The 72,089-nt window shown below is 39.0% G+C and overlaps 2 protein-coding genes and 2 long non-coding RNA genes across 5 annotated transcripts; 3 read left to right on the top strand and 1 right to left on the bottom strand.

The window, feature by feature from the left end:
* Window positions 1–15,515: 15,515 nt before the first annotated feature.
* Window positions 15,516–18,484, top strand: LOC133721313 (protein REVEILLE 1-like). Of its 2 annotated transcripts, XM_062147886.1 has the most exons (6): window positions 15,516–15,928; window positions 16,037–16,138; window positions 16,242–16,353; window positions 16,796–16,857; window positions 17,019–17,429; window positions 17,555–18,484. In XM_062147886.1, the coding sequence occupies exons 1-6, from the start codon at window positions 15,899–15,901 to the stop codon at window positions 18,281–18,283; spliced, it is 1,446 nt and encodes a 481-aa protein (XP_062003870.1). In that variant the 5' UTR covers window positions 15,516–15,898; the 3' UTR covers window positions 18,284–18,484. The 2 variants fall into 2 exon arrangements, with proteins under 2 accessions (XP_062003870.1, XP_062003871.1); XM_062147887.1 differs by lacking the exon at window positions 15,516–15,928 and having other exon boundaries at window positions 16,796–16,915.
* Window positions 18,485–24,537: 6,053 nt separating this feature from the next.
* Window positions 24,538–26,466, bottom strand: LOC133723626 (uncharacterized). Its single transcript, XR_009853153.1, has 3 exons — window positions 26,249–26,466; window positions 26,046–26,141; window positions 24,538–25,403 (listed from the first exon to the last, which is right to left on the bottom strand). It is a non-coding gene; the product is annotated as an uncharacterized LOC133723626 (long non-coding RNA).
* A 26,875-nt stretch (window positions 26,467–53,341) lies between these two features.
* On the top strand, window positions 53,342–58,574 carry LOC133722403 (expansin-A13). Its single transcript, XM_062149297.1, has 2 exons — window positions 53,342–53,919; window positions 58,024–58,574. The coding sequence occupies exons 1-2, from the start codon at window positions 53,417–53,419 to the stop codon at window positions 58,331–58,333; spliced, it is 813 nt and encodes a 270-aa protein (XP_062005281.1). The 5' UTR covers window positions 53,342–53,416; the 3' UTR covers window positions 58,334–58,574.
* Window positions 58,575–68,633: 10,059 nt separating this feature from the next.
* Window positions 68,634–71,798, top strand: LOC133722383 (uncharacterized). Its single transcript, XR_009852669.1, has 10 exons — window positions 68,634–68,963; window positions 69,043–69,195; window positions 69,310–69,532; window positions 69,863–69,982; window positions 70,082–70,148; window positions 70,406–70,545; window positions 70,744–70,848; window positions 71,121–71,309; window positions 71,392–71,455; window positions 71,563–71,798. It is a non-coding gene; the product is annotated as an uncharacterized LOC133722383 (long non-coding RNA).
* Window positions 71,799–72,089: the final 291 nt, after the last annotated feature.

Genomic DNA, 72,089 nt, shown 5'->3' with positions numbered 1-72,089 from the left:
CTATGTACCATTGTGGGTACTACCACTATCTTCTTGTTTGTCTAAATGGCAGGGGAAGGGTATGTAACGGCCTATTCTGGCTTTTGATGAATATATATTCGCCCTACTGGCTCGTTTATCAAAAAAAGAAAGATTGTTAGACCCAGATAACGATTCAGAAAGTGGACTTTTTAGAGAAAATATCAGAGTTTATGATTCAAAGTTTTCTTTTACATCAATGGGAGCTACAATTGATTGTAAAATAAATACTAGATCAAGTCCTTATATCTTTAAAATTAGTGGTCAAGTACATCATTTAATGGGTTCCATATTACCTTCTGATGGAGAATGTCCTAAATATGCTCAAATTATATGTATATGATACAAAAAAATGAGGTTTTTTTATCGTCTAAATGCAATTGATCTTGCTCATGTTAATGTAAATATCACGCCAGACATTGTTGAAGGACTTATTAAAATGTTTGATGAAATTAATGAATTGGTGAAAGATTTCCGAATGATGAGAGATAAATTTGAAAATCATTCTCTACCTTCATTAAATGTGAGTATACTAAATCAGCAACCTACTGATAGTAAGCAATATGAACAACCAATGGCCGAAGAAATCGGTGGTTTAATAGTTGGTGATATTGGAGAGCACAATTCAAATAAGGATATAATTATTGAGTCAAATAGTGGACATTTACAGCGTATTTCTAACATTCATCCAAAGTACATGGCATTACAATATCCAATACATTTTCCATATGGTGAAGATAGATATAAAATTGATTTATTAATGCAACGACTTGCAGAGAATAATACATAAACAAGACAAAAAATATCAATGCGTGCTTACATTGCATATCAAATTCAAGATAGAAGTAATGAAATAAATACTATATTAAAAGGCGGACGATTGTTTCAACAATTTTTAGTTGATGCTTATGCGACAGTTGAATTAAAGAAGATCGTTTAGATTGGATTAGAAAAAATCAAAAGAATTTTCGAATGAAGTTTTTAAATATATTTATACTGCAGCTGTAACTGGAATCAATAAAGGTCGTGATTTAGGACAAAAAATTATTTTACCAAGTTCTCATACAGCAAGTCCTAGAGATATGATTAATAATTATTAAGACGCTATGGTAATTTTCAGACAATATGGTAATCCAGATTTATTTATAACTTTTACGTGTAATATTAAATTGCCAGAAATTGAAAGGTATTTTAAAACGAAACCTACGTACAAAGCTGAAGATAGACCTGATATAATTTTGAGAATGTTTAACATAAAATTACAAGATATGATTAATTATATTAAATCTAGAGAACCTTTAGGAGAAATTGAAGCAAATGTTCATACAATAGAATTTGAACTGAGAGGACTTCCTGATGCTCATATGTTATTTTGGTTAAAAAAATTATAAATGTTATACAGCAACTAACATAGATTCTATTATTTCAGCGGAATTATCAGATAAAAATGTTAATCCAGAACTTTTTCAAATTGTTAATCAATTTATGATCCATGGTCCTTGCGGACAAACAAATTTGAAATCTCCATGCATGTGAGATGGAAAATGTTCAAAAAAAAATTTGAAACCATATAGTACGAATATTAAATTTGAAACAAATTTACCTCCTACAAGTGTCGTGATGATCATACAAAATTTGTATTAAAAAATAACATATATATTGGCAATAATTTTGTCGTGCCTTATAATTCAAATTTATTAGTATGATATAATGCTCATATTAATGTTAAATCATGTTCTCAATCAATGTTGATTAAATATTTATTTAAATATATTAATAAAGGTCCAGATCGAGCTCGAGTTCTGTTATATGAAAATCTAAATGATGAGATTGCGACTTACCTTAATTGTCAGTATTTAACTCCTCACGAATCTGTATGGAGATTATTTGAATATTCAATTCATTCCCGACATCCTGCTGTGCAACATCTGCATATTCATATGCCTTTAGAGCAAGATATTGTCTGTGGCAAAAGGCTACAGTCTGTTCATTCAAAATTTACAGAGAAAATTGCATAAGATAAACATATATAACTGCTTTTTAGCATGACCAAACGAAAAATTAATGTAATAGCAAAAGCCATACTTTGCTAGGCAACTTGAGTTCAGAACCAGTCCTTTGGTTATCAATGTCTTCATGCAGGACCAACCACTATACCATTCCTTGGCAGAATTGCCGAGAGTTGTAGGTTTTCCCTTCCCCTTATCCGGCCTAAGAACAAACACATTAGGTCTCAGAACACTGGCAGAACAAATTAACATAAGTAGTAAACTAGTAATGCAATGAACCAACATACATAATCGGCACACGAGAAAGTCCACTTGCTTCAACTCCATCAATAAGCTCTTGTTTACGCATAAATTCATCTCCATTTTTGGTTCCCTGATGAAAACCTAGTGTTAACACATAGTTCAAAAAAAAGTGACAAGAAATCCAATTACAATTTACAGTTAACCTGTAAAGCGTGATCAACAAAGCATATGCCACAGAATTCTTTTGTGGAACGTAGCGTTTGGTTGATTTGGTTCTCTTGGCGACAAAAAGAGAAAATCCATATATAGTGGATAGCAGCAACAAATATGAATCGAAGTCCTGGTGAATGAAATAATTAGCTGAACCAGTGTTACCTGATCTGCTCGAGGTACAAAACGCCAATGGATCCCTCATGGTTTTAAGGTTTATGGCTCCAGATTACAAAGTTTGAGAGAGGAACTTGGATCGGCTAATTCCGGGCAATCCTTAATTGGCTCCGACTGGATTATCTATTTCTTGACGTCTTAGTGGTCAATCGACTACTCCCTCTGAGAAAAAATGGAATCGATGGAGATTTGGGGAAGAAGCTAGGAAGAGAGATGGGCGGTTAAAGAACGAGGCGGGAAATTTAGAAGAAAAAACAAAATTACATTCTTTCTTTTGGTCTTTGAATTGTAAGACAAATTTTGAAAATGGTGCGGCTATTGCCACCCTACTATTTTCTTTGTTCACCCTACTTGCTCATTACACCATACATTTTAATTTCAATTATTAAATTTACTTATGTAACCCAAGAATATCTATATATGACATATTCAATTAAAAAGTTTTTTTTTAATAAAAATCTCGCATTTAATTTATACCATAAAAAAACTATAATATATTAAAGTTTCCTAACAAAATCATAATCTAATTTACTTCCATTTTTAAAATTTTTTCTTTCTGCTTCAATGTTCATCTATTTCAATCTATGTCAAAAGATTAGTAGTTAACAACTATGAGCAATGAAGAAGATATTGAGATTTTTCTTTCGTGTTTTAAATTTTTACTTTCGGTGTTCACAAAAGGTATTGCAAAGATTTTGATGTAGTTAACACTAATGATTTGTGAATTAAATAACGAATTCATGATGAAGAGGTAACAAAAAGACAAAAAATAGTAATAAATTCAAATTTGGGTGGAGAATATGAAGATTAATGTTATCCAATGAGAAATTAAGTAGTCTTTCTATTTAATTAGTTGGTTATTTATTTATTTTTCCTTATAAATTTGGATTTTAGAAAATTAATGTACTTAGTAGTCATTTTACACTTGGGTAATATAGTCTTTCAATAATTCAAATGTTTGTAGAGTGAACTAAGAAAATGGTAGGGTGGCAATAGACGCACCCTTTTGAAAAATGGGGGTGTTGGGGGGTTTGGATAATGGAATTTAACTAAAATGACAATTTTCTAATTTCTGAATGATAATTATCTCGTTTGGTATTGGAAACTTTTTGAAAAGGAAATGGGTGTCAAATCCATTTAAATGTAAAGATCGGTAACATTCTCAACCTCTACAAGTTTGTCTCTGTCAAGCAATCCTAAGTAGCAATACTGTAGCATCATCATAGAAATAAGTTTTAAGTAACAAGTGACCTGACAATACTAGAGCTGAAATCAACAACGTCAAGTACAAACCTAAATTATTCGTATCATGCCATAAAATTGACTGGGACCTAAAGAGCATAGCACACAATGAAGCACTAGATGCCAAACGTAAAACAGCCCAAAGCCCAAAAAAGGAGCCCAACTCTAAACAGTTCAACCAAATGGCACCCAAACAATAACCAATAGGCAATAGCTGAAACTTTTCTTAACAATCATCGGCATATTGCACCAGACATTCTCTCTATGGCCAAGCCCAGTCAGAATCTCTGATAAAAGAATCATCGAACCCAACTTCTCTTACACCAGATCCTTCAAACTTGTCTTCATCGACCATCGACCTTTGGTGATCGACAAAGTACTACCATTGACCACCATTGTTGCTACCACCACTATGCCTACATGATCACCATCACCACAAATCCTCATGCCCCTGAAAAAGAGAGAATCAACTCTGAAAAGGATATCTTCTTATGATAAGTCATCAGGAACCTAAACCTCATAATAGACTCGTTCCTGAAATCGCCAAGTGGCTCTGATCAACAAGACAAAAAGAGCTGATTGCCACAACCAGCAAGTTGAAAGGAGGGGAACCACGACCTCAGGGATGGTGACAAACAAGCATCAAAATAAAGAGTGGTCTTAATGCAAGCCAAGGATCTCGGCGAGCAGACTTAAAGCTAGGGTTTGCGCAAGCAGATGAGAGGGAGAAGAGCTCTCATATTTTAATTTGCTCTTGCATTCTTAATTTGGAAATTATAAAATGTCTCACTAGAAATCAAAAAATTAAAAAAAATTCATTACCCGAATTTCTCACTTCAATTTCCACTAAAGTTGGACCTGTCAAGGTGGGGGTTACCAGTGGAGGTCGAGTCGACGGTGCTATTGGTGCAGTAGATGGGGTCTCTATGGCTCAGACCTAGTGTTGGCGTGGCAAGTGAGATGTTCGTACCTAAGTGTGGCGGTGTACCTGAGGTTCACCATGGACACAAGCAGAGGATGGAGGCAGTGAGGAACGGTGTTGCAGATTTGGCGTCCCCTGTTAGTTACTAGACTCCAAGGCTTTGGGTGCCCTTAGCATTTAGGGTTCCCAAGGCTCGTAGGAGGCTCAAGAGTGTAGAGGAGTGTTGGGGTTTTTCATTGGCACATGTTGCAGCTAGGGTTTGGTTATTGGGCTTAGGCTATGGCAATTAAGTTTGGGCTTTGAGCTTAGCTTACGGATCCTTGTTGTTAAAGCCATTGATGGTTTACAAGAATTTCATTACTTTTGTAAGATTGAGAGCTTCGACCCTTCTAACAGGAAAGGGAAAGGTTTGAAAGGTGACAATGAGTCGAGTCAGAAGACTGCAAGTAGGAGCAAGGAGACCAACATGTTGCCGAGGTTGTTAGCTGCTAAAGATGGAGCTGATTTCCACCCTAAGGGGAAGGAGTTGCGCCTAATTTAATTTTAAGCTATTAGACATTTGGATGCAAGCCTTTTTTAAGTAAGAGTAACTTCTATATGCTTTTCTGAGATATTTCTAGTTGTTATCTGTACCACAATTGTGTGCTGACAGATTAGCCTAGATGAATGATTTTTCCCTAGGAAGAGAGGTTGTTCTTACTTGGTTAGGCTTGCTTCATACGAGCGTCTCATTGACTTTAATGAGTTTTAGTATTAGGTTAGATAGGTTTTCTGGTTTTTTATCGGATTTCTTATATAAGTTCATATTAGACTCTAGCTTGTTTTATGGTTTTGATTACTAATAATATCAATTCATATTAAAAAAAAAAAAAAGTGGGTGTCATTTTGAATTCCTTGCAATAAAAAAAATATCTAAAAAAATTAAAGGTATGACAACAACTATTAGTACCAAAAATTACAAATGATGTCCTGTCCTTTTTTGGTATGACAAGAGAATATTTAAGGGATTTACCAAAAATGTGGGACACCACCCCTAATCATACAATCTATTTTTGTTATTTATTTTATTCATTGAAAAAAGGACGAATTTTTTTTAATAATTTAAATCACTTCAAATTAGGGGAGGGTGTGTGTGTGTGTGTGTCTAGGGAGGATCAAGAGATGACGTCCTTAAACTCTTAAAGTGAGGATGTTTTTATTTTTATGATATATTTTAATAATCACAACTACTCATTCTTTAGTTACCTACGCACATATGAATCCTACAAAAAATTAGCCAAATCGGAAAACGTTTAACCATTTGATTAGCACAATGTTCGTTTTAATTTTATCTAATGTATTACATTTGTTTACACAATTTGAGTGACTAAATGATTATGGATTTGGTTGATTTTTTGTAGACATCATTCTTGCATAGGAATCTAAAAGATCAATGGTTGAGATCATTGATTTAGGTCACATATTTGTGTAAAATAACAAAAATTCTCAAATTTTTAAAGTAAAGAGATCCTCTCTAGAACGGATATATATATATATATATATATATATATATATATATATATATAACAAATCAAGTGATACTCAAGCAATTGACAAGTGCTACCCAACTAGTTCATTGAGTGGTACGTACTCAAAAGTAGCTATCTTCACTATTGTAAATTTGTAATTAATGCTAAGCATTTGTTATTATGACAACAAATGAGTAAGGGAACAATTATGCATCTCCACCTTTATTGTAATTAATATATAACTCTATTATTGCTAGCTAGAAGCCTAGAACGCACCTCTCACGCGCTTGGTTTTTTTTCACAGAGTTTTTGTCACGCCTTGATTTTCAAGCACAATTAAAAAACAAATAAAAAAAAACATAAATACTCCGGGCGTGATGGTTCAGACATCAATAAAATATACCTAGAAAATTTTTCTTTAAATAACAAGTAAACAAAGATGCCCTGAACCCACAATGTCAATACAAACTCATTGTTTTGAGTCATATATTACATTACAATAAGTTTACAAATTAAACTGAATCTACAATTCAATAAGTAAACAAACTCACCACACTCACTACACAACGGAAGACTAACAGGTTTCTAAACCTTAACTGCAACAGCAAGATACCTCTCAGCTCCCATCACGTTCACCCTAACTTGCAGGATAAACCCCTACACCATGGAATAGTGCACCAGGTTGAAACAACAAACCCGGTAAGCTTTTGCAAACTCGTATGAGTAAACTCAAAACAACAAAACAGAAACATATGCTTAAACCATCTCATCCAAACAAAATCGATATTCAAATATCACAACAAAAACATCAAGTTCATATCTTACAATATCATGCTCATATACATTAACTCAAAACTAAAACCCACATGCTCTGACTCTCAACTCATGCATCAAATTTCACAAATGTTCAACTAAACAATCAAACTTAAGTAACATTTTAAAACATTTAAAACCCCAATAATCCAACATCATCCTCCATTTATCTCAATCGAATAATTGTCACCTCAGTGACCTTTCAAAAACATTGAAATCTCAACAGCCACTTCTCGAAAAGATGTAAAACACTCATAATTTTAAATCAAGTAAAAAGTAATCCCTACATATGAATTAGTTCAGGAGATCGATCACATCAAAAGCACATCAAGCAAATCATGATCACATTAAAATCAATCAATTCAGAAAACAGTAATCCCTGCATATGAATTTGTTCAGGTGATTACATGAAGATCAAACAATACAAGGAAATATTAATCCCTGCAGATACCTAGTTCAGGAGATTACTAATAAAAGCAAGAAAATCAATACTAGAAATCAACACACGTTTTTTCTACTGATAACACCAAACACCACATCAACAAGCTCACACATCAATTACTCAACAATAATCAACATCATTTGCACAAAATCATCACACAGATCACCACACTGGTTGTCACATAATATTATTTCCTCATCTCCAACAGCCTCAAAACAATAATGAAATCATTTCCCAAATATTATTTTCCAAACTCAAAACCATCACCAAAATCATACCTACTTCTTTCAAAAATCAAAGCCGACAAAACCGTCTTTTCTTTCAAAATCATTTATTTTCCTCAACATCACATTGCACAACGATAGTAAACTACACACATAATTTCACCAAGATATATATTTCATGTAAATATATAAATATATATATATACACACACACAGACATACATACATACACGTAGTCATCCACTCAAGGATGCCACTAATACCAACTATAGTTTTACAAATTACCCTACTCAAAAATCATTTTATAATAAAACATTGTTTTAACTTACCCATGAACCGTTGACAATCAAGTTCATATATTTCAAAACAAATATTTATTTTGATAAATATGATTTCACATGCTAACAATTAAATCTACCAAATTAAAACATAACTAATTTAACAACCGAAACACTGTGAGATTTACACTCACCTCTATATCCTACTGCATCTTCACACACAAACCGAGACAAACACAAAATCACGACAATACTCCTAAATCAACATCGTCAAGCACCTAGCACATCAAGGTCACACTCAATACAACACAAAGCACACAATTGTTTTAAAGTTCGAAACACGAGAACTATAAACCGAAAGATACGTCAATTGAGATGAAACCTTATTGGAGAACACCAAAGGCCTCTGAAACACTTCTAGGATCAAACCACCCAAACAATAGAACGATCCAACAGTCGGATTCTCACGGATATAAAACCGAAAAAACCGAAACCGCAAATAATCCAACTCAACCAAAAGGTCGAGCAAATACAAAAGTAAACATACCCACATTTTTGTACCAATGAATGGAGGCTAACGAAGCAAAGAACTGTCCCTGGAATGGTCGGACGCTCCGCCACAGGCAGCTGCACGTGAAGCCCATGTGCCGCCGGGCCGACTTCAAAACCATGAAGTTCAACTCCACTTTAAGATCACAACACGAGGAACAACTTTCATAACTGGCACCAAAGCCTATTTAGCCTAGATCAAGCCCGAAAAATCTCCACCGTTGAACTTCAAACCGTGATTTCTCACTCCATACTTGTCACGCCAAGATTTTTAAACATTATTAAAAATTAATATAATTCTCATAATTATACAGACGTGATGGTCCAGCCATCAATATAAAATACATGGAACCTTTTTCCTTTTAAATCAAGTACATATTGATGCCCTAAACCACTATGTCAATACAGACTCGCTCCGCAGAGTCATTTATTACACAAGTTACGAATTAAATTGTCTCAAAAAAATAAAACGTAAATGCTCCTTACAGCCATCAATACTATGAAAACTCAAATCCAACAACCAAACAACTCACACAGATAATAAGGACAACAACTCACACTTTGGTTCCTGCCAAAAACGAATTAAAGGAAAGCAACTCACACTTTGATTCCTTTCAAACTGCAATAAAGGAAAGCAACTCACTCTTTGATTCCTTACAAAACATAATAAAGGAAAGCAACTCACTCTTTGATTTCTATCAACACGAAATAAAGAAAGCAACTCACACCTTGATTCCTTAAAACACATACTCATGAGTTAGAAATAACCTCGCTCCGTTACCCCATGAGATACACTGGCAGACAGACTAGAGCTCTAACTGAATCGTAACCATAACTTGGCCAAAGGCATGGTTACTCGATTTACTACCCAAAGTCATCCTGTGACCTTGAATCCTTGGGCCTCGATCTCTCTGTCCCTCGGAATAGAACATTTAAAGAAGTCGCACACGACTCGAAATGTTACACAACTCTCAATGTTTTTCAAACAATAGAAATCATCATTTCCATACCATCTTGTTTTTCTGAAAAAGCCACAACACAAAACAATAAATGAGCATAATCATGCATATTGTTTTCATCAACCAACAAAATCCACCAATACATATATATTTCGCGTAAATACACACACACACACACACACGTAGTCATTCACTCAGGAATGCCTACTAATACCAACTATAGTTTGCAGTTAAATAAATAACCCCCAAAACGATAAAGGTAACTCTGTTCATAAATGAATATTGTGAGATTACTCACCTCGATATTCTTTCTGCGTTTTCACACAACTAGATGCTTATAGAATCGCATTCTGTCAAGCACCTAAGGAGAATACAGTCTCAATTCAGTACACGAATCACAAAGCAAATCCCCCAATTAAACTAAAACCCGAAAGTAACGCCAATCGAGGCGAAATCTCATCCTAGACCACTCAAAGTCTCCGGAACACTCCTACGATCAATATGTCAAAACTACAAGTCGATCGAATGACCGGATCCTCACAGATCGGAAACCGAGACAATAGAAACCGTTAAAAACCCTAACTTGATCAAACGATCACCAAAAGTTACAAATCATATATCAAAATGCTCGTATCGATGAGTAGATGATAAATAAAGCAAGAAACTTCCCCAGACATGGCCGAACGCACGTGCACCGCATGAGCCGCCGGTCCAAACTCAAAACCACTTTAATCCAACCGTCCAAAATGGAGATAATACCAAGTGGAGCAAATTTAATACCTGGAGTTCAAGCCAACTCGACCTAGATCGCCGCTGATCACCTCGAGTTGCAACTCCACACCAAAAATTGATCGAAACTACCACCAAGGATCGACAGAGGAGGCTGCTGCGAGCTCAACAAGATTGGTTTGAAGCCCCGCCGTCACCGGAATCAAGAGAACCAGTCGGGTTCGACAGCTCTCGCCTCCACCGCCTTGTTGCGCCGCCATGGGTGAGATTCGCCTCTAGAGACCACCACAGGGAAGACCGGAAGGAAGAGAGGAAGCGATCTGGGTTGGTCTCACCGCTAAAGGTCGCCGAAAAAAGAAACGCCGTCCGGGTCTTCAATCCGGGTTTGGGTCGAATTTACTGGAAAGTGGAGAGAGAAGAGAGGTTTCTGGGTTTCCGGTTTTGGAAGGTTTCCAAAAATGAAAATAGTAAATTTCCCAAAACAGAAATTTCTATTTATAGTGGTTTCCAAAAATATCTGAAACTTTCAATAGCCATAACTATCTCATATGAACTCCGATTTACGTGTGCCATATGTCCACGAACTCGTATCGACGCGCTCTACGACTTTCGTAAAGGAAGTTTTCAGAGAAACTCAACATATAAAAAGTCAACCTTTGTAACCCCCCCCCCCTCCCCAAAAAAAAAGACGTTTTTTGAATAATTATTCGTCCGAAAATAATTCCATTCTACAAACATCATACTAATAAAACATAATACCCATAATTCGTACAACTGGTCCATTAATTATTGTAAGAATTAAATAATGAAAATCTAAGTCATCACAACACTTCGAATCGATTCAAGGCTTGCATGGATCGAACGAGGATGAAGAGAGCTTCAAGCCATGACTGGTTTCAACTACTGCTGTGGCCGGAGGAGGGAGATCTCTCTGGGTCCGTCGCCGCCTCCACTTTAGCCGTTCGATCTGCCGTCTCCGGTGTATCTGGGAGCAAGCCAGTGGCTAGGGGAAGGAGAGAATGAAAATCTATGTCAGTTGGTGCCAGTTTCATTGCCGGACGGTCGAGTTCACGTCGGGTCGGGTCGACGGTTTCTCTGCCGGGTCGAGGGTTTGACTGGGAGAGAGAGAAAGTTCCGAAATTTTCCAGAAACTTTCCAAAATTGGAAAGTGAATATATTTTCCCAAAAAATCCTATTTAGAGAGGAATTTCCCAAAATAGTAATAACTTCTGCATATCATAACTTCTTCGTACGATCTCCGATTTAAACGTGCCGCATGTCCATGAACTCGTATTCGATGTACTATACAACTTTTTTGAAGGAATTTTTTGAAGAAACTCAACGAATAAAAAGTCAACCTTTTGACCCCGTGAAAATAAAACGTTTCGAGTAATTATTTGTCCGAAACACTTTCACTTCACCCACGGAACAACTAATCGAACAACAACCCACATAATAAAATCCGAAAAACACTCAAAAATTAATAACTAATTTTCGGGGTATTACAATTTTCATGCCTTGTCTGAAGGCATGATCCCATAGCGTCGTCATCGGATGGGTCTTTCAAGGTATATGAGCCATTCATGGTGGTCCTCGATTGTGCCTGGTCTGAGCGGAGGATGGGTTGTTCTGGTTTCGGGTCTCATTTTGCTTGGATACAACGGGGAAGATGGGATACGTTGGTAGAGGCCAGTTGAATGGTGGTGGAGGCCGTGGTCGGATTCTGGAGCCAGCCTTCTCCGGGTGACATTAGTGGCGGCAGATCTAGATGGGTTTATGTGAATTATGGCGGCTGTTCTGATTCTATCGTGAATTATGGAAGGATTGGAGGTGGAGGTTCAATTCTAGCATGGATGTCGATCTCGGTTGGGTTGAACGGGTCATGAATTATGGCGGCGGTTCTGATTCTATCTCTCCGAAGTCGGAGGTTGGTTGGGCGGCACAGGTTGCAGATGGTAGTGGCCGGGGTGAGGATGGTGGAATGAGGGCGGTGGTTGTTCAAGCAAGTTCCCAATATAGTGGTCATCTCAACCCTCCACATGGGCCTAGGCGGAATGGTTCAAGGACTTGGGCTTGGGCTTTTGCTTTGGGCCAAGTCTCTTTTAGGTTTTACTTTTGTTGTCTTTTAATTTTAGTTAGACGTGGCTCAATGCCAGTAATAAGTCCCTATCGTTATGTGATAAGGCGACGTAGGCTCTGTCCCGGCTTGTGCACCTTGTGTGCCTTGTCTACCCTACTATGACACAAGTCTCTTTATAGAGATATGTGATTATTATTCTTCTCCAAACGACAACTTTTCTATAAGTACAGTGTTACATATAGCTATTATATTGACAAGAGGCTAATAGCAGGTTGTCATGGTTATCAACATATTGCTTAATCAAATCCCCAAATGTGTCATTATAAGCATATTGCTTAATCAAATCCTTGACGGATTTATGTTGCCAAAGGCAAGTCCATGAATGAATGAAAGAGCTTAAAGCTCACTCATAGAATCAAAAAGTCTAAAGTTCATATGTACTCATTCATTTACGGTCAAAGTGACTTATTGCCTCAATGAGTACTATGACAAGACTAAGAAATTGAATTCGAATCATGCTCACAATATTGCAACATATTCTAACTTCCACAAAATTATGAAGTTATCTATAGCTCATATTGAGCATATATGAAATTATCAATTACACAAATTGATATTTATGGCCAAGTATGCATACTTAAATTTCAATGCTTGGAATATTGTATAATGGTAAATGTATCAATTGTTGTTCCTTTCTATTTTTATTCTTTGCTAATAGCTTTATTTATAATTTGAGCATATGAAATTTGTTCTACTCTTATCATGTGAGGTAAGATTTATTATCATAGTTTTATTGGTAGTACTCTAACCTTTGCAGGAATTGAAATTCATAATTTATGCAAAGCACACATGGTCTCACGTATGTGATCGACACACCATATCCAATATACATGGTGCATGTATTTTGTTACATATATGATTGAAGCTTGCAACAATCTGGGGGAGATTCTCATCAGGGGGAGCATTCAAAATTATGCTATCTAGGACATATGAGCATTGTACTCTTTTTCTCCTTCGACCAGGGTTATTTTTGTCCCACTGGGTTTTTGTTACCTGACAAGGTTTTTGATGAGGCAACATTAAGCGCGTCCAACACCATATCACAAATTGGTGGACATCCAAACTAGAGTGTTGTAAATATTATAAATATGTGTTTATATATCCATGTAAATTCTCATCTTTTATGTCCTTATGATGTAAACTCAACTCCTATATAAAGGGGTCCATGAGAATGAATAATACACACTTCTACCTCCTCCATATTCTATTTCTCTCTTCTATCTCTCTATATTTTCTGATTCTAAGCAACGTTATTCTCTAATTTATAACAGGAAATGACTTTTATTTTTTTTTCTTTTAAAGAGATAAAAGAGCCCGGTACCATTTGGTCTAGTGACATAAGTCTCTTATTTATAAGTGAGAGGTCGTGAATTCGACTCACAGTAGATTAGTTGTTGTATATAAATTATTTATTTAATAAAAAAAAAATAGAAAGAGGTCGTGAATTCGACTCACAGTAAATTAGTTGTTGTATATAAATTATTTATTTAATAAAAAAATAAAAAATAAAAAAAAATAGAAAAGAAGGTCGCCGATTTGAGCCACAGAGCGAATATCTAGGCGAAAAGATCCTGAGCCTCTTGTTGAATTGTTGACCAGAGGCTTCCACGTAAAACGACGACACCTCGTGCTGTCTATGTTAGCTTATGAAATTTACCAAAACACCCTTTAGAGAACTTGTGGACAGCAATTTCCGACTCTATTTACAATCACGGGTCCAGCTCTTCACGAGGGGACTGGAAACATCCAGACATGTACACGTGGCGGCGCTGATAGGCTGTGGCGGTCAGTGGTAGTGACGTGGCGAAAAGCGTCGAGAAGGAAGAGGGAGAGAGAGAGAGAGTTTCACCTGGAACCTCATCCTCTTCGTTTTTAATGTGATCCACAACTCTTGGCCTACATTTTGTTTCTCTCTCCTCCCTATTTTATAGGGTGCTGGATATTTTTAACTTCTCTCTACGCCACACAAATATCCTTTTCCGACCTTTTTTTGATATTCTAACTTTTGTTGCGAACTTTTTATTTATTTAATTTTGGTGGGATCTCTTTTAAGATTTTATTTTCCATGTGGGATCTCTTTTAAGATTTTATTTTCCATCGGATGTGGTGAGCAACTGAGCACTCTACTCTCGCTACTTTTGTCTTGTGATGTGTGGTTCCTCTCATGATGAAATATTTAGCTTGCTTTTTTTCTTTGAGGAAAACTTTAATCATATTTTTGGTGAATCCCAAATTGGTGTACCAAATATAATAAAAAGCAATCATCGAAGTCTTCACGCATGAAATTGAATTACCTTAAAAAAAAAAACTGAATTTTTATTATTCACGTTCGTATTATTGTTTGTATTTATTTCTCAACGTCAAAATTAAAGTCATTATCATCGCAATAGCTATCATGAAAGATGAGCTGTGATATAATCACAGTTCGAGCATTTGGTAGGCTTATTTGAATATAAATTCTAAAAAAGGAATGTTTGACAGCTTAATTAGTATCTAGAATTGCATTTCAGGTAATGATGATATTAGAGATACAATCTTCAATCAATTTTGAATATCTCTTATGAATCAGTGTTGTTGTCAATAAATTAATGATCAAAATAATTGATTAATTAATGAGAAGTTCGATCATACGATTGTGGAAGACGGTGATAGGGTTTGTAAGGTGACTCAGGTTTTTTTTGAGGAGGTGACTCAGGTGGTGGGCGAGGTGGATTAGAGATTTGATCTTGATTCTATAATTACTTTTTCTTTGAAAAGCACATCAACACGAAAGTTATTGTTTATTTTCATAGATGATAAGACACGTGTCCACAGTAATGCGCGAGTAAGATTAGAGGAATGTTGTTGGTGCAAGTAGAGCTCATGCCCGGTGGTCTATTTTTATCCAGGAGACAAGACAAGTTGAGGTCTGGTGTCAATGTGTCGAAGGGACGTGAGCCACAAGATCCCATCCAAATTTTCCATTCGTAAAAGATATTAAATAAAAAATTCATTAAAACAAAAGGCTGCTGCTGACGTGGCAGCACCTACTTTCTTCCTAAATTTCCCTCACCAAACCAAACCAAGCACACGGCCCTTCTCGCTTTCACTTCTTCTTCTTCTTCTTCTTCTTCTGTGTTCGGTATTTTCAACTTGGCTGTTTCTCTCTTCTTCTTCTTGTTTCTCTGTCCCAAAGTGAGACCCAGTTCTTTGTTTGTTTTCTGGGTCATCAATTGGATTGTGATCCTGATCAAGTTCGTTCTAGCTGGAATTCAACAATGGACCCAAGGGGTTGTGTGAACAAGGGCAGAGTAAATTTATGAGTATTTTCTTGTTGTATGATTGTGGGGAAGACAGAGACAAAACTAGCTTGTTATGGTTTCTGCATGCTAAACGAGTCAGGAACAACGACAGAATCGAGGAGGAAGAGGTCAACTTTGCTTGGTGGGTGGATTAATGGCGTCTCCAGCTATGACACTAGTTCAAGTACGTATCTAGTATGCCTCTCTGTCTTTAATATTTGATGGATCACTGAAATTGGAAACTCTAGTTTAGAATCCCAAGAGACATTTATGAATTGATTGTGTTATGTAGGATGATGATGATGATCAATATGGTGAGATTTCCTTTAGTCCTGCTGCTGTTGGGGTCCAATTGAAGGATCACTTATCTTCTGGAAATGACTATGCTCCCAAGGTTTCTAATTTTCACTTTTTGTTAATATTACTACATCTAGTACAACCTAGCTTCATTCATTTACCATTTTCACATTATCTGATTAGTACTGTGGTATATATAGGTGAGGAAACCATACACGATCACGAAACAGAGAGAGAGATGGACAGAGGAAGAGCATAACAAATTCCTTGAAGCTCTAAAACTCCATGGTCGGGCATGGCGAAAGATACAAGGTATACATAAACGGGTTGAAAGGAACATGTTAGAAATTTAGTAGTAGCTAGTAGTAGTTGAACTAGTCCTGGATCAAGTGTCACTATTTGGACTGAATGTACTGATCACCTTAATTAGTGATGATTTCCATGTAGATACATGGAATGATTTCAAAATAAGGATTTGGGTTCGACTACAAGGAAAACTTTGTTATAAAAAGTATAGAAGATTGGATAGAATATAGATGGATTTGAGATGTATAGGTGCAAGGACATATGTCATTAACCATAGTTTGTTATAAATTCCTGGAATTTTTAATTAAACCATATTGTTCTTGGAGTACTGGTTAAAGAGGTGGTTAGTAGGGAATGGTCCCGTTAGTTTTCTTCATCATGTTCAAGCATTATATATTGTTATTAAATTATCTGTTCTATCTGCTGAAATATTCTGTTTGCATGACAGACCATGTTGGCAGCAAGACTGCGGTTCAGATTCGAAGTCATGCTCAGAAATTCTTTTCTAAGGTTTACTGCTCTTACTCCAGTATCCCATTTTCTGTATATCTATATCCCATGTATTGAAGTAAGTTAAATTTTCATGACTCTAGGCAATGAAACCATACTAAAAGGGTTCATTCATGCCTGCCAGATGTTGTTCTAACTCCTCAAGTTTGTGTTTCTTTTAGGTTGCTCGTGACCCAGATGGCATCAACACAAGCTCTGCAGATCCCATTGACATTCCTCCTCCTAGGCCAAAACGGAAACCAATGCGTCCTTACCCCCGAAAACGTGTTCACCCTCTTCATACAGAAACCTCTAATCTAGAGCAGCCAATAAGGTCTTCACCTAAAAAATTATCAGTTTCTGAGCTTGAAAACCAATCTCCAACATCAGTATTATCTCCAATGGGCTCAGATACAATCGGTTCCTCTGATTCAAGTACACCTAGTGGTAGTCTATCCCCTGTTTCATTGGTTGCTGGTGTCCAAAATGAGGCCATAAATCATTCTGAGCAACAGCCATCACCAGAGGAAAGTAGGACTTCATTATCAGCTGTAACAGAAGATGGCCCACTTCCTGACAAGAAATTTTCTGTGGTACATTCTTATCCTTTTCATATCTGTCCCATTTTTTGTTTGAAGAAAAGAAAAGGAAAAAATAAAAATAAAATCTTTTATGTGATATTCACTCTTGTAATGGTTGTGTTGCTGAATATGTTCAGAAGCTGGAGTTATTTCCCACAGACAATGTCTGTGATAGTGGCGGTTCAGCTGATGAGGCATCTGCCAGAAGCCTTAAGCTTTTCGGAAGGACTGTATTGGTCACAGACTCCCACCGACCTTTCTCTGGTGGAACGTGCAAATCAATCTCTTATGACACGCCAGAGGAGAAATGTGGGCAAACATCAATACCATGTAACTTTATGCCTATTCAATGTGCATTTGGGAATGTGGAACATGTTTGGAATAGACATCAACTCATCCATTTTCCTCAATGTCAGAATGAGAATTGGAATCGATCTGGTTCTTCTAATCTTATACCATGGTGTACCTTAGGTGCAGATTCATCAGTTCCATTTCTTCCATTCAGTAACCAGCAGACAATGAAATCATATTTTGATTGTAACCTTGAAGATCCCCACGGTAAAGATGTTCAGAAAGAAAGTTCTTGGAACGGTTCAGATGCTGGATCAGTAAGTGATGAGGAAAATGGAGGCAAATGTTTAGATGTAGAGATGCAGGGTGATCTGCAAATTTCTGAAGAAGAAAAAGTTGAAGAGCCGAATTCGGTTTTTCAATTTAAGGCGAGTAAAAACTCAGCCTTCTCTAAACTGAAGCCTGAAAAGTGTAAAAAAGGATTTGTACCATATAAAAGATGTATGGTGGATGCAGATGCTCAGTACTCAACTTCAGGTCAAGACAGGGATCAGAAGAGAGTCCACCTTTGTTAGTAGTGTGATACTGTTGAGGGTCCTTGAGGAGGGTCGTTTTTCAGTCTTTTTTCACAGCACATGTGACTTGTTCAGGTACTGGATCATCAGATTTGAAAAAAACCAATGATTTTTTCTAGGCTTGCATTGTACAAGTCTCATGGTTCTGCTTTTGACCTCGCAACTGTTTAAATATGTAATTTTGCTATTTGTTGTTTTCAAGGTCCAAAAATCGCTAGGCGGCAGTGGTCAGGGACTAGTTCCCAGGTGCCTAGGCAGTTTTATATTTTTTAATTTTTATTTTATTTTTATAGCTTTTGTTTATATAATTAAGAATATAAAGACTTAAAAGAGTAATAAAATTGTATCTAGTGTTATAAAGTAGAGAGAATATGGAGAGAGCATAGTAGGGAGGAAGTAGAAGTGTTTCATTCAGTCTCATTAGCCTCCTTTATATAGAGGTAGGGTTTACAACAAAGTACATAACTAATAAGTATTTACATGGACATCCACATAGATAATAATATTTACAACACTCCCCCTTGGATGTCCATCAATGAATGCTGTTATTGGACGCGCTTATTGTTGCCTCGTTAAAAACCTTGCCAGGTAACAAAAACCCAGTGGGACAAAAATAACCCTGGTCGAAGGACAAAAAGAGCACAACACGCATATGTCCTAGGTAGCATGCTTCTGGATGCTCCCCCTGATGAGAATCTCCCCCTGACTGTTGCAAGCCTCATTTATGTATGTGATAAGCTAGCTACATGTACCATATATAGTAGATTGATGTGGAAGTGAGACCATGTGTGCTTTGCATATAGGGGCTCATCACAAAATTTCATACCTGCAAAGGTTAAGCAATACCAACAAAACTAGATGATTTTCAATAAGCCTTACCTCATATGATAAGGTTAGAAACAATTTCATATGCTCAAATTCATACACAAAGTAAGAGCTGAACAATATAAAGAAATTGACACATTTAACTTTGTATAGTTTAAAACATTGAAAAATCATCATGGCATACCTAGCCATACTCATCAATATCTTTGCGTATTGATATGTCTCATAAGCTCTTCAAGAGCTCTAAATAATTCATAACTTTGCGAAAGTTAGAATATGTTGCAACATTATAATCATAATTCGAATTCGATAGTAGTCTCGTCATAGTACTCATTAAGGCAATTTAGATCTCGTTGACTAGAACGAAATGAGTACATATGAGCTAGCTTTAAACTCTTTGATTCTATGAGTGAGCTTCAGGCTCTTTCAACCTTTCATGAACTTGAATCATTGATGTATTTGAATCCCTTGAGGATTTGATAAGCAGTACGCTTATTATGACCCTTTGCTTTTGAGATTTTGCTTTAAGCAATGTGTCTTTAAGATCTTCATAATATACGATGACAACGTGCCATAAATCTCTCGTCAATATAACAGCTATATGTAACACTGTACTTATAGAAAATTGTCATTCGTATAAGGGAAGATATTCTTAATCTCATGTCTCGATAAATAGACATTATGTCATAGTGATTTATCTTCACTTTTGATAAATACCCTTTTGTAACTTGTAGGGTTAGAGGTCCAAGTATTTCATCACGTTTCAAATATTGAATTTCATTGGAATTGCCTCTTTCCAATTTGGCCAATAATATACTTTGTCGACATTCATGGTGAAACGTGGTATAGCGTCCATACAGCCCTTAAAGATTTTTGGTAGCTACCAAATGTAAGTTATCATCGATGATCAACAATCATAGATCCCACACATTCTTATATGCATGCATTAGCTATAATAATCTTATTGATATTGGGTACCCATGCCACTTCTGGGGCATACATTGTCGCTTCTAAGATAATCATCTCTCATAGATGAATTATGTAGCGAATGTGGATCTTTTTACTTATAATCTCATATAGATCATTATAGGGCTTGTATAATCTTCCCTGTTTTAGGAGTTTAAAACTTTAGACCTGGTGGATACAATCCACACAAATTCACGCCGTTATTCAAATGACAGTAGTCTTTCCTCCCCCTAACGGCGGGAAGACTGTCTTATTATGACCATGCTCAAAAGATGCATTCAAAAATCTATCACTTTCTTTAGAGTGAAGATGTTCATTGGCTGGTGGCGAACCCAAACCAAGTTTTAGGTCAAAAATATTTTTGTCCATTAGCATCAACCATATTGATTTATTATTGTATTGTTGTTTGATGTAGATTAACATCAAACGCATTTTGAACTTCTGGCCAAAATAATATACTCGAAATGTCGAGTTTAAACTTCATGACCATAACTTATGAGTGAAGGACTTTAGATGGTCATCTAGTTAGTATGATCATTGAGGAGCTTCAGGTCCTCATGTAATTAAGGATCAAGGAACTACAGGTTATGATCTCTTTTAATTACAAAAGTCACGATCACAAATTTGGGGTATACTCATACTCATTCGTCATAAACCAACGGTCAAATATCTGCTTACTTTTAAATTGGTGTCAATAAAATCCCCTCAAAACTTCAGGTTTGGGGTTGACCGAGATTAAAACTCTTCGATAAATTGTCCACATATCCAGTCGAAACTTATGGCTCGAGTTTGCACAATTAGAACTTCAGGTTCTAAGGTGGAATGCTTTAAGCAGGCATAAAGAAGAATGTATCAATCGACATATGAAAATTTACTCGAAACTTCTAGTTCGAGTTGACATAAAGTCAAATAAACTATGAATGAATTGTATGTGTAATCGAAGCTTTAGGTTCGAATATTTTTTTTTCTATGAACTGCAAGTTCTAAAATTTCGTAATTTGAACTTCAGGTTCAAATAAATTTGATGCTCGAAACTTCAGGCTCGAGGTGACTAAAGTGAAGCTTCAAGTTCACTTTTAACTAATTTATATTTTATACTCAAAGTTTCGGGTTTGAGTTTTACTGTTAGAACTTCAAGTTCTGCTATGAAATTTTGAACTTCTGGTTCAAAAATATTACATTCAAAATTCATATGTTCGAGGTATAGGACTGCTGGTCCGTATGAGTAACAAAAAAAAATTAATTTAAAAGATAAGTACTGTAATGAAAGTACATAACAAAATAGAAAAATTGCAGGAAGAAAAATAAATAGATAAACTATGCAATAAAATTAATTGTGGAAACTTCTGGTTCCATTAATGAAGAAAATACACAGAACTTCTGGTCTGCTTCACTTCACAAAATGATAATTTTTTTTTTCTCCTCTAATCACACAAGAACATAATTTTATCTTGTGGAGAACGTAGCTTCTAGCTTTACACTCAAAATTGAACTTCAAATTCACATTGAAGTGCGGAGGAGGGAACCCCAATACCCAAACATTTTGAGGAACTTCCGGCCCTCTTATAATTATTGGGGATAAAAAAAAAATGTGAGTTCATATACCCAATTATATAACTCTAAGGATCTTCTGGCCCTCGTAATTGTATAAATTTATGAGACTTCATATCGCAATTTTTCCACTACACAATCTTTGAGGAACTTCAGGCCCTCGTGTAATCATATAAAGAAAATATTTTGATCGCATTGAATTTACAATGGTCATTGAAATCCGTCTATGAGCAATAAAATCATATCATACGTCCTTACCTTTTGAGCATACTTATGCACATAATCGTAGGATTGTATAACCTGGATATCAAAAAATATTGATCCGCCTTTGGGAGTTACTGATCCTGCCATAAGTTGAATCAACATAGATAGTGGTCATCACTCTCATCAAGTCAAGATTGCTTCTCATATTAATCAATTCATAAATACATGTGCAGATGACAACATAAGGCATATACTAATACTTGTAATCATGAAATATATGACGAATCAGGATTGATGCCTAACGACAATTGAGGGAAACACACAAAAAATCTTATGAGTGTATACTGAAAAAAAAACCCCAGAAAATGCTATTAAATAGACAAGTAAAAACTAATGCCTCTATTGCACCTTATGGGATAATACGTTGGGTTTTGGTTGCAAAACCAAAAATAAAGGAGAAAGGCATGATTATTGACAAAAAAAAAAAATTTGAGATTGTTAGAAAGGAAAACGGGTATGATTTTATTTGCGTGATCAACCAAAACTTTCAGCAATTATACTCATATATGAGAAAAAGAGCATATGTATATCAGTATATAAAGCAGGAATTGATGGCACCGTAATGATTATATATAAGATTAAAGCATAGATCATAGATCATGAAATAAACTCATGAAATAAAGCAGGAATCGATGGCACCTTAAGAAATAAACTGATATGCATAAATGACATAGATCATGAATAAACTCATAGATCATAAGTTATAGTTAATATAGCAACAACGTTGCACCATAAACTTGTAGATCATCATAGAGTTTTCAAAAAATAATAGCAGAGCGTGCTGATAACGTGTTATAAAGTAGAGAGAATATGGAGAGAGCATAGTAGGGAGGAAGTAGAAGTGTTTCATTCAGTCTCATTAGCCTCCTTTATATAGAGGTAGAGTTTACAACAAAGTACATAACTAATAAGTATTTACATGGACATCCACATAGATAATAATATTTACAACATATAGAATATTCAAAAGAGTCCTCAAAAATCAAAAGGGTGTTTCTAAATGTACCCAGCAAAAATCTAAGTATACTCAGCAATTATTTTTAAATTAAAAATATATAATAAACTCAATTAGTTTTTCCATCATTGCCCCATCGCCAAACACCCAGCAAATATTGGGTTTTTCTTTCCATACCCAGCAGCAACGTCTAAGGATTGATTTATAGGGAGAGAAGTTAATTAGTTTCTTCTTGTGGAATCCATTATTCAATGAATATTATTTCTTGATCTTGGTGGTAGAGACAACAAATCAATTCCATTGAGATGATTTCTCATTCAGTTTGAAGATGATTCGCACCTTTCTCAACTCTTGAAATTTTTTTCTCTTCCCTCTAATAATAATTTGTTCTTTTATTTTGCTTAGATGATTAATTGAACAAAAAACTCATCAAATATGTCTCAAACTGAAGCAATTCCTACCGGAACATGAATCTTGAAACCCAAAATAAAAGAGAAAGGGAATAAGAAGTTGCTGGGTTTGTTTTGTGTAGGTGAGGGTATTTTGGAAAATTTATCTGCATTTAATTAGATATTATTGGATATAAATAATTAGCTGGGTACACTTAGAATTTTGCTGGGTACATTTAGAAAGACCCAAATAAAGACCCAAATCAAAATAGGGAGAAAATGTTAAGCAAGCATACAATGAAGTAGTTGCAAGCTTAAGCTTCTAACTCTCTTCTCCATATCCCTCCAAGACTCCTTCCGTTTCGTACTCAAAACTCATAATTCTCTTCTTCTTCTTTCTCTTATGTGTCCTTATCTGATACAAAATCTTCATCATGAAGTTCTCTTACATTTCTAGAACTTCTCCTATACTCACTATCTACTCCCGAAGCCTCTCCTTCCATTTCATTAGTAATATCTGACTCATCTTCTCCAGCACTACCATCAACAATCCACCCTTGAGCCTTACTAGCTTCATTACCAAGTAGCACATCTACTCCCAACTCTTTCTCCCTTCTCTTTTTGTTGATGATCTTAGCATTGAATTGGACATAGACCATGACGTATTGGTCGATTGTTTCAAATGACTTTTTTTGCTTTTCTTTGCATGGTACATGGGTGAAATCTAAGGAAATTAAATCGCATGATGGTCGAGTTCATCGATTAGATAAATGTTGCTGTGGAAATGATATTGGGATAGCAGGAGCGGTTGAGAGCAGTTTCTTTAAGAATATACTAGCTTCATACCCGTGAGATGCACGTGTTATTGGTAAAAGAATGAAGAACGATGAAGTTTGAAATGACTTAATACCTTGAACTCCTTTGTATGGATGTACATGAAACAAAAGAAAGAATATTTGTATATAATTGAGCATTGAGTTTTAATCAATCAATTATTTATTATGTTTTTAATAAAGAAAACACTTTCTCCTTCAAAAGTGCTCCAATTTCTGTCGCACCCGGATGAACTTTTAATTAATGAGAGTATTCTTCTAGCCATTCTTTGTAATTTGGGAACACCATTTTCATAATTGAACACCACCATCCAACTACATATGCACAAACAAAACAAGAACAATTAGTAAACAAAATAAATATCATTTCTAGCCATTGTTGAGATAAAAAAAAAAATGTTGGTATGGCTGCCGTAAGAAAAAAAGAAACAGAAATACACTCTTAAACAAATAGGTTCAATTTCACACTTGAGATAAGTTGTTACATCTTTGACCAAGTCCAAACGGCAAGCAAGCAGGCTATTATCTTTAACATGCAAGATTCAAATGACATCAAGAGATAATGTTCTGTTAAGCCTTTATTCAAGTCTTGGTCAAGTTGTTGACCATTTCAAAAGATAACAAATGATAAAGTTGAGTTGTTATCCAAATTCAAATACAAGGCATCAGCTATCCAACCACTATTATATAAAGGTGGCCACGCTGAAGAGAAGGGGAGAGGTGAAAAGCAGTAATCAGAGGCCATATTTCTGCCGAAACAGTGAGTGAAATTTAAAGAGATCCATCAACAAGTCAAGCTCCAGGACAGAAGCTCAGGTATACCTCACGTCCATGGCTCCATGCCATGCTTCTCTTCTTTGACAGGGAAACATGTCGGTCCAGCACGCTTGCTTCAAACAAAAGGGGGCTGTTCATGAACAACCTATACCCTTTTGTTGGCTACCGGAAACAACTATGGTCGTTCATGAATGGCTGAGCTTCCGAGCTTCTTTGAGATCTCGATCCTCCTGCATTAAGACTAATATGGTCGTTCAAGAACGGCCGGGGTCTTAATACAATATGGTTGCTGCCTTGGAACACAAAGTCATTCATGTACAACCGAGTTCCAATGCCAAGACTATGCACATAACACTGCTATAAAATCACATTCACCTCCTCTTAAAATAAATGTAACCAGCCATCACCAAAGAGCTTTCCAGCCTTCTGTCTTCCCATTCACCATGATAATAAAACGGCCTCACACCATTTCCAAACAAGCCATACAAAACCCAAAGAAAACCACACCAAACAAAATGATGTCTTTGCGGTGAAGGGTTTGGTGGAGGAACAATTAAGGTCTGCATACAAATACAAAAGCAATTGTCGAAGTGTGGATGCAAGTTAATTAGAAGATAAAGCTCAGAAGCAAGACAAAGAATGATTAAAGTATTGCTCTGTTGAAGTGGTGGAAGACAACAAAATGGGGCAAACGTACTTAGAGTCATGTTCCCCTGGTCAGCTGCTGACCAGGGATTTCATGGTCAATCACCGTCCGATTTCAATCGGACGGTTGACAGCTTTCATCTTTTAAAAAGTTAGAGAGTTGTCAACCGTCCGATTTCAATCGGACGGTGATTGACCATAAAATCCCTGGTCAGCTGCTGACCAGGGGAACATCTCTGAACGTACTTAATTGATTAATTAGAACATGAACTCAAATTTAGACTTGCTACATGTCATAAGCAAGAAGACAAATGATGGCAAGATTAATTAAATAACCTTTTGAGGACATGACGTGATCAGTAAGAAGACAAAGCATAATGGAGGTGCTATCTATAAGCAAGGAAGCAACGAGACGGAGACAAAACTTTTGTTGTTTACACCTGAACAATTGTTGGGTTTCTACGCGGTAATTATAATCGTTTGAAGCGGTGCTACACATGATCGACAAGAAAACAAAAAGTATAACTGATCATTCAGAGAGGTACGGTGGGCTGTACCAGAAGTAAAAAAAAATGGGTCGCAAGCTCTCTGCACACCAGCTAATCGACGAATTGCCGCAATGAAAGTTCAAACATGCAGAGGAAAGTCCGAACCTGCAATAGCAAAAATTGAGGAGCCTCCGTCAGTACACAAACAAGAATTCTGATTAATCAAAGTCCCCATCAAGAAGAGATGACAAAATTCAAGAAAGGTGGAGTACCAGACTCTGCGCAAAAGACAGGGATGCAGAACTCAGTGTCAAAGCAGAATTGGTAGATTCCTCCATTTTATGGAGAGTACAGGGACGCGCGTGTTCCCTTCTCCGAATTGGATCGAGGATGTCGATTCCCATCTCCCACTTTGCTCTCTAGTTCCAGCTGCTAACCATCGGATTTGCCAGGTGATAATCGATGTTTCTGATGAGCTAGAAGAAAGAAATACAACTAAAGTGGTGACTAAAACCCGAAGAAAGAACATGGGTGTATAGATCATTTTCTTACTTGGGCTTGACGCGAAACGAAGCTAAAAGGCCCGGAAAGGAAAATGGGTGTCCAAATCAGTTTATGGGTTTGCCCACAAATTCCGAAGCACTACAAAGCCCACTTCAAGACAGTTTACTTCAGAAGTTTGGGCCCAGTCGAATACAACATGAAAGCCCATTCCACGGCCCATTACAAAATGCAGCATATTAGGTGCCGAAATTAGATCAGCAGGCACTCTATGATTTGAATGTCTGCAAAAGAAATACATTTGACGGATTTTCAATACATACATCCGTCGAACACAAAAGTTGGTACAAAACTAGAAATACAAATTCAAGAACTACAACGGTTTGATCCCTCCTCGAGGGTATGTAGGCAATCTAGCGACCTACTAGATGCAACCGCAAGTCCAAACAAAATTTCTGACTCCCTGGTTCATCCAATCCGAATCCCTGACGTCATCAGTCAAATTCTGACAAACACCAGGAAACGTCACAGCCTTTCCAAATAAAATCCATGACTCCCTGGTTCATCCAATCCGAATCCCTGACCTCATCAGTCAAATTCCACCAAACACCAGGAAACGTCACAACCTTTCCAAATAAATCAAAAACAAATCGAATCTCTGGTTTACTTACACCAAATTCGTCCAAACACTATTCCTATTCCAAAAAAGCCATACCCTCCAATGGGTCATTCACCCACTGGAACTCTTGAACTACGAGTGGCTTGATCCCTCTCCAAGGGTACGTAGGCAACCCATTCAAATATCCGGGTGCAGCCGCAAAAACAAATAAACAAACACACATCCACAATTGGTTTCTTCATAAATGGAATCAAAGGTTGTTTCCCTGTAACAAGGGAATATAATTAAGAGGCACATTCTGTCTTGAATGGGTCGAACCCGAAATAATTAAAACTCTATTCACTAAATGAATACGAGTGAAATTATGTTGGGTGACATTTACGCTCACAGTGTGCAATTTTACTCAACAGTCATTTTCACAAAATAATGAAAGTCTTAATTTCTTACCCGAACCATACTTGTCATCATTTTTAGCACTTTCTAACTTAGCTAAAGCTCTTCCAAATCCACCCGCTTTGCCCTTATACATCAAGAACTCTTCATTTGCCACAACACTTTTAGCCTCATGGTCATCGGGAAAGAACTTCTCAACACAAAGAAAGAGCCCATCCATGATAACTTGGTCATATTGTATGTTTTCATCCTTGTAGAAGTAATAAGGGTTCAAGAGATAAGCCGCCAAATGTAATGGACTATCAAGACGACCACGGGCTATGTCATCAATAATTTCTATGATTGAACGATAGTTGGCCTCGTGATGTTTGAATGCCTCTTTAATCTCTTCCTTTGCCTTAAGTAATTCTCCATACAAAAAGCCCACTGATGGCTTTTTATCCTCATCCACAAGGCGAATCACCTTAACTAAAAGAGCAAGCACTTTCAAGCAAAGTGTTACCCCATTCCAAAAAGAGGCAGTCAATACGGTATTATGCCACTTTCCCCTTAGCACTTTTAGAATGTTTGCAAGCGGACCATTCATCACAAGCAACCATACACCTCAACTCACTCTTCTTCTCCATCAAGCTTTGCAAAGCTAGAAAAGAAATTGCAAATCTAGTGACTCCCGGCCTCACTATGTCTCTTTTCTTTGTAAACTTCCTCATCAAAGCAAAGGCTTGTGATGTGCATATACAAAGATTGTGAATGCCTTTGCCTTCTCAATCATTCATTTGAATCTAGGTTGGTTACCAATTTCTTGAAGCATAAGATTCAATGTATGAGTGGCACATGAAGTCCAAAATATATTTGGCCTCTTCACCTTCAACAAATTCCCCGCCGCCATATTGTTAGTAGCATTATCCGTCACTACTTGCACTACATTTTGTGGCCCAACTTCTTCAATGCATTTGTCAACATATTCAAAGATATAGGCCCTGGTGTGTGATTACGCCGAGTCTTCCCTTGAAGAAAAAAAAGTGGTGTCTTCCTTGCAATTGACACATAAGTTCATAACGCTTCTTCTTTTTCAGTCGCTCCAAGCATTGGTCATAACTGAACAACCATTCTTTGCCACTCTTCTTCTTGCTTCTTGAGAGAGTTTTTATTCCTCTCAACCTCTTCCTTCAACAATGACTCCCTTAGTTGGTATTGAGTTGGAGGTTGGTAACCCGGGCCAAGTTGACCAACCGCTTCCACAAATCTCTTGAAGCTATCATTATTGATGACATGAAAAGGAATGCCGGCTTCATAAACCCACCGAGCCAACCATTGATGCACACTATGTGTTCTTTCCTTCCAAATGACATCACTAATGTTTTGTTGTCGCATCCTCTTGCTTCCATCTATTGAAGAATCAGGATTAATTGTGGATGCATACTTATCAATTTCTTGGCCACACTTTCTTGGCCCTTCAATTTCTTCATCTTCTTCTTTATCATGTGAAAGTTCAACTTCTTCCTTCACTCCCTTCTCATGCACATTCTTTTGTTTCCTCTTAGCTTTTGCTCCTTCTATTGCCGCTATATTGTAAGTATATTGGACTATTACCATTCAACACATGCTCTCCCAAAGCTGCTAGGAAATCAGAAGATACAAAGGATTAGGAGAATATCTCTCTTGCCTTTCCGGTGGTTCAAGGCTATAAAGGAAGATTGCAGAATCGGATCATCCAAGAGGAAATCAAGGAAATCATGCTCACTGATCTTGATAAGATGGTGTCTTTTAATACATATCATTTTGCATGATTCTAAATTGATTTACAATGCTTTCAAAATGCATATCTTATAAAGATTTGATTGCATATTCAAAACAGTTTTAAAACCTGTCCATATTTACCTTATTCGGTGATTAAGAAAAGATTTGTTTGAGGGGGAGTCTTGCTCCTCTATAAAAGGTTTTGAAACTGCATTTTTGTAGGTAGAGTTTTCGAGATAAAAAGGGTGTTGCGTGTGTTGCATAGTCTTCACAAAACGTTTTCATAAAAACTCTCAATGATTTATTATTGTGTGTGTTTTCTTTGATGGACTACATGAGATCAGTGGGAAAGGAAGTTGAGATAGTGCAGATTGCTTTACTACTATAGATCAGTTTGTTCTTGTGTAGAATAGGTTGTGCAAGGTGTAAACAAGTTAGCTGATTTGCTTGTAATGTGGTTGTGTTAAATACCACAACTTGTTTCTTGTAAAAACCTGATTTCATAGTGGATTGCTTTCTATGTGTGGGCTACAAAAATAGCCTTGCAGTGATGTTTCCTCAGTAGTGAGGTTTACACTGCGTTAGCAAGTCTTTGTGTTGTGAGTTGTTCAAATTTAAGCATCTGTACTCAAACTAATTCCATCTAGTATTTTCATATACATTTGACTTTGTTGGCATCCGTAGAATTCTTGCATGAGGCCATATTTTCCTTGATGTTGGCAATGTGTTGCTTCCACACAACTTACATTTCAACTTATCTAAGTTGTGTGGATCCACCAACACCACAAACTTCCATCCAACATCATTTGACGAACGCCTCAATGATTTATCAATTTCATTTATGCTGGAAGTTTGGGCGTTTTTGTTTCTTTTGTTGGCTTGTTGCTAGAATGCTATCATTTCTGTTGTTGACTTGTTAGATTGTTGAATATGGAAATTTTAGACTTGTTCTGTTCTGTTAAGGACTTAAGGTTAGTGTGTTCTATTAATGTCAGATTGCTATAGCATTCTAGTAATGCTAGTTTACCACTATGCATTCTGTTAATGCTAGTTTGAGATGTATTATGTTAGTGCTAGATTGCTATATAGCATTCTGTTTCGGTGCGTTTGAGATGCTTTCTATTAATCAATGTATCCTATAGCTCATCTAGGGATTCTTTGTAAATTGTATATGTTTCATTGTTTGTTTATTAATAGGGGAAAGCTTGATGACATCCTCCAGAGGATCTAATGTTATGAATGAAATTGATGATGATGCATGATAGTGCTCCTGCTTAAATATGGATGATGATGCTGGAGAATTCAACATTATGCGAGAAGATATATATATATATATATATATATATATATATATATATAAAAAAAAATTTGGATTAAATACTTGTTACTCCTCAAACTTTTCCCTGAAAAACAGTTTAGTCCCTCGCCTTTTAAATTAAACTGGATAGTTCTTATTCTCTATAATTCTCATACAACAAGTCCACAACAGGTCTAAAATGACTATTATACCCCTCACTTCCTCTTTTTATTATTATTATTATTATATTTAATTATTCTCTCTTTTGTTTTTTTTTTCTTTCTCATTATTATTATTTTTATTATTTTTCTGGTTCTCTCTCTCTCTCAGTTCGTATCCGGCCTCGAGTTCATCCACTCGATCCACTCCTCATGGAAGCTCCTCCGCCGCAAATCCATCTCCACCTCCGTCGTCGTCCCTACCAAGCTCATCTACCTCTCCTTCTCCGCATCCTCCATCACTCCCACCAATAAGCCCCGCGCAACTGCAGCTTCCCAACCCAAAACGGCGCCGTGATGCCACACCATCGGCCGCCGCAGCTGGACCTAGATTTTCTGTCCCTCAAGAGCTCCGAGTCCTACACCTCCCTCAAGGACCTCCTCCCCTCTTCCTCCTTCGCCGCCGTCCAGTCCCCAACGCCCAACTCCGCCACCAACTCCGGCTACGAGATCTCCATCTGCAACCTCCTCGTCAAGCAGGCTGGGCCTTCCTCCAGCCCATGTCCTTCACCTGCGACCCACACTTGCTCCGCCGCCTCTGGCTCAAGTGCAGCCCCTGCCTCTCCTTCATCACCCACCGCCTCTTTCCCCTTTCTCTCCCAAACCCACCATCGCTTACTTCTTTGCTTCCAGCTCTCTTAACATCTACTTCACTTTTCAAACCCAGTTCGTTACTTTCAGGTTCGCACACAGTCAACAACACATTGCCCAGTCTCTCAAACTCATGTTAGGGCTCCACCGTGTCGTTGGTCTTTAGACGCGCCGCCGCCATCAATTTGGGAATTTCATTTAGAGAGAGAGAGAGAGGGAGAGAGAGAGAGAGAGGGAGGCAGGAAAACTAAATAAAGAAAGAGAGAAACTTAAAAAAAGAAAAAAGAGAAATAATAAATAAAAAAAGGAATTGAGGGGTATAATAGTCATTTTGGACCTATTGTGTGAGAATTAGAGAGAATAAGGACTATCCAGTTTAATTTAAAAGGCGAGGGACTAAACTGTTTTTCAGGGAAAAATTTGAGGAGTAACAAGTATTTAATCCTTTTTTTTTTTTTGAGGAAAATGTACACCTTTTCCCCTAGTCGTCTCATCATTTGATGTACATAATCAGAGTAGTAGTGCATACATGTGACACTCCGCAAGGTTGGAATTATTATCTGCATATGCCAGATGATTCATCATTTGTATCTTTTTTTTTTATAGAAAATTGTACACTTTTTTTTCCAGTCATCTCATCATTTGATGTAAATGAACAGAGCAGTAGTTTATACATGTGACCCTCCACGAAGTTGGAATTATTATCTGCATATGAATAGATAATTTTCATTAGTTTTTTGTGACACAAAAGTTTTGTGAATTGTGGACTTCTTCTCTATTTCTAATTCATAGATCTATATATTTTGTTTGCTCTGTTAAAAAAAAAGTGTCTGTGGTTGTGTGGTTGTGATGTAAAAAAAACAAAACAACATAGAAAGTCTGACCACTCCCATTCTCTTTCATAACCAGAAATTTACATTTCTCCCTCCGCTGTCTCTCCTAAGGTTAGTTTCGGGGCCTGAATGTGGCTTAGTAGCCCACTCTGTTTTTATTATTTTTAGTTAATTATTTCTGTTGTTTATTTTATGCATTTCCCCTTTGTTGTCGGGCTTGGAAGTGACAGGCGAGCCTAGCACAATGCGTGTAGGTTTTCTTTTTTTTCTTTTGTAGTTTTTTGTATGCGGGACAATAGTACGGTGTGTCTTTTTAGTACGACCATGGTCGGCTTAGGCATACCCACTTATTGTTCTATATATGTGGACTCTAGGAGCTGGAGTCTTTGTTTTTTTTTTTTTCTTTTCTTCTTTTTAAAAAGAGGATCAAAGGGTTTCACTCATGCCCCCATAGTGACTCGAACCCATGACTTCGTACATAGGAAGGTAGTAAGGAGTCTTTGTTACTACTTAGGGGCTTCTTTCCAAACCGTGGTTGGCTTCTTGTAACAGTTGATTACTGTTTGTACCTAAGTCTATTTAATAAAAGCGTTTTCGTCTCTTCTAAAAAAAAACAAGGAAACATAACGAAATCCTAGATTCTAGAAGAATACCAAACTTGCATAAAAGGGACAATGTTGCACAAATTATGCCAATCTATATTTAGGGTCCCGATCGAGTTTTCGTTCAATATACCCAATATATCCAAAAGAATCTTTTACGAGCGATTCCACCTTTAAGAAGCATATTTAATACCAATTTTTGATCTTCAAGTTGTTCTTCTTAATGTAAGGACAGTTTTTTGTTTTTGATCTTCTTTGTCTAAATTGACTAAATTCTTGTCTTGCATTAGTGTCCCCCTCATTTTCATCTTTTTTTTTTTTTTGAGCGCAAGACGACCGACTATATTAATGAAACCAAGAGAATTACATTAGGTACAGAGGAGATCCTCCAGTATTGTGGGAACAGATCCACACCACGAGAGTGCCAAACCTGTGCCTAGAGCACACTTGGCCAGCTTATGAGCTAAAACATTAGCATCCCTACCTACATGAGTAAAGCGGCAGTTCTGGAAGAACAAAAGAGCATGGGAGATATCATCTGCCAACCTACCAAACTCCGAAGTATCTTCCCTCATTTTCATCTTAAAGTGCCCTCATTGTTAATGTCCATATACCTGATGACAATAAATTTTAAATTATGCATTTAGTATCGCTTCTTTCACCAAGTAGTCCTAGAAGGTAAGCCACAATATATTTTTGGGCTAAATACTAGTTACTACCCTACGATTTTGGTCCAAAATCAATTCAGTCCATGGACTTCCAATTTCATCAAAAACACCCCTGGACTATAATTTATCATCTAATAGGTCATTCCGTGAAATAGAACCGTTAAACCCCTGATATGGCATGCCACACAGCTCCGGTGGGGCCCACTTGGTTGGTAAAATTTCCAAATTAACCCTGACTCTGATCGGGGTCATCCTCCTCCCTCCTCGCACGTTGAGGCCGCAAGGTTGCTCTGGGCATTGAGTAGTAGGCAATATGAATCCTAGCATCACGTCTCCAGCTGCGCCGAATTGAGTTTGGCCAAAATCGTCCTCATCCGGTCTCGCCTTCAATCTCCCGTTCTCTGAACAGAGTCCTGGGCTCACCGAGATGCCGGAAACAAGTCCTGACGGCGTTGTCGTTGGTGGGGACGGCCACGACGCTTCATCAAGAGTTGCTGCATTGCTTTATCCTGTTGCTCTCGCACCACTTTGCTTTCTTTCGATATCTCGTATTCTCTTTGTTACTTGAAGGCTTGAAGCGGTGGTCTGATCAACAAGAAGACAAAGTGAGACAAGCTTAATTCATTAATGGAAGCGGTGGTGTATAAGTTTAATTGATTAATAAACAATTGCTTTGTTTGTAGAAGTGGTGCTGTCGGTGATAAGCAAGAAAATAATGGAGGCCAAGCTTCATTGTTTAATTTGACCAAGCATTCAAACTTGAACATGTCTTATTTCTAGAAACGGTGCTGATCGAAGACAAAAGAAATGGAGGCAGAGTCTAATTGATGATCAATTGCTTTGTTTTCCAGAATCAGTGTTGTGTGTGATAAGAAAGAAGACAAAAGAATGGTGGCAATTATAATTGATTTCAAATTTTCTGGAGGCAGTGCTATACATGATCAACAAGGAGATGAAAAACAAGTTTAATTGATTATTTTGGTGTATTCATAGAGGTGGGTCGTACCAGAGGATGAGTGGCAAGCTCTCTACACGCCAATTGATCGACGAGTTGTCGCAAGAAAAGTTTGATTATGCAGCAGCAAAAATTGGAAAGCCTCTGTCAGTTTCCAATTGATAAAAGTTTCCGTCAAGAAGGGATGAAGAGTTCAGAGGGGTACCAGATTCTACGCTGAAAATCAAGAACAGGTGAAGAACTCGGTATTGAAGCAGAGTTAAATGGAGGATTCCTCCCTTTTATAGAGAGTACAGGGACGTGTTCCCTTCTCTAAATTAGATTGAGGAAGTTTCTCCTCCTCTTCTTCCTCCATCGTCATGATACCTAACGAAGAAACTGCATAGTGTAAACACTCACTAAAAATCTGGGTCAGAAGAGGAGCCAGAATTTCAAGGAGGGTAATTTAGGGATTGTGGCTCTAATCTGGGTTAGAAGAAAGCTGGGGTTAATTTAGGAAATTTCTTTGTCAAGTGAGCCCCACCAGAGCTGAGTTGGCACTCCACGTCAGCGATTTAACGGCTCCATTCCACGGAATGACCTATTGGATGACAAAATAATAGTGAAAGGGTGTTTTTGATGAAATTAGAAGTTCAGGGACTGAATTGATTTTAGACGCAAACCACAGGGTAGTAACCAATAATTAGCCCTATATTTTTCAAACATACAATTGTAATCTTATGATATATATACAACTGACAAAGTAAAAGGTCAATTGAGCTGATAGATATTGTGGGGACAACTATATATGGGTGACGTTCTTATATACTAACTCTAGGATGTATAAACAAACATAGATCTTTTAGGATATAAAGAATCCCACTCTGTTTTCACAAAGAATAAAATACATTTCTCATTAGTTGAAGGGACCCACATCACCAATTAGACCTAAACTAAGATTTTTTTTTTTTTTTTAAATCTAAGGAGGTCAACCATTTATTGAAATTGAAATATTACAAAGATACAATGCCAAAAAGCATAAATAAAGAAAATAAACAATGCGAAAGGAAAAGATGCAAAAATTGCATCTGGAATACAAAGACTTAAAAATGCAAGAGCAGCAGCGTCGAAACGTAGTGCTGATTATACACTACAGATTGCAGCCGTGTAGTGAATTGAGTAGTCGGTGGTTTGACTACCCATAAAACCCCAACGCACAAATTGACCAAAACCAATTTGATGCCGGAATGAGGGCACTCTCCCACCTAAAGATCGAAGCCGACCAAGGGTGTCAGAACATGGTCATGTTGGCAGACGATCTTTTACGAACAGATACCAAAGACTTGGGTCCCGAATCCAATACCAGTAATGCACAGGAGCCCCAAACCATTCAAGAAAATAACAAGCAGCCCAACAATGGTAATGAGGCCCAGTCCAAGCCCAAATCCCATCTGGATCTCAGATTAGGATCCAATTGCAAGGACCACCTAGATTCGGATCCAGAACCTGATCTTGCAGCATAGTTCCCACCACCGGCTCGACCCCAAACCAGCCCGCCATCGTCGCACCTCTAACGAGCACGAAGATGAAGCTCTGACGCTGACGTCTGGCGTCCCATCTAGCATGAGGCAACCGACATCTCTACCCAGAGCCCTTAGTCCCCAACAATCGCCACCATTAGTCGTCGCCCAATCAAACCCAACACCAAGAATAGTGAACGCACTGCGCTGTCCCACCGTCGGAATCCACACGACGTCCATCGGTGACCAAAGGAAAACACCACAGAAGGAAGCCTACGATGCCCAATACCGGGATGAGACCGCCATCGACAAACCTCCTAGCTTGAACTTTTAGACAACCTCCGCCGCCAAGCACACCACTACCGCCACCTTGGAGAAAGACGAGAAAAGTAAGGAACATGCCGAAAACCGTGAGGAACTCCATGAAGATAGAGCAGGTACAGGGACGGCGAACTCAAAAGGACGTCGTATCCCAAACCCTAGCAGAGCTAGTTCAAAAAACTTGGGAAATTGATTGCCTAAACTAAGACTTAAAGACATATAACCGACAAAATAAGAAAAATAATTAGGAACTATTTGTTATGTAAAACATAAATTATGTTAACAACTTTTAAAGGACAAAGATAACTCAACACCCTTGCAAACCATGGCATAAGCATAATTAAAAGTTATATGATTTTTATTGTTCTTAAATTATACTCAGTGGTCTTTTTTGCACACACCATCACCAAAAACAGACAAACGACTCAATAGTCTCACTTATATTCAAGAAAATTTAATAGTCGGTGCATGTATGTCTACTATTTTAAGTTGTTTAGTTGTTTTGCGCATTTTGTGAGCAATAAGTCCCTATATGTGTCGTGTAGGGCTAGTCGGGTTGTGTGCCTGCATGTGCACTCAAAGTGCCTTGTCTGCTCTAGGTAGGCGGTGAGTTACTGATAGGAGCATAAAGTGCGACGATATTATTGAGTATATGCCCCATTTTAGACTTGTTTCTCCCTTAAGTTTCGTGTTTTGAGTTATCGAGTCAGTTTAAGAGTCTTGTACAGTGTTTGGCGTAAAATAGGCGCAAAATGCGAAATTTATGAAAAAAAAATCCTAACGGGATCAGGATTCCTTACCGTCGACGTTTTTGCGGTCTTTACATTAATTCCCTTTATTTTCTCTTAAAAAAATCTGATATTCTCCACCTTTTTGTAGGAAATTTAAGACGTTTGACCAAGCAATGAAGAAGGGAAATAAAGGAGAAAGACGTTTCAGCTGGAAAATAAATAAAGGAGAAAGACGTTTTTAGTTCGGGAATAAAGGAGAAAGACGTTTCAGCTGTTAAAAGACCCCATTATGAGAGGAGTTAAGGCCATAAAGGAGACGTTTTCAGTTGGAAAATTAAAGGAATTATGATGCAATCCCATCCGTCCAATGATGAAGGGTATGATCGACAAAAGCCAACCAATGCTCCCCTATAAATAGGCAACGTCCAGAACAGAATTTCCATCACTTCCTGGCCAAAAACTATTCCAAGACTCTGCCCAATTCACTCCTTAAACTTCCATCACCTACAAGACCGTGACCACCATCCATCCATCAATCTACGAAGTTCTTAGGCGCTGAGTCAAGGACGCTCCACCACCATAGCAGAGACGAGTTCATCACCTTGTTGCTAAGCCGCTGAGGAAAGCTTCAAAGTGTAACTATGACTCTACTTACAATTTTTGTTTCGGTTTTGTGTGTTTGGATTTGCGAGTTGTGTAATTGGAGACATGAAATTTTCAGAATATTTGTATTAATATTTTTGAGATTTTCAGTTTATTATTGAGTTAATTTCGAGAATTCTTTTATGATGCATGTTACAATCTTGTGCCCTTTTATGTGTTTAGGTAATTTTCAGAGTTAGGTTAATAAGTTTGCATGCTAGAATCACGCTGAGTATTCTTGTGTGTATGCTTAATTTGCCAAGGGTAATTGTTATTTGTTAAGGCGCTGAGTTAAACAAGTAGCAATTAGTTCTAAAAAGTGGTAAAAATCATGCTTTAATGATTAAACGATTCTGGAAATTACGTGTTAAATTCTATGTGTAATGGTTAATTTGCACGTGTGAGTTGATTCGAGGGTTAGATAATACTACTAGTTAAGAGAATTACGCTGAGTGTTTTCGAAAATTAGTAGTATTAGGCTTGGTAAGGACTTTTCCGATCCAAGCCTACATTAGAACGAATCAGATAAATGGATTGATCCGCTGAGGCTTTTCATTTGAGCTCTTATCTATGCATTCAAGATGGGCACAGTTTTGTAGCATGTTGAAATGGATTTTCTGTTTTTACACTTAGTAATTTCCGAGTGGTATTGGTCTAGGTTAGGGAAGTCGATCATTGAATATAGTTTTATTTGTTTTGTTTTTATTTTAAGTAGATTAGGAACCAACTTTCAAAACCCCCATTTTATTCTTTTATTTGTTAATTGACCTTTTTGTGTAGGTGTACCCTACAATCCCCGGATTGAACGATCCCTGCTTATCCTATACTGACAACTACATTTTGCAGGGTTAAATTGTGAGGCTATTTTAGCCGCATCAATTTTTGGCGCCGTTGCCGGGGATTGTTAAAATCCCTTGCACTTAAAGTGTCATCGATTTTGTTGTATATAGAATGCATGTTAATTTTTGTACTACACTTGTGGAATGGTGACAAATTGCGATTTATGTTAGGCCAAGCTATAATTGTGATTTAGTTTAAGTTTTATGAGTGTTTCAAAATTAAGCATGTCTTTTATAATTGTTGTACAATTTGTAGAAGTTTGTTTTTTTTAGCATGTTGTAAATTGTATGTGTTTTACTTAGATTAATATACTTAGGTTGTTATTAATTTAGTTAAATACTTAATTGTTTTAAGTGTGTAAAATCGTATGAGTAGACAAGGGCCCTTTTGTTAATATTGGCCTAAACCCTTCATTAGTACCTTGCTAAGGTCTCTTGGGGTTGAGGGCGGCCTTTATTAACACTTGGAGAACGGTCTAACACATAAGTTAATTTCCCAGCTGAGTAAGGGGCATACGGATGGTGTCTAAGGTTGAGACCCTGGGTGATGGGTTCAATTGGATCTCAGAGATACTATAGAATGAGCGTAAACCTCAATGAGGGAGTAGCCTCCGTAGTATCACCAAAATGAGTCCTCCCTCTCACTTAACTCTTAATCTGGCCATTCGGCCTTCTGAAACAAAGGAAAGAGACTTATGTCTAGGCGACTATCCCTATATCGTATCTCACCAATAGTAGTGGTTTCTATTGGGCTCGACTTACAACTTGAAATCAATTGAGATATTAACTAAGTTTATAACAAACTTAAACTTCAAAAAAAAAAAAAAAAAAAAAAAAAAATGTTGTGTGACATGCTTAAGGTATATTGGATTAAACATGACCTTGTCGAGGGTAGCTGTTCTATAGTCCCATTGCACAAACGAGGTCCTCTGTTCCAGTACCTAAGTATGTAAATGTAAAAGTAACTTAGAAAGTAGGAAAGACATAATGTTTGTATTTTGAACCTTGTATATGTTACTAACACTTGATTTGGTCTTAAAGGTCCATGAATGTCCACTGTCTCTGATAAGACTAAGGAGCTCTTTGAGAAATTGGAACGTGCTAAGCAAAGGGCAGAACTCACTTTTTCAGACCGTCCTCTTCTAGAAAGGAGGGATTCTCAGGACTCTAGCTATTCAGGTTATAACTCCTCAACTAGATCAACCGAGGAGATCAACAAACCTGACCATTCTGAAGAAGGAGAAGAACAAGTCTTTGAAGAGGAAGAAGAGGAGGTCACTGAAGAGGACGTTGCAGACACAGAAGAGGAAGAAGAGGAAGACCACGCCCGTGTTGAGCAAGTACAAGCACCAATGGCTGAGACTATTAGGCAACTGTCTAATCCTACAGGTGGGGGTGCTGCGCCCTTATGCATTGCCTATCCAGAACCAGGAGAGGGGCTTAATGATGATTTTGAGTTAAAGAGTGGGTTTCTGCATCACCTACCCAAGTTTCATGGGATGAGTAGTGAAGACACCAACAAGCATCTCAAGGAGTTCGAGTTTGTCTGTGGGAGTATGTGCCCTAAAGGAGCTGATATCAATATCTTGAAGATGAAGGCATTCCCCTTTACTTTGGAGGACAAGGCCAAGACTTGGCTATTTGAGCTGCCTGCTGGGACTATCAACACTTGGGATAGGATGAAGGGCGAGTTCCTTACGAAGTACTTTCCTGCCTCAAAGGTCACTGTTTTGAGGAAGCAGATTAGTGGAATCACGCAAGGACATGAGGAGAATTTCTGCAATTATTGGGACAGGTTTAAGAGCCTTGTAGCATCATGCCCTAACCATGGGATGAGTGAGGGGTCCCTCCTTACCTATTTTTATGAAGGACTCACCGCTAATGAGCGTGGTCTGTTAGATGCTGCTGCTGGAGGGTCCTTTATGGATAAGACACCTGCTGATGCAAGGGAACTACTTACTAATCGTGCACTAAACTATCAGCAATATGAGGGGGTGCTTTCCTCTCAACGGAGGGTACATGAGGTGTCCACTAACTCTGCTCTTGAAGACAAGGTCAACAAGATGTCTACTCTGCTGTCTCAAGTCTTAAACGGTAATGGAGGAGGAGCAATGGCTCAAGTGTGTGGGATGTGCTCGACTCAAGGGCACCCCACTGATAAATGTCCCCAGCTTGCCTCTCCAGAAGGATGGGAATCTGTTAACGCCCTAGGGTATCATGGAGGTCAAGGCGGCCCGAGGTACAACCCTTACTCCAATACGTACAATCCTGGGCTCAGAGATCACCCCAACTTTCGTTGGGCCAACAATGATAACACCTTGAGACCACCTCAAGGCCCAGGTCAGAATTCTCAGCGCCCACCAGGTTTGTTTTTGAGGCCTCAGGTACCTCAAACTTTTGGTATTCCCAATTCTGTCCCTCCACCTCCTGTTTCTAATACTTTGAGTGTCCCTAATTATGATGAACTGTTGAAGTCCCTTGCTGCGGGGCAACAACAACTTAACACGGCTACTCAAGCTTTGGTTGTAGGACAGGCGACCCATTCAAAGGATATTGCAGAGCTCAAGAATCAAATGGGCCAAGTGGTGGATTTCATGGGTCGGATTGCTGAAACAGGGAAGCTACCAAGCAACACAGTGCCTAACCCAAGGAATGAGCACGCCCAAGCCATCATCACTAGGAGTGGACGTGTACTAGTTGACCCTCCCAGAGCCCACAAGAAGACCCAAGCGGCCCATAATGAAGAAGAAGACGTTGTGGAGGTGTCTAAGGAGGATGTTGAGAAGGACCTAGCTACATCAAGGATGGAAGTTAACGTGCCCCAAGCTGAGGCACCCAAAGGTACAATTCCTAACTCTAGTGGTTTAGTTAAGACTAACCCAGTTGTTTCTATACCTTTCCCAAGCAGGTTTGCCAAGACGAAGAAAGATAAATCTGATCAAGAGATCTTGGAAATCTTCAAGAAGGTTCAAGTGAATATGCCCCTGATTGAGTGCATCAAACAAGTGCCTAAATACGCCAAGTTCTTGAAGGAGTTATGCACCACAAGGAGGCAGACAAGAGAGAAAGAGGTGGTGAAAATGAGCGAGACGGTATCAGCCGTTATCCAGAGGAAACTACCCCCAAAGTTGAAGGACCCAGGGAGTTTTTCTGTTCCCTGTATCATTGGTGACACCAGGTTTGAAAATGTGATGTTAGACTTAGGGGCATCCATAAATGTTATGCCTTATAATTTGTATGTGTCCCTAGGTCTAGGCCCTCTTAAAAGGGATAATGTTGTCATTCAACTTGCTGATAGGTCTAACAAATACCCTCAAGGGTATGTTGAGGATGTTCTTGTGCAGGTAAACCATCTGATATTCCCTGCGGATTTCTACGTATTGGACATGGAGGAATCACCCCTAAATACCACTCCATTACTTTTAGGGCGTCCCTTTATGAGGACTGCAAGAACGAAGATCGACGTGTACAAAGGGACTCTCACCATGGAGTTTGATGGTGATGTTATACGCTTCAACATTCTTGAAGCCATGAGGTACCCTGTTTCTGACTAGAAACCGTGCTTTGCTATTGATGTAGTTGATTCACTCGCGCAGGTTTTTTCTGAAGCAATGGTTGAGGATGAATTGGCTCTGACCCTAGAGGAGGGGGTCAGATATGATGCAAATGGGGTACCTATCCCCAAGGTTGAGTGGGACGTTGAGGAGCCTAGAGTGATCAAGACTGTGGCCTCACTGGAGGCTCAGCCTATAAAGAGGTCAATTTCCTATTTGTCAATTCCGGTTTCTACTAATAAAATGCTACGCTCTATTGTTCAGGCACCCAAGTTGGAATTGAAGGTACTCCCTGAGCATTTGAAGTACGCGTACCTAGGAGAAAAGGAGACCCTCCCAGTGATCATATCGTCAACGCTGGAGGTAGAGCAAGAAAGGAAGTTGGTGGACGTGTTGAAGAAGCACAAGACTGCCATTGGTTGGACTCTAGCAGATATCAAGGGGATCAGCCCAACCACGTGTGTCCACCGGATCCTGTTAGAAGATGGCGCCAAGCCCACAAGAGAAGCCCAAAGGCGTCTACATCCGCCCATGATGAAGGTGGTCCAAGACGAGGTGATCAAGTTGCTAGATTGTGGGGTGATCTACCCCATTTCTGATAGTAAGTGGGTCTCTCCAGTGCAAGTGGTGCCCAAGAAGTCTGGGGTGACAGTGGTACAGAACGAGGATAATGAGCTAGTGCCCCAGAGATTAGTGACTGGTCATAGGGTATGTATCGACTACCGGAAGCTGAATGCCACAACGAGGAAGGATCATATGCCCTTGCCTTTTATTGACCAGATGTTGGAGCGCTTAGCGGGCCATTCCTACTATTGCTTCTTGGACGGATATAGTGGGTACAACCAGATCTGCATAGCCCACGAGGATCAGGAGAAGACGACCTTCACGTGCCCCTTTGGGACCTTTGCTTATAGGCGCATGCCCTTCGGCTTATGCAACGCACCAGGTACTTTCCAAAGATGTATGCTTTCCATTTTCTCAGAATACATTGAAAATATTATTGAAGTCTTTATGGACGACTTTAGTGTCTTCGGTAAAGATTTTGATACTTGTTTAGAGAATCTAGGATTGATACTTGAGAGGTGTGTAGAAACTAACCTTGTGCTGAATTGGGAGAAGTGTCACTTCATGGTGACACAAGGGATAGTGTTAGGACACATAATATCTGCTAGGGGCATTGAGGTAGATAAGGCTAAGGTTGATCTTGTACGTCACTTACCCTCCCCCACAACTGTGAGGGAGGTACGCTCTTTTCTTGGCCATGCAGGATTTTACAGGCGGTTCATCAAAGACTTCTCCAAGGTGGCGAGACCTATGTGTGCCCTATTGCAAAAGGACGTGCCCTTTGTGTTCAATGAGGATTGCAAGAAGGCGTTTGAAAAGCTCAAGGAGTTGTTGACCACGGCCCCCATTATCTGTCCTCCGGATTGGAGTCTACCCTTCGAGCTTATGTGTGATGCATCAGACTATGCTGTTGGAGCTGTGTTGGGCCAGAGGAAGGATAAGAAGCCCTATGCTATTTACTATGCTTCTCGGACCCTCAACGACGCCCAGCTCAACTACTCCACCACTGAAAAAGAACTCTTGGCTGTAGTCTTTGCTTTAGATAAGTTTCGTTCTTATTTATTACACTCTAAAGTAATTGTTTACTCTGACCATGCAGCCTTGAGATATCTGATGATCAAGAAGGAGGCCAAGCCCAGATTGATTAGATGGATCTTGCTGCTGCAGGAGTTTGACCTAGAGATCAAGGACAAGAAGGGAAGCGAGAATGTGGTGGCGGACCATTTGAGCAGGATAGTACATGAGGAGGACATCCAGCCCCTACAGGAAACTTTCCCAGATGAGCAGCTCTTTGGGATAGAGGTTAGTGTGCCCTGGTATGCGGATATAGTTAACTATTTAGTCACTAGGACATTTCCTGACACACTTTCCAAAGCTAGTAAGGATAAATTGAAGAAAATGGCTAGGCACTTTATTTGGGATGAGCCCTATTTATGGAAACATTGTAGTGACCAAGTCATTAGGAGATGTGTCCCAAAGTCTGAGCATAGGTCAATTCTGTCATTTTGCCATAGTGAGGCTTGTGGAGGCCACTTTGGGCCTCGTAGAACGGCCTTGAAGGTCTTAGACTGTGGATTTTATTGGCCCACTATCTTCAAGGATGCAAACTTGTTTTGTATTTCTTGTGATAGATGCCAACGGACTGGTAATCTTGGCCCAAAAGATCAAATGCCCATGAGCCCAATAATAACTGTAGAAATTTTCGATGTTTGGGGCATTGACTTTATGGGCCCATTTCCTTCGTCTAATGGCTGTTTATATATACTATTGGCTGTGGACTATGTATCAAAGTGGGTGGAAGCAAAAGCCACCAGGACTAACGATTCAAAAGTGGTTGCAGGTTTCTTGAAAACTAACATATTTTCCAGGTTTGGTGTGCCACGTGTGCTGATCAGTGATGGAGGTTCTCATTTTTGCAACCGGACAATCGAGGCTTTGCTGAAGAAGTATGGGGTAACCCATAAGGTGTCCACGCCCTACCACCCTCAGACCAGTGGCCAAGCAGAGGTGTCCAACAGGGAGATCAAGAGGATACTCGAAAAGACAGTGGGCCCAACAAGGAAGGATTGGAGCCAGAGATTAGATGATGCATTGTGGGCCTACAGAACAGCCTACAAGACGCCTATTGGGATGTCTCCCTTTAGGTTGGCCTACGGAAAGGCATGCCACCTTCCAGTGGAGCTAGAGCACAAGGCTTGGTGGGCTGTCCAAAAGTTCAACATGGATTATGATGAAGCGGGCCTACATAGGAAGCTACAGCTAAATGAGCTTGAGGAGATAAGGAATGAGGCCTACGATGCTTCATGGATCTACAAGGAGAAGACAAAGGCCTACCATGACAAAATGATCCGCGGAAAAAGCTTCCAAGTGGGCCAGAAAGTTCTGTTATTCCATTCCAGACTTAAGCTATTCCCTGGTAAACTTCGTTCTCGTTGGGTTGGCCCATTTATAGTTACAAATGTGTTTGCTCATGGTGCTGTAGAGATCAAGAGTGAGAAGACGGGGAAGGAGTTCAAGGTAAATGGGCATCGTCTCAAGCCCTACTATGAGTCCTTCGTGGGGCACACATTGGAAGAGATACCCCTCCAGGAGGCACCCCATGACGTGTGAACAAGGAGAAGAGTCCCGGCTGAAGGACTATAAATATTAAGCGCTGCATGGGAGGCAACCCATTTCAACAGAAGCTGTGGAGGAGCCATCAACGAGAGTTTGACATTTCTATCCCTTCACTTGCTTAGGTTGAATTGTACTTGTGTCTTTGTTTGTTTGTTTGTTTATTTTACCCTTCCCATATTTAGGGTCTATATACCATATTTCTTGCCTACATTGAGGACAATGTAGATTCTAAGTATGGGGTGGGTTTACACCTTTATTTTCAGAATTTTTTCAGTTTAAAAAAAAAAAAATTAAAAAAAAATTTGTTGGTTTTATGTCTTTTTGTTTGTTTGAGTCTTAGGATGCTCCTAACGTCTAGGATGAACATGTCTCTGAATTCATGGCTGAAGGTTTTCACAATCGAAATAGGACTTAATTGAATTCTGTGGTTAATCGACGTTGTGATACTTGTATGAAGATTTGAGATAGGATTGTAACTTGGTTCATTAAGCATGCTAGGATTAAGTCTGATTCATTTGACCCTAAGTGAGCTTTTGAGCTAAAATACTTTCTTTTCGAGTGCTTAATTGATAATTCTAGAATTTCGTGGCTGTATTTGCAAAACCTCATCATTCTTTGAAAATCCAATGATCATGTGCCATAGATTTTAATGGACTAGAGAGTACTAGAACTCGGCTGTTGTGACTGTCAAAACTTGTATGCCATAATATGCACTGATCCTGGATAGGATAGAAGGCATTAGGGTAACCACCATAGCCAAACAAGCATGTGTCCCCAATTGTGCCCGTCGTGGGACTCCTTAGAATGAACCCCTTTGAGCCTACGTTGAAAACCTTTGTTTCATCACCCTCACTACCCTACCATGAGCTTAGTACAGGATATCTCTACCCTTGTCCTAGGGACTTAGTAGAGCATGACATAATGTGTAGGGGTGACGATGAAAGACAAGTGTGGGGTGGGGAAAATCCAAGAAAAAAAAAAAAAAAGAGAAAAAAAAATTTGCCATAAAAAAAAAAAAATTGAAAGAAAATGAAAATGAAAAAGAAAGAAAGAAAGAAAAGTGGCAAAAGAGAAGAAAAATTGAAAAGAAAACTCTTGGGAAATTGTTGAAGTGTGGTTTTGGACTTTCAAATTTGTAGAAGGCTCAAAGTTGAAAATTATGCCTTTGTCCATTCCCATGTTGGTTAGAGTGAAGGTTTGGCCCAAAACAATGATATTTGGTCTACAAAAATGATGACATAAAGTGGTCCATATATGCTCTGCTAGGTCCTTAGGATTTTTGTATCCTTAATCTTCATTTCGAAAACCCTAGCTTAGCCCCATTACAACCTATTTTAAGTGCTGACTTGATCCTTGAGATGGGCAGTCTTTGGTTAGTGGAGTCAGGTACGCAGTCGAGCTTATGGTTTAGGTCCATTTGTGCACTTAGTCATTTCTTGAGGTCTTTAATAATTATTCACAAAATGCGTTTATTGATGAAATATGCAAGCTGTTTGTTGCCTTACAATTTGTTCTCCTGCATATACTTGAGTGTGAAGCTTTTAAGCATAGCCATTTCTGAGAGAAAAATCGAGAGTATGCCTTGTGAGTTTGGATTGGACTTGTTCGAAACATGCTATCATTCACTGTATAACTTAAGTTCTCCACATCTTACTTAGTCATATGAGCGTTACATGTTTATTAACCATGGAATTATCTATGCGATTTTGATTAAGTGTTTAACGTGAAAGCCATGAGTTTGGAGTCTCTGAGACAACAGTTAGGGGTAGTAGAGTCATTTACTTGCTTTTTGTCGAGTCTTTGTTTTGTTTTGTATTTCTGTTTTGCTAAGGGACTAGCAAAAGTTAAGTGTGGGGTATTTGATAGGAGCATAAAGTGCGACGATATTATTGAGTATATGCCCCATTTTAGACTTGTTTCTCCCTTAAGTTTCGTGTTTTGAGTTATCGAGTCAGTTTAAGAGTCTTGTACAGTGTTTGGCGTAAAATAGGCGCAAAATGCGAAATTTATGAAAAAAAAATCCTAACGGGATCAGGATTCCTTACCGTCGACGTTTTTGCGGTCTTTACATTAATTCCCTTTATTTTCTCTTAAAAAAATCTGATATTCTCCACCTTTTTGTAGGAAATTTAAGACGTTTGACCAAGCAATGAAGAAGGGAAATAAAGGAGAAAGACGTTTCAGCTGGAAAATAAATAAAGGAGAAAGACGTTTTTAGTTCGGGAATAAAGGAGAAAGACGTTTCAGCTGTTAAAAGACCCCATTATGAGAGGAGTTAAGGCCATAAAGGAGACGTTTTCAGTTGGAAAATTAAAGGAATTATGATGCAATCCCATCCGTCCAATGATGAAGGGTATGATCGACAAAAGCCAACCAATGCTCCCCTATAAATAGGCAACGTCCAGAACAGAATTTCCATCACTTCCTGGCCAAAAACTATTCCAAGACTCTGCCCAATTCACTCCTTAAACTTCCATCACCTACAAGACCGTGACCACCATCCATCCATCAATCTACGAAGTTCTTAGGCGCTGAGTCAAGGACGCTCCACCACCATAGCAGAGACGAGTTCATCACCTTGTTGCTAAGCCGCTGAGGAAAGCTTCAAAGTGTAACTATGACTCTACTTACAATTTTTGTTTCGGTTTTGTGTGTTTGGATTTGCGAGTTGTGTAATTGGAGACATGAAATTTTCAGAATATTTGTATTAATATTTTTGAGATTTTCAGTTTATTATTGAGTTAATTTCGAGAATTCTTTTATGATGCATGTTACAATCTTGTGCCCTTTTATGTGTTTAGGTAATTTTCAGAGTTAGGTTAATAAGTTTGCATGCTAGAATCACGCTGAGTATTCTTGTGTGTATGCTTAATTTGCCAAGGGTAATTGTTATTTGTTAAGGCGCTGAGTTAAACAAGTAGCAATTAGTTCTAAAAAGTGGTAAAAATCATGCTTTAATGATTAAACGATTCTGGAAATTACGTGTTAAATTCTATGTGTAATGGTTAATTTGCACGTGTGAGTTGATTCGAGGGTTAGATAATACTACTAGTTAAGAGAATTACGCTGAGTGTTTTCGAAAATTAGTAGTATTAGGCTTGGTAAGGACTTTTCCGATCCAAGCCTACATTAGAACGAATCAGATAAATGGATTGATCCGCTGAGGCTTTTCATTTGAGCTCTTATCTATGCATTCAAGATGGGCACAGTTTTGTAGCATGTTGAAATGGATTTTCTGTTTTTACACTTAGTAATTTCCGAGTGGTATTGGTCTAGGTTAGGGAAGTCGATCATTGAATATAGTTTTATTTGTTTTGTTTTTATTTTAAGTAGATTAGGAACCAACTTTCAAAACCCCCATTTTATTCTTTTATTTGTTAATTGACCTTTTTGTGTAGGTGTACCCTACAATCCCCGGATTGAACGATCCCTGCTTATCCTATACTGACAACTACATTTTGCAGGGTTAAATTGTGAGGCTATTTTAGCCGCATCAGTTACTTGCTTCGTCAAATGGTTGCTACCGCTTAGTGGCAGGGTGAAACTAAGTATCGTCGGATTTATCCTCCGGCGGCAACATAGTAGGAAAGCTGTGATTATGGTAATTATGCTATGTTATAATCGGGTTACATATCGAGTTATCTTTCCGTTATGTCACCGCTATATCAAAGTAAATAGAGTTGCTAGTAGAGCGCTCTTTACTAGTTGGTACCTAGTTGAATACAATTATTTGGTAAAGACTCATGATAGTATTTCAGGATGTTCTCTAGATGCTTATTGTAATCAGGGGTTCAGGCTCAATGTCCCCCCTTGTATTTGACAGTTTCATTAATCAAGGCTTGAGGGCAGCTGCACTAGCCCTTTATTCAAAAAAAAAAAAAAAAAAATCTAATATAACTGATGAATTTACCCTAATGACAAAGACTGTTTTCATTCTCAGTTTCTTGAACCATACTATCCTTAAATTAGAACAATATATCTAGTTCCTCAAAATAGAAGAAATCAGAACACAAATATCTTGAATCAAATGTCATCTATGTCAATTCATTAAATGAAATATAAATTTAAGAAACTAGAACATTAAATGTCACAAATGTATTCTATTATGGATTTATGAAACACCATATACTTGGTAGTCATAATATTAATGATGAAGACATTGGATACATCTGTATCAAATTTTACTTGAATAGTTGAGTGATATGAAATAAAAAATAGAGGATGCAAAACATGATTTTTGTGTAACATTTATAGGCTTATCCATTTATATAACGAAGAAGAAATATTCAAAACTCATCACCTTTATTATCATATTTTTATTCCAAAGAAGGAGAGGTTTTCGGGCTTGGGTTCTCTGCTAGGGTTTTCTGGCTAGGGTTTCTTAAACTTTTCTTCCTCTTAGCACTCTCTCTGCCTCCTTACCATGGTTGATCACGTCACCGCTCGTCTCGCTGCGGCCTTGGTCATCTCGGAGGACGGTCGAACGTCCTTTGGCCCGGCCGGCGCTGCTGCTGTGTCTTCCCACCATTTTGCGGTGGGTAAATTGCTCTCTGTTACGGCTAATCGCCGCGCTGATCCCAAGGCTTTTATGGGCACCATGACCTCTCTCTGGGGGCTTGGTAATCGTCTGTCTGTCCGGGCACACCAAAACCGGTATGTGTTTCAATTCTCTCAATTGGAGGACAGATCAAGGATTGTGAATGGTGGTTCGTGGTTCTTTGGTAAGTGGGAGCTTGCTATGGCGGAGTTCGATGGCCTGCAGAGTGTCGCTGCTGTCCCACTCCTCTCTGTGCCGGTTTGGGTTGAGATCATGGGCCTCCCTCCTGCTCTTATCACTGAGGGAGCGGTGGCGCTCATTGGGGCCACGTCAAGGGAGGTGTTGCACCTCGACATGCCGGGGATTCGAAAGGGCACGGCGAGGGTTCGGATCCGACATGTTTTGTCAACGCCGGTGCGTCAGGTATTCCCTCCTTCCACCTTTGCTTTCACGTCTGGAGCTTCTGCTACTGTGAGATTCAAATTTGAACGTCTTGTTGGCTTCTGTCGTGTCTGTGGGATGATGGAGCACCCACGCTCTGGTTGTACTGGAGCCCCAGAGGCGGTGGTGGTCTCAGTTGGCCATAACCCTAACCCTAACTCGGCTAGGGTTTCATCATCTGCTAGTCAGCAAGCTCCGAGCCTTGCGGAGGTGTTGGCTCAATCTCTAGCACCGAATTTGTTTGCTGCTACGCCCAAATCGCTCCACATTCTGGGTATTTCTGGATCGGCTTTCGCTGCACTTTTGGCCAAGGTTCCAATTCCAGTAACTGTACCTATCATGAAGCCCATGCAGGTGGATGATAGTGTTTGGACCCAAAATGAGCATTTTGGCCTGACAAGGCATGTGTTGGAGAAATTGAGCCAATGTCAGTGGCTCAAGCTATATATTGTCGACAAGCTCGAAATATATATTTAGAGGCTAAATAAAGCCTACTATGGAAGCATGGAAGCATGAAAAGTTAACTTTAGCACATTTTCCTACTTCGACTAGGAGAAACCGAGCTAAACAAGGAAGGAGGGGCGGCAGACTGAACAAATGAACTTGAAATGAGCTGAAACTCTGCAAATTCATTCTAGACAGCCCAAGGATCATTTATTATGAAGAGTACCAGAGATATTTTTGAGTGGAAGGCCTTCAAACAATCAGTCCAATTTTCTACAGAAGCAAAACTGGAAAACTGGACCTGTAAGAGGTCCAGCAGTATTTCCAGCCCAACCACATGAAATAAAGCTCTGAAAATTTGTCAGGATGATCTACACTCATAGTGGAACATTTTTTATGAAGAAGTCAAAGGCTCATTCTGAAGGCTTGTTGGAGAAATAATTGAAGGAATAAAGGGGCAGAAACTGACCTAAAACCAGCTCAATATTCACATGTTCATGTTTCCTACCCACATGAAGAAAGCTAGATGCTTTTCTTTTTTTCCTTGGATATATTTTTCTACTACAATCTCTTTAATAGATCATCATCACTTCCATGTTTTTGCACCTTCATGCCTTGCTTTCATTTCATCATTTCTCTATCTTTTCCATATTTTACAAATCACTTTCATACTCCACTTTCATTATTTTTCTTCCACTCATCATTTCACTCTTCTTTTTCTTCCCTATATAAACACTTTCTCCTCTCATTCTAAAACACCCATTCACATACAACAACAACATCTCTAAGATGATCTAAGTTCTCTCTAGAGCAAACCTCTCTAAGAGCAACTCCTCTCATTCTCTTTCTCTTAGCGGTGATCACACTCCTAGTCCTAGTCTTCTCAGAAGCCGACTTTCAGTGCCACCAAACCCTCTGTCAACGTGCTTCGGTCCTAGTCTCCTCGGGAGCCGACGGTAGTGCCGCGACCACAACGGTTACAGAACCAGCCAAGCAAGGGTAACGCCCTAGCAACCCAGCCAAGCTAAAGTCACGCTTTAGCAAGATCTCAACATTTCCCGGTGATGTCGCTCTGCTCGATCTACAATATTGAGTATCGATTGTGTTAACAAGAAGAAACTTCAGCCAAGTCCTCACCACGAGGCAGAAAGAATCCCCACGACGAGGTTGGTGCTCTCCTCATCTACAATCGCTTGATAGAAGTCAGGTCAAGGGACACCCCCGACGACCGCACCCGAACGGTGCTGGCACGCGCGCCCGCGCAAGAAAAGAGACTGTTGACCAGCTGCAACAAAATTGGAGCCAAACAGATAGGGCCGATCATCCCATTACAGGGAAGAAGATATCTGCAGCGGTGGCTTTGGTAAAATATTCAAAGCGCAAGAGAGCAGAGGTTGTGCCCCCTTCAACTGCTTCGGTTGTTTTAGATTTTGAATCGGAACTAGCTCTGAAGAGTACCAATGACATCATTCTGGTGTCCCCTGCTAAGAAGGCAAAGGTTGGGCGCCCTCCGGGTTGGAAGAACAACCCTAAACCTGCTAGTTTGAAGCCCAGGAAACTGATAACTGAGGAATCCAAACCTCGGCGGAAGAGGAACTTCAAGGCAATTGAACTCTCTCCTTCATTTGGAGAAAGTCAGATGGAAGCGGTCCCTGCAGCAGCTCCAAAACGAAATGTGGAGGAGATACCGTCCTCTAGCAACGCTCCTGAGCAGAAGGAAAGCACTCTCAAGAGTGCCCTAGAGTAAGGTGTTTCTTGGGAACATGAATAAATTGGGATGACTTCTTGATTGTTTGTCGGAGGTCATCCTAGTAGTGTCGGATTTTTCTGCAGCATTTGAGCTTCATCTCATGGTTACATTATGTTTGTGTAGTCTAGGGTCTTTAGATTACTCATTCATGGCTCTCTTCTGTCGTTGCCCGGAGTCCGAGTGAGTCATATTTGTAATGTTTCCTACCTTACTATTAATGAACTGACACCCCACGCGTTCAAAAAAAAAAAAACAATAGAGGATGCTAACTAGTGTACATATTATTATATTATTGTATTTTCTTGACTAGGATGCTAGAAGCTAGCTGTACAAAATGACATATAACATTTTATTAAAAGGTTACACCTGGACGAGGGAATACGATTTTTCTTGATTTTGTAACATTTGTTGCCTTCCACTATCCATTCATGAGATTGAAATTCAAGGTAGCACTTATTCTCTAACACGATATTTCAATTATCTAACACAATAGATTTGATGACTGCCGATGTCCAATATAAAGAATAATTGTTTTTCCAACTAGAACCATATAATGACCTACTCTGCCTTCCCTTCTTATCTTAGAAGCTAAAATAATTTGTTGTTGAGGCCTTGCTAGATTAACATGTGGTATATAATATCTCTTCTAAAGTGAACTTTACTTTATAAGGATGACAAATCAAACACTAATGATCAGAGATTACTCTTGCGTTGTAGTGTGTTCAAAGGGACCTCCCATTATAATGTATTTTTGTTTAATAAAAAAATAATAATTCAGTAATGTATTTAGCCCTATGATTTTTTTTTTCTCTATATTACCTTCGGTAAATGGACAGGCATTTAAGTTCTTCTGTAAATGGACAAAAAAAAAAAAAAAAACACTACCACGAGTTTTGAAGAAAAAGAAAGAAAGGGGGATAAAGAAAAAAGGTCGAGTAGTTTGTGCGCCACACGAGTAAAAAGTAAAGCGGTAAAGGGTATTCTAATTAATAAATTTCAAAAATGGAAACTTTCCTCTTCAAACCGTCTCTTTCTTTCACACTCTCACTCCCACACTCACTGGTTCGCCTCTTCACAATCAAGAAATGTCGCCACCACCGACGCTAACGCCGTTGCTCCTCCTCCTCCTCCTATTCACACCACCCCTCCTCTCCCACTCGCCTTCTTCTTCTTCTTCTTCTGCGATAACCTTCACCGACTCCCCCTCAATCTACGAATGGCAGTCCGCTCGCGCCACCTACTACGCCGCCTCCGACCCTCGCGACGCGGTTGGCGGCGCGTGCGGCTACGGCGACCTGACGAAGGCCGGTTTCGGAATGGCGACGGTGGGGCTGAGCGAGTCGCTGTTCGAGCGTGGCCAGATCTGCGGCGCGTGCTTCGAGGTCCGCTGCGTCGAGGACATGCGGTGGTGCATTCCCGGAACCTCCATCATTTTGACGGCCACGAACTTCTGCGCTCCCAACTATGGCTTCACCGCCGAGGGTGGGGGCCACTGTAACCCTCCGAATAAGCACTTGGTCCTCCCGATTGAGGCCTTTGAGAAGATCGCCATCTGGAAAGCTGGTAATATGCCCGTCCAGTATCGCAGGTCGGTTTCCTTCAATTCATTCCTTACTTAGATTGATTCTTCTTGACGTATGCTTTACTCTTTCATATTCAATTAGGTCTTCACATGACGTCTGCTTTACCTACCTCTGTTTAGGCGCATATTAAATAACTGTGACTAAAGGATGGACTGATTTGTTCTTTTTATCGATACTACCAAATTGGATTCTTTTGTTTTTTTGTCTAGCTTGCTTGCTCCTCACTCATTAGCTCACTAGGTTACAATGGTTTTGAGGGTAGGGTGGTCAGTTATAGGACCACTTAATTCACTATTATGAATGGCTTATTTCGACCATCTATGCATCGGAGGAAAACATTTCTTTTGATATTTGACATTCAACATTATATTAAGACCAGAGTTGATGTTGGATTTTCTTTGATGCATAAGCTGCCACGGATTCCGCAATTCTTGGGCAATGTGGCTACGTTTATTATACCAATCCTTGCCGGAAAGTGCTAGAAGAAGATTGATGTCTAATAGACCTTTTAGAGAAACAAATCATTGTTTCACAAGTGACACTAAAGAAGCACAAAAACTTTTCTTTTTGAGAAAGAGTGCATCTTGCTTACTATGGAGGGCATAGATGATTTGTCATGCACAGTTTTGGAGGCAGGAAACAATATAAATTCTTTTAGAGTCTAGTTTTGGAGGAAAAAAATGAACAAGTGAGTTTTTGTGTGTATACTTGGTAGTGTATTACTTTGATTCATTTTATTAGGCTTGGTATAATCAACAGGGAAATAGTCATCTGTTAAACTACCTCAATTACCGTTTTCAATCATAATTTTACAATATTCAACCTAGTCTAGATTTGATGTACAGCAATCATAATTTCACAATAGTCAACCCAGTGTAGATTTAATGTACAGCGCTATTACTATTATGTAATTCCCTATGTTTAGCTCCAGGTTTAATTCCTTACATAATTGTTTACTTATACCTATTTAAACTCCTCTCTAAGAGATGAATAAAACAGAAGTTCTCCAACTTCTACAATACAGAAACCATAGCATGGTTAGAGTCTTTGAGAAGATTTGTCATTCGTGGAGAGTGATACTTTACTAGGATATCAGTATCTATCTTACTGCAATTTTGTGTTCTTTCAAAGTATCTTTATTGAGGAAGATATCTCTTATAGTTGTTTATTCCACCGTCTTTTGCAAACTATCATTGTCTGTAAAAAAGAATTATAAGTAAAGCTTGTATATCTTCTTAATTGGAGGACTTTGATGATTTGAGTTTGATATGGCTGTTTAATTTGCCACTATCTGATTCAACACTAGCATACCTATTAATGTTTCTTGAGGCATCAAGATAATCATAATGTCCTGATATTTATACTGCAGTAGGACTCCTGAAACAGAATAAGTGTATGATCTAATTTATTTGTTTGAATTTTTCTGTTTTGGTTAAAGTCGGCAAGAAAAACAACTTTGATGTACAAGCTTTGTTTACTAATAATTAATATGCATTTGAGTTCTTTTATTTTTTGAATGCAAAATAGAATACTTATGTATAATTTTAACTATCTTGTATCATATGTTAATAGATAATGTGTTGGCTAAAGTGAGATACAAATGAGATGTAAAAAGTGGTGTCATGATTCTGCTTTATAAATGTGAGTTTATTCTTTGGAATATAACATGGTACCATTAGATGCTTAACAGACAGTGGTAGTTGCAAATTGGCTTCTGTTTTGATTACTGCAAACTTGATGTAGCAGAGAGCTATTATAATGTAGGTGTGCACAACAGTTTTGATTTGAAGCTGTATGGGATTGCATATGCAGCCCTGCGGCAGCTTAAACAATACTTTAGAAATTTAACCAATGCGAGTCTCAATACAATATGAAGACGACAAAAAAGGTATTTTATTATTTTTTAATTTTTATTGATACAGTAAAAAGATTCACATAAAGCTCCTGACTTTTGTGGGATTTGCCAAATGCAAAAGCATAGCATCTTCCTACACAAATGATGGTGACACTTGGGGTTTAGAGAGTTGAGTATGTATTGTCAGGTCCAACAGGAAATCGAGTATATATTGTCAAGATTTGCATTTATTTGTGTATACTGCACATACTAGACTAGGGAATGGCAGGGCACATTTGCTGGAATATTTCTTTGAAAAATGAAGTGAAAGGTAGAAAGTTAGCAAACAAGAGTAGACCTGGCTCAATTTTTGTTTTCAAGATCCAGAAATAAAAGGACGTTTGAAGCCTATGGTAGTGCGGAGTTGGAAGAGTTGAGGGAAAGACTTAAGTTTTGGGCTTCTCTTTGGGCCTCTATATCTGGGGAGTATGAAGATTACACTCTTTCATCAATTATTCTAGATTGGCAAGTATGTTTACTGTCAGTTGAGCATCTTGTTCTGTTTCTCAAACTGTCTTTCTTTTCTTATGTGGACTTCTTGACCGCTTCTTTGTATTATGGTATTTGTTTTGTCAATAAAAAGCTGTTTCCTTTCAAATAAAAGAAAAAAGAGTCCAGAGAAAATATAGAAACACAAATAAAATGTACGAGACTAAAATGTCTGATATTCATTGTTGCATGTGCCTGTGTATGTGCACGCGCGCGTAAGATTGCTATCTGGAAGGCTGGTAATATGCCTATCCAGTATCGCAAGTAGGTAGCCAAAGCAACAGTTCCTTCATTAGCTCATAGCTTAGCTTAGCTTTCACTGCTAATGGTTCCAATTTTACTTTACTCTTTCATATTCTGTTTTACTTTACTCTTTCATATTCTGTTTTACTTTACTCTTTCATATTCTGTTATTCGCATCAGGACAGTCATCAGGTATGATGTAGTAGTTCTAGTCATCTCTTTTTCAAGCATGTTGTAGATGCACATTAAATGACTAAAGCTGAAGGATTGACTGACAGTACTTTGATAAGGGTCCACTTTGTTGATTGTACTGAATTGGTTTCTTTCTTTTGTTTTAGCTTGCACTCATGACCTAGTTACATTACAAGTGTTTTTAGAGTTAGGTGCATTTATACTACGACCAAACTTAGTTTTATATTGTTGCATGAGCTGCAACAATTTCTGCAATTCTGCGGGAACATGGCACTATTATTATGGCATTCCTTGAAGTGCTTGAAGATTTATGTTGCATAGATATGTTAGAGAAACAAAGAGTGTTTCACAAGTGAGAAGAAAGGAGAATAAATAAAAAAAAAAAATATCTCCTTTTCAATTAGAGTGCTATTTGCTTATTGTGGAGGACATCGAGATGATTTGTCTTGCACAGATTTTATTTTGAAGGCAGAAAAAGAATAGTTATTCTTGTTCAATGTGTGTACTTGTTAGTGTTTTACTTTTATCCATCTTGTTGGACTTGGTGAAATCTGTGGTTGAAAATTATAGAAATCCCTAGTCAACCCCGGTTTCCTTACTATCTTATTCCATTTATGTCTTAAGCATGCCCTCTGAAACTACTTTTGACTTGGCTAATAAGATAAAATCGTGAGTGATAGCTGAGTAGGAAAATGTGACATATTTACTAACAGACCTCTTAGTACTAGGCAATATAAGTGTTCTGAGATAAAACTAGCTATTGGCTGACATTCTGAGAATTTAGGGATGTGAGAAGGATGGTAAGACTCTTGCTGCATATTAGAGTATGCACCCCATCGTGAACCCTTCAAAAAAGTCTCCAGAACAGTCCCAAAGTCCCTTATTCATAGGTATCCTGGAATTCAAGCAAGCAGTTCTTATTCAATCCTGTTAGTTATCTTTTGTATCTTAGTTATTTAATATAATTCTATAAATCCCTGAATCCTTATTGTTTCAACTATGAGTCCCAGAATTCAAGCAACCAGCTCTTGAATTAGTGGACTTTGGAATTTGAAATGCCCTTGCAAAAAGTTAGTATCATGATACATCGAAGAGTAAACCTGTCTTTGGCTTACTTTGTTGCCCTGAATATTTTAATGTTTCTCAGGAACACACAAAAACTGTAAGAGGATAAAAGTGTTTAATGAGAGAGAGAGAGAGAGAGAGAGAGAGAGAGAGAGAGAGATGCTTAATAACAGTCCAATGCCTTTGATTGATCTTCCTCTTATTCTGTTGAATCTGTTTGACACAGGATAAAGTGTAGAAAGGAAGGAGGAGTTCGTTTTACTGTAGATGGGTCTAGTATCTTTATTTCAGTGCTGATCAGCAATGTTGCCGGCACTGGAGACATAACTGCAGTGAAGATCAAGGGTTCAAGAACTGGTTGGCTTCCAATGGGACGAAATTGGGGTCAAAACTGGCATATAAATGCTGATTTGAAGAATCAGCCTCTTTCTTTTGAGGTCACTAGCAGCGATGGGAAGACAGTTACATCTTACAACGTCGCTCCCAAGAATTGGAACTTCGGGCAGACTTTTGAAGGGAAGCAGTTTGAGTCTTGAAAAAATCACCATGTAGGAGAAATAGTGAAAAAGCAATTATTTTCTTGATGTTGCCCATTTTATGTTTCCTTTTTCCGGGGAAAATAGTTGTTAGATTGCAAATGATGATATTTTGTACAAAGATGTATGTGAAAGCCCTGAGATGCTTGAGGTCTTAAGGTTGCTTAGACCGAAGTCGTGTGAAGAATTGGAATCTTTTTGCAGAAAGCATGCCTTAATATAGATTCGCAAGCTATGTCAATCGCTTCTTGTAATTTGGTGGATTAAATTTGTAGTTCATGATATCAAACCTGTTAGAGTTTCAGAAGGGTTTCTTATAGTTGTCTCGATTACTACAGGAGTAAGGTACATCTAACCTTTTTCACCCAAGGCATCAACAATTTAGACCATCTTTTTATGCATTGTAACTTTGCTCAGGCTGTTTGGAGATTTTCAACTAACATTCCTATTCCTAATAATTGGATTGGTTCCTTTAACTCTTGGATAGAATCTTTGTTTGATAATCCTAATATTAATGCAGATGCTATATCACAAGTTCTTCTCATTTCTTGGTCAATTTAGCATACCAGAAATCAGGTACTTTTTAAACAATTAGCTCCCTCCCCTTCTCAAAGTTTCTTTGGGCTGCTACTTTGGGAACTAACTATTGTAAAGCTAATCTAAAGTGTGTAATACTAAGGTTTCTAAGTACTTCCATATTAAATTAGGGGTGGGCATTTTGTACCAAAGTTTTTTTGATTAGGTTTTCAGTTTGTAATAAGTTGTTTTGTTTGCTTGATCATTGATATATATATATATATATATATATATATATATATATATATATGTGTGTGTGTGTGTGTGTGTGTGTGTGTGTGTGTGTGTGTGTGTGTGTAATAAGTTGCTATGGTCTTTCTGCATGTTGCTTGATATTTGGGTGACATTTGCCGATTTGTGTGGACTCTAAATGCATTCAAAATTTATTTATGCCTTATTGAAATTGTTAGGTAAAAATAAGCCTGATTTTGGCCCTCTCTTTCTAGTTGAAATTAATAAATCGCTCCAAACCGAAACCGACCCGCACCGCACCAAAAAATGGTGTAACCGAAATAATCAGTTCAGCCCTTTTGTAATGCGGTTGCGGTTTGATATATAGGCCAACCAAAAAAAGCGGTTTGATTGCGGTTTGGGCCTCAAACCAAACCGAACCGCACCGCGCCCACCCCTATATTAAATGGAATCCACCAAATCATGATCAAATTAAGATAAGTTTTGATGATTCTGTCAAGCAGGGTAATGCTACAGTTGGATTTGTTTTTAGGAATGCTGATGGTCAGCCTATTTTTGCTGCTTCTAAGAATCTGGGACCTGCTTCAGTTCTCATTGTAGAAGCTACAGCTCTCAGGGATGCTTTACAGGATGCTCAACACTATAACTTTTCCAGAGTTTTAGTTGAAGGAGATTCTAAAGTGCTTATGGATTGCATCCTCAAGAAGGTAGCTACTCCTTGGCGGATTAAGACTTTGGTGGAAGATATTTAGAAGATTGCTTCTTCTTTCTCTTTCATAAGGTTTAGGCATATTTTCAGGAAGGCTAATTTTATAGCAGACAGATTAGCAAACTTTGATCTTCAGGATCGTTTTGTGGCAGTTTGGCATAATTGTCTCCCCCTTTCTGTGTCCCACGCATTCCATTTGAATCAGCTGGGTAGGGGAGTGCCTAGAGGTTTCTCTTTCTAGTTCGTGTTCGTGTTTTTTTTTTTTTTTTTTTTTTTTTTTTCTGTCATAAAAAAAAAGTTATTTATATCTGATATGAATGATTCACTAATGAGAAAAATTTACTTAATAACGAGTACAATTTCCATAGTTTAAGCAAAACAAGATTAGTGCACTCCAACTATTTCCCTTCTGTCTTTTTAAAAAAGTGAGAAAAGGCTCTGGTAGGGTTTCCTAGGGTTTTCTTTATCTTTGCATCCGACCAACTTCTTCTTTGCTGCAAGATGGTTAATGAGGTCTCTGCTAGACTCACGGTGTCCTTGGCTATCTCCGAGAAGGGGAAGTTACCTTTGGTCGTGGTGGTGCGGCAGCGCTTTCGCATGATCACTATGCGGTTAGGAGGCTTCTCTTAGCAAAATGCAAGCTTGATGTTAGGGCTTTTATGGGTACGATCTCCTCCGTCTGGAACTTGAAGAACATGTTATCGGTGTGGGAGCAGGGTGAGCGCTTTGTATTGAAATTCACAGTTGAAAAGGAGCGTGATCAGATCATGAATGAAGGTCATTGGTTCTTTGGCCGTTCTCTCTTTGTCCTATCTGCCTTCAATGGGCTGGAGGACCCGGTGTTACGCCCAGTACCTAGAGTTACCCGTTTACTGGTCATTTGGACGGTAAACGACAACTATTTTTATTTTTTTACCTTCGTTTTGAATATTTAGTGGACCCAAAAGTTGACTTTGTTTCATACACTTTTGAGAAAACTGCCTTAATGAATGTTGTAGAGCACGTTAAACTAAGTTTGTGGACACGTGGCACGCAAAGATTGAAGTTATAACAAAGAAGTTATAAGGGTTTAAAGTGAGTGACAGTTTTGTAATTTTGTTGAAACCCTAATTCTGTAAATGGCAGATTAGCCCTTTCCATTTCGGGAAACTTCCCAAAACTGCCCAGAAATTTCTATATCGTTGTTGGATCTTCTCGGCCTCGTCGGCAACGATTCAGGCCAACTCATGTTGTGAGAGTGGTCCTATTCTCTTCGTCTTGGAACGAGCTTTCCAACCATATATGCCTTGCACCATATTATTCAACATACACGACGAATCGAAGAAAAGGAGTTTCACATCTCAATTCAACCCGAGGAAGACGAATTTCGGATTTGAAGATTTCCGGCTGTCAAAGTTTTCGAGGACGACGTGTAGATCGAGCTTGAGGAGGAATTCATTAGACAACCGTCATAGCTGCAAATTTTTCAGTGGAAATTTATTTATAAAATGAATGATCATGCAGTATTATTTTCTAAATATTAATTTATCTTATTGATTAAATTGATGATAATTAAGTTGATAGTTAATTTTACGATTTACATCAAACTTATTGGGATTTATTGATATTATGTTTTCAACGAGTTATTTATGATTTATCGGTAGCGAGTTCATTTTGAGTTATGGAGGATTTTCAGAGTTTTTGCCGATATATGAATTATTTATTTATTGAGATTTTTTTTTTATGATGATTTCTATCGAGTATTTTGAGTATCGAGTTATTGAGAGAAAAATGAAGATTTAAATATTATGATTTGATGAGAAATTATGAGTATAATATTATAAGAGAATTGATGAGTTCAATTTATTCGAGGAAGTAAATATAAAAGATGATGATTATGATAGCACATGCATGCATTACTTCGTCGGCAGTACCCTTTAGATAATAGTCAGGTCGGCAGTATACTCCAGACAATATTCTGGTCCGCAGTACCATCCAGAATATATATTCCGATTGGCAGTACCCTCTGATGTGTCATCTGGTCGGCAGTACGTACCCTCCGATGTGTCATATGGTCGACAGTACCCTCCAGATGGCATGAGATAGTAAGTCAGCAGTACCCTTCAATGCGTCATCTAGTCGGCAGTATCCTCCAGATGGCATGAGATGGTTAGTCGGTAGTACCATCTAGCCATTACACGTACCTCCTCGTATTCCGGTCGACAGTACCCTCCGATGCGTTCTTGGTCGGCTGTATCCTCCAGGTGGCATGAGATGACTAGTCAGTAGTTCCCTTTAGTTATCGTCTATTTTATGATATGAGTATTTTAATGAGATCTCTGAGATTTCTAAAATGATTTTGAGATGATATTTTCGGTATGACTTAGATACCAGTATATTTCCGAGATATCTGAAATGATTATGAGATACAATTTATTTTTCAGATATCTTTATCAGATAATTTTTTGAGATTTCAGTCCTAGAGGCTAGTTAAGAGTATTTCCACGAAATTTTACTGCATGCTTGGTTTTTAGATAAAAACAATTTGGGAAAGCATTTAATTTAATTTAATTTCCCTTGAAATTATTTATTTTTCATCCACTAACTTTAACAATCTTTAAATGCTTTTCCCTGGGCTTTTCGATTTTATGTGCCTTGTCTGCAGATAAGTTGAGGTCAAGCGTGCGTAGGCGTTGAGGCATAATGTCCACCTCTTTCGACTTCCTCTAGGTTAAACATTTAACCTACTTGTACTTTATTTCAGTTGATTATCTAGATTGCTCTAACGACCAGTTTTCAATTGTATTAGTTGGAAAATGAAATTTGAGAATGTGATTAAGTTTTCTGGTATTTCACTTGGTGAAAGTTGAATATTAAGGAGAGCATGTTGGCTTACTAGAGATGGAGTTTTTGTTGGCAATTGTAGAAGTGTTTAATTGTTCACAAGTTTGGCTAGTCCACTTTTAGGGGAAGTTCTACCAAGAGGCACCCATGCTAGGTTTAGGATCCAGCATGATATTGAGGCGCCGTTGCATCAACCTTTTCCGGCAATGGAATTTGAGTTTGCGCTTGGGTTTTCTGCAAAATTACATTTCAAAAATGATCGATTCATGGGTTTATTGTCTCGTTTGTGGATTGTTGGAGCACACTACTCAAGATTGTGGTGTTCCGTCGGTGTTTACACTAGCTGCAGCGAATGTGGCAGATGCTTATGCTCCAAACCCTAACCCTAATGCTCCTAGGGTTTCTGATCTTTCTGGACCGACTTCTGCCCGAGGTGATGGTGGCACCCTACTACTGACAAGCAGCTTCGATGTTGGGTTTCTAGCGACATGGGCACGTCTCATCTTCCCGTCGCCGGTGGTGAATCCGTTCAAAACACCGGTGCTTTTCTCTGTACCAGGCTTAACTGCCCAACTCCTGGCTAGGCAAGCTGTTGTGCTGTTTAGGAACCCTAATAACGATCATCGCCTAGCCTCGGATGAGACTGCTATGGTGATCATGCTGGAGGAAGTGGAACCGGTGCTATGAGTGAAGCGTCATGCTGGTTCAGAGTTCCTGACCTATGCCAAGCAGCCCAAGAAGGTAAACGCCTTTTGAGATTGTTTAGCTAGATTTCGAGCATTCATTGGCTCTTGCATCACAGGTTGGTGGTATTTTGGTTTCACCGGCCAAAAAGCGTTGGTGAGGAAGGCCAAAAGGCAACAAGAACAAGCCAAAAGTGGTTGGTGTAGGTGCTGGTGTGAAGATTGGTAAGCTTCCTAAGCGGTCTAGGAAGAGGAAGCTGAAATTACCTGATTTTGTGGAGCATGTGGTGGTAGCTGCTTCTGGAGAAGTCCCCTCTGCGTAGGGAGGTCCCAGAAGCGTTAAGAATAAATTAGGAGGGGAGCTTGGCCTGGTCGGATCTCCTCTTGATAGTGTCATTGGTTTTATTACTTGTTCTTTGGTTACTATCCAAGGCAACTTATGTAGGGTTCTAGTGTTAGGGATCTTAGCAATAACTCATTTCTATTGGGTCTTTCATAGGGCGGGTTGTTGTGTAATGTTTGCCTCTCTATACCTTTTAATGGATTGACACCCCAATTTGATCAAAAAAGAACTCTATCTCTTCTAACCTCTTTGTTTCTATTTTTTTCGGAGTAGGTCAATATAAATGATCCAGTTCATTACTCCTAAGCCCTTGCAAAATGGAGATCACAGTCAACAGAGAAGCGATGTGCACCAACTAATAACCTTCTGACGCTTAAGTCAGTTAAGTAATGATTTTGGCATATTGAGGACGTAGGAGCGGAGAACATTACCTGAAATGATGATATGAGGTGATTACAACAACGTTTATATAGGGTAAAAATTAAAATTAATAAAATTAAGGATATCTGCTCCTGACGAACTATACCAACTTTTAATTTTTACTTTTTTGAAGGCACAAAATTCTTTGCCTCTGCGACTCCTAAATGAGATTTTTGCATGTTTCTTCCAGTGAATCTATATTGCGTGAAACTAATTAAACATGAAAAGGAGTGAGTTAACATATGAAAAAAGAGAAAAACGGCTAAATGCACCTATGTAGCATTGAATTATTAAATTACAAATTTAACCTAGCATAAAATTATGAATAGGAACCACGGCTGCTCTGAAAATTCAGAGGCTCAAAGGAAAGTAAAATCCATGACGTTGGAGACCTTCTTCAACTAATTTTCTTAACTAATTGGATATAAAAAAAATATTAAATGAACCTAAAATAAAGATTGCATAGAACTGTACATGAATGTATTCCAATTAAATGTTTTTTTTTTTGGCAATTGGCTAAGAAAAAGTTACATAAGGGCAAGACAGTCATTCACAGCTTCCTTCATTGCTTGGTGTCACGGGACGAACTTTGCAATGCGCAAAGCGGACCGTGCGGCACTTGCTAGCAAGCAAGTCAGCCAAGTGAGTACCTATACTAGTTCCGTAGTCCAAACTATGCCGACTAGGAACCCCTCTCTATAGAGCATATCGGCCTTACATGAACCTGGCAGGAGGAAACATGAAAAAGGCCGAGGAGACTAATTGCTAAATAAAATAAATTACATAATTTATAAATTACCAAAACAACCCTAGCACGCAAGCAAACCAACAAAAGGCTTAACTAATGACCCTGGACAAGGTTGCTTGCGGCATTACAAGTGCGGCCCCTAACATCCTCCCCCACTTAAGCTGTCGGCGCTCTCGACGACTGCCTTGATCTTGAAGTCTTCAATCTTCTGTTGGAACTTCTTCTTCAGGACGTCAGCATTCTCCCAACTGGTTTCTTCATCTCCAAGACCCTTCCACTTGACCAGGAACTGCTGGCATGGGCGCCTTGACACTCGGATCACTCTCTCTGCTAGGATCTCCTCCACTTCTTTCGGCTTTGGTGGTCTGATGTCGACGTGCTCCCGAACAGGCTGGTTGCGTGCTTGATCTTCACAGTCTGGCTGGTGCGGCTTGAGGTTGTTGACGTGGAAGACGGGGTGAACTCTCATCCAGGCGGGAATATCGACTTTGTAGGAGCACTTCCCCACTTTAGCAATGATGGGGAGCGGTCCTTCATACTTCCTGAATAGTCGTTTGTCTCTGGAGCGCAGGAACCTGAGTTATTCCGGAAGCAGCTTGACAAGGACCATGTCCCCTGCCTGAAACTCCCTGGGCTTGCGGCCTTGATCTGCCCACTTCTTCATTCTCCCCGCCGCTTTCTCTAGGTAGGCTTGAGCGATCTCGACATTAGTCTTCCACTCTTTTGTGAAGTTGAAAGCACGCGGATTCGCCCCTTTGTAGACTTCTTGCACCGTATGCGGCAAGAGAGGCTGTTGGCCAGTGACAATTTCAAAAGCACTCTTGTTGGTGGATGAGATCTTCTTCGAGTTGAAACAAAATTGTGCAACATCGAGCAATTGCGCCCAATTCTGTTGGTTGGCATGAACGAAATGGCGCAAGTACTCCTCCAACATCCCGTTGAACCTTTCTGTTTGCCCATCAGTCTGTGGGTGATAACTTGAAGATATGTTGAGCTCAGACCCGAGCAACTTGAATAGCTCGGTCCAGAATGTTTCCGTGAACCTAGTGTCTCGATCGCTGACTATGTTCTGAGGCACACCCCAATACTTTACAACATGCTTGAAGAAGAGGCTTGCTGTGTCTTCCGCCGAACAGTACTTTGGGGTTGGCACAAAGGTGGCATACTTTGAAAACCTGTCAACCACAACCAGGATGCCTGATAAGTCTCCCACCTTCGGGAGGTTAGTAATAAAGTCAAGGGAGACGCTCTCCCACGGACGAGTAGGAATAGACAGTGGTTCCAACAGCCCTGGAGTCTTTTGGCGCTCAATCTTGTCTTGCTGGCATGTCAGGCAAGTCTTGGTGTATTCCGTGACATCGTCTCGCATCTGGGGCCAGTAGTAACCCTGCTTGAGGAGTGCATGGGTCCTCTGCCATCCAGGGTGACCTGCCCACAGGGTGTTGTGACACTCCCTCATAAGCATTCTTCGCAGTCCGTCAGCTCGCGGAACAAACACTCGTCCTCCTTTGGCCATCAATATGCCATCCTCCATCCAAAACCGACGGCTCTTCCCTTCCTTCACCATTTTCATGAGGGATTGCGCCACGAAATCCTTCTCCAGACTCTCCTTGATACGTTGCTTGATGTCTGTGGCAATGATGCTGCTCGACAAAGTGGCCAACACCTTGAGGGTGGCAAGGTCAGCCTTGCGACTTAGAGCATCAGCAACTTGGTTTGTGTGCCCAGCCTTGTGTTCGAAATGGAAGTCGAACTCAGCGAGAAACTCTTGCCATCGAGCTTGCTTTGGAGTTAACTTCGGCTGGGTCAGGAAGTGGCTGACGGCTGAATTGTCTGTCTTCACAAGGAACTTTGACCCCAGCAAATAGTGTCGCCACGTCCTCAAACAGTGAACTACGGCTAGCAACTCCTTCTCCTGAGCCGCGTACCTCCTCTCAGCTTCCGAGAGTTTATGACTTTCATACGCAACAGGGTGCCCTTGTTGCAGCAGGACTCCTCCTAAGGTGAAGTCAGAAGCATCTGTCTGGACTTCAAATGGCTGGTTCAGGTCAGGTAAGGCAAGGACCGGATCTTCCATCACGGCCTTCTTCAAATCTTGAAAGGCCTTCTCACAATTACTACTCCAGTCCCATGTCACTCCCTTCTTCAAGAGTTCAGTTAAGGGGGTCGTCTTCTTTGAGTAATTCTCAATGAAACGTAGGTAGTAATTGGCCAGCCCAAGAAAAGAACGTAGCTCTTTCACATTCTTGGGGTTTCTCCACTCCTTTATGGCTTCTACTTTCTCCATATCCATCCTGATTTGACCCCTTTCAATAATGTGACCTAGAAACTTGATGGTCACTCGCGCGAAAGAGCACTTTTCGCGCTTGACATACAACTGGTTGTCCCGCAACCGTTGGAACACCAACTTCAGGTGCTCTACGTGTTCTTCTAGGGTAGAGCTGTACACCACTATGTCATCCAGATACACTACCACGAACTTATCTAAGTACTCGTGGAAGACTTGGTTCATCAAAGTGCAGAATGTGGCTGGCGCATTGGTCAACCCGAACGACATCACCAGGAACTCAAAGGCGCCATAACGGGTGACGCATGTTGTCTTGGGTTCATCTCCTTCTGCAATGCGAACTTGATAGTACCCCGAGCGGAGGTCTAGCTTTGTGAAATATTTGGCACCACTGAGTTGGTCAAACAGATCGGCAATCAGAGGGATCGGGTACTTGTTGCGCACCGTGACTTTGTTGAGAGCCCGATAGTCCACACACAGTCTCCAACTTCCACCGTGCTTCCTTTGAAACAGCACAGGCGCACCAAAGGGGGCTTTAGATGGCCTAATGAATCCCGCCTTGAGCAGGTCTTCGAGCTGCTTTCGAAGTTCCGCCAGTTCTGGGGGCGCCATTCTGTAAGGTGCCTTTGCAGGTGGTTTGGCCCCTGGAAGCAGTTCGATCTCATGGTCCACACTCCTCCTTGGAGGTAATTCTTTGGGAAGGTCAGGAGGCATCACATCTACATAGCTCTCCAATACCCCTTCAATCTCCTTCGGAATCACTTCTCCTTTAGTCTCATCCTTTATCAAGGGAACTGCTACATAGGTAGGCTCATGACGCTTCACACCTTTCTTGAACTGGAGGGCGGACAAGAGACGGGGTTCACTTGGTTGCTCGATTCTTTCCGGAACCACACACGGCCTTTCTCCCATAATAAGTAAGTGTTGGGCACTAGGAATGGGAATAGCTTTGTTCGCCAACAAGAACTCCATCCCCAATATGACATCAAAGTCGTCCATTTGGACAACTACGAGGTCAGTCTTCCCTTGCCAGTGACCCAACTTGAGTGATACCCCTCGAGATAGTCCAGTTGTAGGTGAGGCGCACTACACCAAAAGTAGGCTTTTACTGCGCGAAATTTACGGCGCACAAAAAAGCACGCCGTAAATGACATACATTTACGGCACACAATTGATGTGCGCCGTAAATGTATATAAATGTATATACATTTACGGCGCACATGTATTGCACGCAGTAAAAGTCATGAGTGTTTAGTCTTTTACGGCGCACATCTCTTACGCACCGTAAATGTTACAATATAATTACGGCGCACATCTCTTGCATGCCGTAAATATATATACACATTTACAGCACTCATTTTTTGCACGCCGTAAAAGGCATATAATTTAAGTTTTTTACGGCATGCGTCAAGAGCACGCCTTAAATGCCATAGCCCGCCCATTTTATTAGCTAAAAGTTGAAATTCCCTCCTGACTTTTTATTAGTCCATTTTCAGTCCTCTTCTTATTCTATTATCTCTTAGAAGCGGACCTTTTCTTCTCTCATCTCCCCTTTCCCTCTTCCTCTACCTCAATCTCTTCCCCACTCCCCACTGCCGATCCTCCCCACTCATCATCTCCGCCGTTCCATTCCGCCCCCCCTCAACGCCGTCCCCGCCTCCACTGCTTTCGTCGAACACCTTCTGCCCGAGCAGGAGGAGGATTGGGATTTGAACAATAAGGCGCAGAGCGACGTTTTCTATCTCTAGATCCACCGAAAGCCGAAGAGATATTCAGAAGTCCGACGCCGACACAAGGACCGATGATGCTTCTGGTCGATAACGGTGACGAGGAGTAGCGATGTGAGCTCGTCGGTATCGTAAGCCCTCTTTCCATTCATCTGAAAACCCTAAGTCCAACCAATCAAACCAATTGTTTTGGATTTGTAGGTGTGAGCATCGGAAAGGCAGGGTATCACCAAGGAGGCGACGGCCCGGTTCTCTATGTCGGCGAGGAGAGATCAGAAATCAGGGATTGAAGAAGAAGTTCCTCAAGGAAAGTGAAGGATTTGGAACCCCTGAAGAGCAGTCACGAGGTTGAAGGTGCGTGAACTTCACTCTATTTTTCTTTGTGCTTTTTTAATTTGAATTTGAGCTTTTTTGGAATTGTTTTAGTTGCTTTGGATTGAAGTTGATTGCGATTCTGTTTCAATTAAGTACATTACACAGTTCGATTTGAGCGGCGACGATAGGGGGACGCCTTTGAAGTTCACTGTCAGTAGAGGTGAGGGAGTTCATTGACAGTAGGGCGACAATAGGCCCTTGTTCTTCAGATTTTCTAAAGCCACCCCCAGTTGCACAGAGATCCTGTACCACCACCACCACCACCAGGACCCTCCTTCTCTCTCTCTCTCTCCAAGTAAAGATTGGTATTTTACATGTAATCCTCTAAATTCTGAAATCAAAATCTCATCTTTATGATATCTTCACCTGTTTTTTGATTTTCCCAATTTTCTGGGCCACCACCCAGATCGCTTAGCTATCTCTGTTTCAATTTGTATATGCTCATCTATTCGGTTTGTTGTTTTCTGTGGTTGGATCTTGGATTTGGATTCGGATTCAAAACCCATTCTTGTTTATGATTAGATGTTTTTGTATATAATTTGTATCAATGATTCTGGTGTGAGAAATATTCGTTGTCTATTGCACCAATCGGTCTTTCTTTACTCGTTGGTTTTTGGATTTCTCAACCTTCTCCTTCATTTGCTAGCTTCACCATTGTATCAGTTGTCTGCTATTTCCTTGCTAATGGCTTCATAGCCATTCTGATTTTGATATCCCAGTTCGCCTTTTATGGGGCTGCTCTGCTACATCTTTTCATCAAGAAAAGGTCAGTAAGCTTGCTTTATTGCTCTTTATACAAAATTGGATAAAAGATTACGTGTTTACTAGTGCCAATAATGGAATGATAGGAATTATTTTTTTGCAGGTTTCAATTGGGGGGAAAAACTTCTCAATGGTTTGTGAATATAGCCTCTGTTTTCTGTTCATGGAAGGTAAACTTTATCTTGTAGTACAATATCATCATTACCAGCTCAAGCATTTTTATGAACTGGTGTCTTGCACATGTAGCTATTAGAAACTGTGTTTGAATGTCTTTATATCGCTGTGTTTGGTGATTTTGTGCACTTAATTCCAATTTTAAAAGATTATAACCCCCTTTGACTATTACTTCCCCTTTTTGTTTCCTTCAGTTCTTGAAAAAGGTTGAAATGCTGACTCATGAACTTTGACACGACTCTTTTATGAACAGGTGGGAAGGGTTGTAAGAGCTAATCCACTAATGGTTACAGCACTTGCTGCAATTACTTTGGCATGCTTGGTTCATCCAGGTTAGGGTCTACTTGTTCTCTTGCTCTCTCATGCTTTGTGCTGTCATACTGCTCTTTGCAGGTATGTCCCAAATTCGATTGCCATGTGGACTTGGACGAGTTATAAATATATTTTCTGTCCATTTATTGTATTCTTATTTTATATAAGTTTTTATTATTGTTTCTTGTTGATGCATAAAATTGTAAACTTCATGAGTCATTTCCTACAGTATCTGAAAAAAAAAATGATCCTAAAAGTTGTTTTATGTCTTTGTAACAGTTTTTTGACAGCTTCATTTCGCAGCCATGCACGAAGACATGAATTATTTGATTATAAGAAAGACGGAAATGGTGGGCCTGACAAACTTACATTCAAACGTGATGGGTAACTAACCAGTGTTTTTGTATAGAATCCTTGCGTTTCCTATTCTTTAAATTGCCCAAAAGTTAGGTAACTAACCAGTGTTAATTCCTGGAATAGAGAAATATTTGGAACCTTCTTCAAATTAGAGTTTACGTTCAACATAATTGAAGATTCTAAGCATGATCATTGTCGGTTTTGCTTCTGTTAATACATATATATGATCCTGACATTGTCTATTTTCTTTCTGTTGATACAGAGATCATGACTATCCTACTTTTGTATCCCTCTTCCAGATTATCTTGATGAGTGGGATAAGCAAGAATGCTTTAGAGGAGCTGTCATTTGAAAGAAGTTCTGATGATCGCATACCCCTTATATATGCAATATCATTAGGTTTGCCATCCTTAAAAACACCGCTCATTCATGACAATTGGTGGTCGATGGAATTCCACTGATAGCTCTTTAATTCAAACTGCAATAAGGTTTGTGCTGCTTACTATCTATTATTTAGTGGCAAAGACAATACTACTTTTGGTATTATATTGAATGATGTTATCTTTGTAGATATGGAAAGGATGTTGCGAAACTTGATCTGCAGAACTACAAGAACTGGAATCGTTTTCTTAAGGTATAGCTTTTCCCTTATAATTATTGCGATGGTTAAGTAGTTGCAAGTCAGTTTGATTTTGCAGGTTTAATTCATGACTAGGTTTTCATTATATTTGTCATGTGCAGATACACTACGATAGGATTGGGAAAGATGGATTCTTTAGCCCATAAAGAGATTATTGCAAAGTGGTGTGATAATAAGTCTTACGGATTTGATTTTGTACTCATCTTATCGAGTTAAGTGTAAGATATATGTAGTGGCATCTGTTAGGAATGAAAATTTTATGAAGTGTTTCTTTTACATTCAGCTTCTTATATATATGACATGAGGGTAATATGAATATGACATTTGAGCAATATAATTTTTTTTTGTTTGAAAAGACCTCATTTACGGCGCGCAGAGTACGCCTTAAATAGAAATTCAGTCACTTTTTTACGGCATGCATGGATATGCCTTAAATAGGACGTCTTTTACGGCGTGCAACGTGGGCCGTAAATGACCTCAATAACATTTGTGGAACCACTTTTACGGCGCGTTAATTATTCTTTTATGACGCATTTTTGCGTGCTGTAAAAGACCCCATGTCTTTTACGGCGCGAGGTTTTACAGCCCATTTTTGTGCGCCGTAAATAGGCTTTTACGGCACACATGG

Source organism: Rosa rugosa, chromosome 7 (genome assembly GCF_958449725.1).
Source record: "Rosa rugosa chromosome 7, drRosRugo1.1, whole genome shotgun sequence".
Lineage (NCBI taxonomy): Eukaryota > Viridiplantae > Streptophyta > Magnoliopsida > Rosales > Rosaceae > Rosa > Rosa rugosa.
The sequence above is the reverse complement of the archived record's forward strand: the minus strand, read 5'-3'. Positions and strand labels throughout refer to the sequence as shown.

Bases quoted from the DNA above. Each gene is read 5' to 3' on its own strand.
- LOC133721313 (XM_062147886.1), top strand. From the start codon at position 15,899: ATGGCGTCTCCAGCTATGACACTAGTTCAA. The intron at 15,929-16,036 runs GTACGTATCTAG...TGTGTTATGTAG, and splicing joins CAGCTATGACACTAGTTCAA to GATGATGATGATGATCAATA. The intron at 16,354-16,795 runs GTATACATAAAC...TTTGCATGACAG, and splicing joins GGCATGGCGAAAGATACAAG to ACCATGTTGGCAGCAAGACT.
- LOC133722403 (XM_062149297.1), top strand. From the start codon at position 53,417: ATGTCGCCACCACCGACGCTAACGCCGTTGCTCCTCCTCCTCCTCCTA. The intron at 53,920-58,023 runs GTCGGTTTCCTT...TGTTTGACACAG, and splicing joins ATGCCCGTCCAGTATCGCAG to GATAAAGTGTAGAAAGGAAG.